This window comes from Alosa pseudoharengus, unplaced genomic scaffold, assembly GCF_046254945.1.
Source record: "Alosa pseudoharengus isolate Yale_2024_CS ecotype anadromous, Long Island Sound unplaced genomic scaffold, YU_APseudo_1.1 YU_APseudo_1.1_scf_3, whole genome shotgun sequence".
Classification (NCBI taxonomy): domain Eukaryota; kingdom Metazoa; phylum Chordata; class Actinopteri; order Clupeiformes; family Clupeidae; genus Alosa; species Alosa pseudoharengus.
In genome coordinates, this window is record NW_027468718.1 from 32132837 (window position 1) to 32204925 (window position 72089).

The 72089-nt window shown below is 41.6% G+C and overlaps 3 protein-coding genes across 3 annotated transcripts; 1 reads left to right on the forward strand and 2 right to left on the reverse strand.

Moving 5' to 3' along the window:
• Positions 1-6445: 6445 nt before the first annotated feature.
• Positions 6446-39058, reverse strand: cckbrb (cholecystokinin B receptor b). The gene is made up of 5 exons (XM_076264050.1): positions 38609-39058; positions 27405-27659; positions 24165-24426; positions 13426-13553; positions 6446-7854 (listed from the first exon to the last, which is right to left on the reverse strand). Exons 1-5 carry the CDS (start codon positions 38799-38801, stop codon positions 7280-7282), a joined length of 1413 nt encoding a protein of 470 aa, XP_076120165.1. The 5' UTR covers positions 38802-39058; the 3' UTR covers positions 6446-7279.
• Positions 39059-49501: 10443 nt separating this feature from the next.
• pdzk1 (PDZ domain containing 1) lies at positions 49502-53619 on the forward strand. Its single transcript, XM_076262833.1, has 8 exons — positions 49502-49708; positions 50223-50436; positions 50625-50761; positions 50934-51129; positions 51517-51713; positions 52020-52265; positions 52711-53019; positions 53566-53619. The coding sequence occupies exons 1-8, from the start codon at positions 49502-49504 to the stop codon at positions 53617-53619; spliced, it is 1560 nt and encodes a 519-aa protein (XP_076118948.1).
• Positions 53620-54288: 669 nt separating this feature from the next.
• Positions 54289-59761, reverse strand: LOC143100657 (Golgi pH regulator). Its single transcript, XM_076264051.1, has 14 exons — positions 59571-59761; positions 59368-59427; positions 59109-59212; positions 58901-59007; positions 58617-58718; positions 58198-58318; positions 57960-58040; positions 57651-57760; positions 57306-57394; positions 56320-56412; positions 56115-56210; positions 55811-55900; positions 55553-55618; positions 54289-55398 (listed from the first exon to the last, which is right to left on the reverse strand). The coding sequence occupies exons 1-14, from the start codon at positions 59610-59612 to the stop codon at positions 55192-55194; spliced, it is 1368 nt and encodes a 455-aa protein (XP_076120166.1). The 5' UTR covers positions 59613-59761; the 3' UTR covers positions 54289-55191.
• Positions 59762-72089: the final 12328 nt, after the last annotated feature.

The window sequence follows — 72089 nt, forward strand, 5'->3', positions numbered from 1 at the left end:
GAAGTTGCTTCATTTCACTGATTCGGACAAAACTTTCATGATCAAATGTTCCACTATGGTGGGGTGGAATTGTACTTCTGTAAGTATCCACATTTCATGAAGATGTTTTTGAGTCAACAAAACATGAATGTATTAAAAGAAAATGCAATTTATTTGATTGTTTTGTGACTTGAGTATTAAATGTTCATGATGGGAGATCCTGACCAATTTGCATTAAAGAGCTTTGGGAGGACTGCACAATGAATAAAATAACTTGGGCGATTATAAAGCCTCCTTATGTAACAGAGAACCAGAGTGCAGTGTAGACTTTGAGAGACGGTGGGGGTGGGGGGTGGTTCTATGTTTCTGTGGGATGGGGGTGGATGTGGTGTGTGTGTGTGGGGGGGGGTGTTAGCGTGGCCGGGTAATGTTTTAGCTGCCTGCAGTCAGCTTCTCTCCAATGCCATTAATCACACAGACTGCCATTGTCCAGCCTGTATCCTGAGAGACTGCGTTGTGATGCAACCAACACATGGCAATAGACACCTTGTGGGGCATAACCCCCCCACCCACCACTCCCCTCCCCATGGGGTCATATAGTTGAGGGCGATGGGGTTGATTTCCCTTGGCAAATTCCCTTTCCAATTACCAGTTAGGTGAGCGCAACCAATGGGCCAGAGGCAGACACTGTGACATTCGGCACATAGACAGTCTCCTGTCTCATTTCAGCAGAGCTGTTTGTAGAGCCAGAGGTGTGTACCCCTAAAACACATCACTCAAACACCATGCAATGGTGGAACAGGTGTGTGTAGCTTTGCATGTGTCTATGTTTAAATTTTGTCATTAGGGCATAGCTCATCACAGGGACAGGGGACATGGCATTGGGGAAGCTGGCCTGACTGTGATGAACAGTGGGGTGAGGAGCAAATCAAGCAAGCTGCCTGGTTTATTTACCAGACCAATGCGTCTTTACAGGATGAGTCACTGCTATAAATACAAATCAATTGCCCCTCTTCTTAGCCAATTAGATACAGGCAATAGCAATTCAGGCAATTCATTAAAAATAAGTTGCTTCTTTCCTCTCTACCTGTGAAAAAATGCTAGATAAGACTCTCACGACAGCACGGTAAACATATGAATGCACTCTCATTGGTGAATAAACAATAACTGAATAACTGAAAAATACAGCTCTATTTTAAGGTAGCTAAGGAAAATAATAATTGTACAGTCACGCCCATGCCCAGCTTTTTGTGTAATATATTAATATATAAGTACCAATGAGAGTGCATGTTTACCGTGCTGTCGTATATAAGTATAAGTATATACTCTTTTGATCCCGTGAGGCATTTATCCCAATCCGTGAATTAGTGAAGCACACAGTGAACACACAGTGAGGTGAAGCACACACTTATCCCAACGCAGTGAGCTGCCTGCTACAGCGACGCTCGGGGAGCAGTGAGGGGGTTAGGTGCCTTGCTCAAGGGCACTTCAGCCATTCCTACTGGACGGGGTTCGAACCGGTTACAAGTCCGAATCGCTAACCAGTAGGCCACGGCTGCCCTAATGGAACTAACCAAAGTAATTGGAGGGCCATAGTATTTTACTTTTCTTCTATGACTGCAATAACAATGGCAAGCACCACGACACATTTGCAAGACGTCAAACAGGATGTAATCAGTAATCCCCATCATTATTCATCAACCAGCCCAGCGCTAATCTCTGGATGGGAGTGTGACACACACCTCAGCAGTGTGATGTGTGGGTGCGCCGCTGCCGCCGCAAAAGTGGGAAGCTGTTAAGTTCGCCTGGCGTTGTGTCAAACAAGCCATGATGGAAACTATGCTCTGTTTACATTAGCACTCATGTCTCCACCGTTGCTTAAAGAGGCCTCATCAAACACACATTTCCCGTGTAGAGAGAGAGAGAGATGTTTGGAAAAGTGGCTCTCAGCCATTAAGAGGAAAGGGGGGATTGGATGGTCTTTAATGGATTAAGGCAGTTTATCTAAACGATGAGCAAAAATCAAAACATGAGAGTGGGCGAGTGGAAACGAGTGGAGTGAGGACGATGAATGAATGAGATACTAATACTACATGTGTAGAGGAGGAGCTTGAGAAGAAGTGGAGAGACATCTCATGGAATTAGAGACGTTCGATGACTGCCTGTCTCCATCGTATTGCTTTGTATCTGGCTTGGAGTAGGCTACACATTTCTTTCATAGTCCATGAAGGACATGATTTACTGTCAATGTCTCATCACTCTGGATGGATCAGGATTATAAGATGAAAAGGGATATTTTAACCCTTTAACCTTTTTCTAAGCTGCCCTTTTTGAGCTATCTGAGCCTTTTTCAGGAACTGTAGTATGCTGTAAACATTGTAAAAACATGTAGTTCTTGTTATGCACAAGAATTGATGTATAAGGGACTGTTTGTTATTTATAAAAGGGGCCACTGGAGGGATTTTGAGTGCTTCAATCAAAAGTTGAATGACCCTCCCCTACCTGCAAGAAATTTTTCAACGACCCTCCAGCAAAATTTTCTAAAAAGACATGACCCTACCCGCCCGATTGTCGATGTCTTCCGCCCACACTCTTGTGCTCTATGATTACACACTGACTTGGGCTACAGTTCTAGAATCAACCTCTGTTTTCTGATCTTACACATAACACTTCACCAAGATGGTGGCCATTTCAGTAGATTTACTCACTAACATTGTTGTGGAAACACAATAAGCATGGAAACTTAATGCACACTTCCTGCAACTGCATTAGCCTACTTGAAATAAGTTACTCCACTAGTATTCATATAAAATAAAACAATAAAACATTGAGACCATTCAACAAAGCACACTGGGTAGCCTAATAACAAATTCAACACATGACCTGGTTGCTATGGACTCGTCTCTAGGCTTCCTCAGTCATTGTAAAGCTGCCGAAGCTGAACCAGAGAGGGTTAAAGCTAGTAATCAAGGATCTTTGGCTGAACATTATCCAAAACTCCATTTCTCAGACGAGCATCAATTTGGGAGCTTGCATGCCACCACTCCTTCCTTCTCAAATTACTTGAAAAGGCTGTTTGCACAATTTCACAAATAATCACCGAAACATACCTAACATGCCAACTTTTTCCGGGTTTATCGTGTTTTAACTTTCCTGTCTTGCCGTTTTAATATTTTCCCGTAGAATATCCCATTACTGTAATACTCTCATTAGTCCTGCCATCTGGCCTGTCTCTGTGTTGTCCTGTTGTTACCCCCTTGCCCTTCCAGTGAAACAGATGTATTCAAATCATCGTTTTGCTTGCTTGAATGCGAACTTAGAGTGATGTTAACCTATTTAAGTTAACGGCGTTGTCATGAGAGCACGATTCATTGGCGCTTGCAATGTTCGGCCGTCTACGTGCGCACCTGTCTACTATCAGACTACTCAGCTATGAGTACACAAATAATTTTCCCTGTTTGTATTCACTCCAAGTTGGCCTACCATAACTTACCAACTCTACACTGTAGACCATAAACTGGTTATTTATATGAAATAACTAAATATATTTGTTCAACTTTATGAAGCAGAATTACGCACTGCTACTTGGAATGTACACATTTTTGTTTGTGCAGGAGAGAGAATGACAGCGATTAACAAATTGGACAACTTGCTGGTTACCAATAAATACTATATATTTTTTTGAAAACAACAAAAACAGAAAGGATGGAGACAGCAAAGCTATAGATGGGCAGGAACAAGGTCAATTGGTAGAAATGCTTGTCAAAATGTGTGGATGAATGAAGCACAAGTATGCTTTACTATGTTAAGCATGCACACTGTTAGGTTAAAGTTAAAGTTAGGCTACACGGTAAACTACAAGTAAACCAAAGGTAAATTTAGCTTTTTTACGGCTGGATAAAGTTGACCAAATGAATATAGGCTGTTAGGCGTAAATAAAGTAGGCTACTTTGTTGCTCCAACCCTTCCAACGTTAATGGGGACGAATGTTGACATATCCGTATTTTGGGTGAGAAACCCGGGAACGTTATATGGCGACAGAATTCATAATCAAGCCACTTTGATATTTTGCTGTTTTCATGAATACAAAAGATGGGTGACCCCCCCTCCTAGACAAAAAAAAGTTGGGTGACCCTCCCCTCAACAAAGAATAAAAAGACATGACCCTTCCCTATTTTCCTCCGGTGGCCCCTTCAATAAATAACGAACAGTCCCTAAGAAGAAAATATATAATGAGATATATAATATATAATTGATGTATAAAGAGAAGATATATAATGATATATATATATATATATATACTGTAGGGTATGTGACCCTGCAAGGCGAAACCAGTCGTTTTGGTAAAATTTACAAATTTAAATATTTAAATACAAAGTTAATGTGCTCACGTGAACGGCAATGGACTAAGCTTTCCAACGATATGTATATCGAGGGTATTGCAAAAAGTATCGCTAGGATAACCGCATCCAAAGTTGGCATGGTTCTCCTGTCACGATACGCCAGAAGAGGAGAAAATCACCTTTTTAAGTAAATTGTCACGTGCGATAGTGTGGACACAGCTATTTTTAGCCTTACGGTAGCGTGACTTTGAAGCGGATGACTGACTATGTCCAGTTTTATCAACCGAGTGAGGTGTCACTTTAGAATATAATTAATGTATTTCTGGGAAAGTAAGGGGAGAAGAAGTTCTATGTACACAGATTGTGTAGGCTATAGGCCCACTTTTAAAATGTGCTACTGCTACGTCAATGGAAAACTTCTCCTGGTCCGTAAAATGACGCCAGGATATTTCTAAAAGTTTGTGCTTTTGACCGTTCGTGCCCTGAAAGGCAAGTCTTTCACATTCATATTCGGTTACATCTGCCAAGAACGATAGAGAGCTTACACATTGAGTAACGAGTAGCCTAATGCAGTGTTTTTCAACCTTTTTTGTGCCACGGCACACTTTTGACACTTAAAATGTCCCACGGCACACTAACATCCTGTGTGAAGAAAAAATAAACATACCATAGCCTAAACACAGATATGGCCTTATTATGGCTTCTATGCAAGACCTGCTCAATAAAACAAGTGCACTCTGTTTCATTTGTAGGTGACTATATCTAATTTAATTGTTGTTATGAACTGGATATGTGATGATTCTGTGAATACTGGATATGGGGCCCCAGTTGTACAATGCCTGCATACCACAAATAGTGCAATCATACGAGCATGTGGTTATAAATTCTTTGATGCAACAGTTGCTTTTTTGGACCAGTGAGTGACATTTGGGTAATTTTCTGCGGCACACCTGATGATCTCTCACGGCACACTAGTGTGCCCCGGCACAGTGGTTGAAAAACACTGGCCTAATGAGTAGGCTACATTTTAGCTCTACCGTAAAACCTTATAGCGGCGTGGACAAATGGAATGACTGCTAATGTGTTTAATCTTCACCTAAATAAAGTCAGGGTTTAACAGTCAAAACGTATGTTTATCCGTGAAATTTGTTCACAATATGAAAGTGTAGACTGTATACTGTCGAATTATGCAAAAACGTGAAATTCGACATATTAACCCGTACGTTTGTTTATCGTGGATTTTCTCAAAATAGCACTGTGCGCAAGACGACTGGTTTCGCCTTGCAGGGTCACGTATAAGGAGAAGATATATAATGAGATATATAATATATACTGGTAATTGATGTATAAGGAGAAGATATATAATCTGCTTCTGAACAAACTCTATCCACTGGTCCATTCTGTTTTCTTAATTTTATGCATTTTAAACTTACTAGGAAATGACAGAGCAAAAGAGAGAAAAATGAAAGACAGGCTGCATAGAAATAAATGAGCATTTCCTTTATGCAGCGGTGCATTCTTCTCCATGGTAGCGTTTTTTTCCCTTCTTTTTTTCTTTCTGTGAGCGTCTTAATTAAGTTGCGTAAAAAGCTGGAGCCTGGGCTCCGGGAGCGCAGACACAAAAGCGGCCATAAATCAGCCCATGGGGTAAAATGACAGCTCTTCTGAAGCGCAGCCTGCACCATGGGCCTTCTCATTGGACAGTCAGCGCAAGGGTCAGGGGCAGCCACTGCCGTGAGAAGTGAATGAACCGGAGGAATCAGGCATGAAGGACGACTACAATAATGCTTCAGACCCAGACAAAAAAAAAAAAAAAAACAGACGGAAGAATGGGTAGATTCTGTGATTTGCCAGAATTAAAGAGGGAGTTAGAGAGGGTGAATTGGGAGAGACGGAGTCTGGTGCACTCATTCCGTTTGTTCTCAGGAACAGTATGAGAATATGAAACCATTATCATTTGGTAACAAAGAACATTTGGACATTTGGATTACATTAGATGCCAATATTAAATTCTATGCAGGGATTTTGGGCTGGGAAATAGATACTGAGAAATGGTGGGGGCGTGATGGTGGTTTGCATCTCAGACAAAAACTGCAGAAGACTCAAGAATCATAGTCGAGCGCTGAACGTAAAGCCATGTAATTCTTACTGACATCGACACAGACAATCAGTACATTCCACCAACTCTGAGAGCCAAACCCCACAGAACAGTGACTAAAGAAGAGTTCAGAGCAGGCACTTGTAGTCCACGTCACAGAAATGCTTTCAGCGCTTAAATAGTAGACATTACAGTACATCACCACAAACGCAAAGACACGTAACAATCAAAACATTACAAGTAGCAATATTTTTTTTTTCTCAAATGCTGCTACTACATTATTCACCAAATGAAGTAAAGTGTAACCTAATGATTCACCAGTAAGTCTATTTGAAGCCATGTATCACAGTGCCAAAATAAGACATAATGCTTGTACTATACTCCTTTACCAGTTCTCCACTGTGGGTTAGTTGTATTTCATGACTAGCAAAGTAAAAGACCAAGTAAAAGACAACAATCATGGTTTGCCAATAAAGCTCACTTCCCCAAGCTTAAGGCAATTATTGTACCTGTTAAATGCAAAAAACATAAAAATAAATACAGCAGGACAAGGAATAAGATTAATGTACACCACAGATAGGCATATTCACTACTCAGCCACAAGTGCCATTTGATAACTCTATCAAACTCCACACTTCATCCCCAGTCCAACCTCTACAAACAGCCTACGGCTATATTCACCATCACCCATCACATACACCATATCCAACCGATGCACCACATCCACCACATCCACCCCTCATCTATGACAGTGTATGTATGTGTGTGTGTGTGTGTGTGTGTGTGTGTGTGTGTGTGTGTGTGTGTGTGTGTGTGTCTGCGGTAGCAAGAGGACGGGGTGCTTGGTGGTGGTCGTCGTTCAGCACGGCCCCATGCTGCTGACAGTGGTGTAGGTGAACTTGGACATTGACGCCCCCATGGCTGTGCCGTCCTCCTCTCCGAGCGCCCCTGTGCCCCCGCCGGCCCCTCCCCGCCTACACACCCGTCGCCTGCAGCACGGTCGGCAGCAGCAGGAGAAGGTGGTCAGCAGCGCCTTGCGGAAGCGCTTGTTCATGAAGCAGTAGATGACCGGGTTGACGCAGGCCGAAGTGTACGAGAGCAGCTTGATGAAGGAGATGGGCGCCCCCGAGAGGGCGCGGTGTGCCGAGTGCATGTCGAACGCCTTCCACGTGTTGACGGCGTACAGCGGCATCCAGCAGACGAAGAACAGGGCCACGATGACCACCAGCATGCGGATGACGCGTTTTTTGGCCAGTAGTTTGGCCTCCGACGTGTTGCTGCGCGGCCGCTCCGCCTTGGTGGAGCCCTTCGCCGCCGTCAGGGTGGACATCTCCATGGCGTTGGGACGCTTGGACACCTGGATGTAGCAGCCGTCGCCGTTGTCATTGCCTGTGGTGGCAGTCGCACCAGCGGCATTCACACCATTTGTAATGCCTGCAAATCGTAAAAGAACAAATAAATGTGTTTCAGGTAATGGATGATATTTCCATTTGATTGAACAGAGAAATTAACTAAAAGGTCAGTGAACAATTCATACTAATTTGTTTGTTGAACTACAGCTAAACTCTTAGCAAACCTGTAACTTTAAACTATTACTGTTGAGGTGTGTCATGCACCAAACCAGGAGATAAGCATATCTTTCTCCATCTTCTCCGAGGGTTGGCTGCACTAACATGTCAGGGCCCATTCAAGATGTTGTGCATACCAAAACAAAGCATGTTATGTTCCAACGGACTGCACATGAATGAAACTGCATTTTTGCCTCTTTTGTCACAACAGCACTGGCGCAAGGTGCACTTTTCTTACTCATACATAATGAATTCATGACATGGCAAAACCGTGGGAGGAGGAATGTTAAGAATGACTGAATAAGAATTCTGGCATATATGACAACTCTGACATACATGAAATTAAAGTTTCATAGTACTCTGTTTTGTCTGTGAAAATGTTCTGCCTGAAACCAGGTGTAATCCATATTGAGGTTAAAGGAGACATTTTCAGACACAACCATGTCAAAAGCAACCTATACTTGTCATACTTGTCATAATGTTGCTTTTTCATGTCATCAACTTCCCAATGTAGATACTTGATAGACTATTAAATCTGTTATAGTCAGGCCCGGGGTGGGTAATCTGGAGAATTCCCGGTGGGCCGCTTCACTTTTGGGCCGGTCGAGGGAAAAAATATTGACATTTGTCACGTTAGTCTATCTTCCCTTAGCCTATACATGACACCGCTCCGCATTCTGTGCATGACACCGTTGCCTCTGCATGGGTTGTAGCCTATGTGAGGGAGTTCTCCCCTCCCAGAAAGAGTTGGTTGGGTCCATATAGCCCGTCTTTTCCAAAAAGTTTTCTCAGATACGGATAGCCGGGCCAGCCCTACTGTAGCCATAAGCGTCAGGAAGGATGGATGGTAGAAAGAGGCCAGGAGGTACTGAAACTGCCAGGTAAAATGATGTCAAATGTGCCAAGCAAGATTTTTTTTAAAAGGACAGACAAATGTGGCAACTGGTAAAGAGAGATAGCCTATAGTCAATGATTATTAGCAATGTAATTGGGCTAATAATGGACATTGTAGTGTTGTCAAGCTATTTGCAAGCACATTACTTAAAAAATAGCCTTTTGTATCCGAAACAGGAAGTGAACTGTTATCTCAGCCAAGATTTCACATATCAAAACCAAACTCAGTGCATAGACTCAGGACCCAATAAGGAGAAGGCTCAATAAATTTGGTGAATTTTGACCACTATGGGGGCGCTATAATCACAGGAAGTAGGTTCATATCTCAGCAACACTTTCACATATCAAAACCAAACTTGGGACCCCATCCTGAGGACACACAATACATTTGGTGACTTTTGACCACTAGGGGTGCTATATCTCAACAATTCCAATTCAATCCAGTCCATTCCAATCCAGTCCAGTCCAGTCCAGTCCAATCCAATCCAATCCAGTCCAATTCAATACAATCCAATCAACAATCACATGAAGTACGCTCATATCTCAGGAATCCCAATCCAGTCCAATCAAATCCAGTCCAGTCCAGTCCAATCCAATCCAATGCAAATATTGATAACAAAACTGAAGCTTGATCTGTGTAGGCCTATCCAGTAAAAAGTGTAGCCTCTGAGCAGCAGATCAACCAGTCTACCACTGAAAATGATGAGCCCGAAATTAGTAATGAGGAGGCCATGACTACAGGGACAAGTAGAGAGGATAAATGAAAGTTATTTAATGTAAGAAAGAGCAATTATGCTACATGATAAACCTATATGCCTTGTTTGCTCAGAAGTGGGTGTAGTAAAGGAGTAGGCTAAATCACCAAACAACAATATAGCCTACCCATGCAAAAAACATGTAGCCTAAACATTAGTTCAATATGCCTCTTTGTGGAAGCGTGGGATAGGCTAAATTTCAAAGGCTTTCTTTCTTTCTTTCTTTCTGTTTTTGTTAACTTGTGGAATAGTGGAATATTTTTTGTTCAAACTTCTCAGTTGAAGTGAATTATTATATAACCTTTAAACCTTTTGTTGAACCATGGTACTAATAAAAACTACAGGATAGAAAGAGCTGAAATGTTGCTTCATTTATCCAATTTCCACCACTATGGAAAACGTGGGCCGGTCTTGGACCTGAAACTCCTGGGCTGAAAAGTGGCCCCACTCCGGCCCTGGTTATAGTCTAGCTGCACAAATAGTTTGAGTATTTTTTCAGTGGAGCATGCCCTGCATCTCCATTTGTTGACATCTTACTTTCATGTATTGTATTACTTCATGATCACTAAACTTTTCATTCCTTTTAATGGAGTTGTCAGTTCACTCCATTCAATTGTGATTGAATGGTCCCGCTCAGTTGTGAAAATTACAGTTAGAGGGTGGTGACGAGCGCTGTGTTCCTGATGGGGTGAATAGTTCAAATTCAACATAATATGAATGAATGAATGGCTATAACCCTATTACCTCAACCTGTTCTTGCACTGAAATAGTTTTTTACTCTACCTTGTCTACATTATACTTTACTCTCCTATTTGTCCATATTATTTATGCTGGCCTCTAGACCTTACTCTTGCACTGTTGCACTGTTGGACTAATGTTGGACTACTTTTTGCACCTTCACCATGACACTCACTCTCTTGAGCACCTTGCCATGCACACATAACTAAAGGACTATGGTTGGACTACTTTTTGCACCTTCACCATGACACTCACTCCCTTTAGCACATTACCAGTCCCGGCCCTGTCACTACAAGCGTCTTATGCTTGATCACCCTCAAGCACATTGGACTTTCTTAATTTAATTTATATAGTGTATTTAGTATTTAGTTTTTGTTCGTTTTCTTATCTTTCTTATCTTGTACTGTCTTTATTGTACAGTGGAGTTTAGTTATATGTTTATACTTATACTTATGTTTACCATTTGCAGTGTTGGGCAAGTTACTTCAAAATCGTAATGTACTATGCATTACTTATTACTGTCATTTCAAAGTAATTTGTTACATTATAATATTACTGTCTCTGAATTGTAAGGCATTACACTACTATTGCATTACTTTTAAGTTACTTTCACCAAAATATCTAGAAATATGGATTTGCCATTCTAAATGCAGTTTATTACGCTCAATGCAGCTCATTGCTCTTCCAATGGAGGGAGATGTGGTATAGCATAATGACTGAGCTAGGCTTAAGGCTAACAACATACAGTAAGAATGCAATAGGCGCAGTGCTCATGATGCAAAACAAGGAACAATCATAGTCAGAATTTTGTTAAAAACCGACAAAAGGTCAAAAAGTCTGGTAAATTGTGAAATAAATACTGTAACTTTAAGGCCTAGGCCTGCTCAATAGAGAGCCTATTGTAAATTAAAGATTAATAAAGACATGTCAAGATGGTGGCCTACTGGCCATTTCGGTGCCCTAAGTGAGTGGCTTTGAGTGAGTGACATTTAAATGATAACTTACACCTAAAGTAAAATAAAAGGCCTATTATACAGACCATTACTGTGTGTTTTTTAACATTAATTTCTGAAGAAATGCTGTTTTCTTATAAATGGTGCACAGTCACTTTAAGAGCGTTGATCTTTACGTTCTCATAATGCCCTTTTGTCAGCTCTTGTTTACAAGCCTTGTTTGTTGAGTTACATTGATAGCACAATATTAACAATAACATGCACAATGTTAAGTTGTTTTAAGCAGCCTTCATTGCTTTGGAAAGTATGCAATGACATGTTGCTTCACATTTCGTTTTGCAAATAAAAGTGAATTATGAGCCTGGTATCCACCTAGCTATCTGAATGGATGTTTTTGTCGACTTCGCCTATCATGTGCTTCATGTAGCCTAAATGCTTGGGAAACGAATCATTGAAGACCCACCAATTCCATTTTACTAGTACTACGTGGTGGAGATTGAGAGAACCCAAAAAGTATCAAACTTCCATGTACCATGGTGTTAGTGCATTCTGACATTGTAAACGTTATTGATGAAGACTGAAACGCAGTTTGCAGTTAAGCTACTATTCATTGGTTACATTTGGGTACCCCCTCTGTCCTTTGGTGCCCTACGCAAAGTGCGTGATGCGCGTGGTGGGAGCGGTGGCACTGCCAGGCTACACAATCTTTTTTTCTGCATTTATATCCCTTTATTCTCTTTAATTCAAGTTCACAGCTCAAAGCTGACATGCACTAGAAGAACATAGTTTGTGTTTTATCAAGAATAAAAAAGATTAGCGTGGCACCACTTTAGATGTTTCATTAAATGACTTTTTATTATTTCACTATTTCGCGAGGCATAGTGAGATCTTTCCGTTTCGCACACAAAGTGCACTAACTATTATGTTCTTCATATCCTTGTCTCTGACAAGCTAAAAATAGTGTAGGCTTATGTCCATCCCGCAAATAGAGTCCGACTTTGAGTCTGCTGCAGCCACAGTCATCTTCAACCAGTATCAGCAGATACGTTCTACTATTTTGCACAGATTTTTTCTCGTCTGTTGTTCTCGGGGTGGTGTTTGCGAATATGTATCAAAACAAAACAAGCGCTTAATTTTGGGTTAAAATGCATTGCATGAAGTTTGTACCGAGTAAATATTACCCAATTTTTTTTTTGTAATGCCTTACATTACCGCGTTACCGCAAACAGCAATATATTACAGTAATTACATTACTTTTGTAACGCATTACTCCCAACACTGACCATTTGTGCTGTAAGTGCATGTTGTGTGTGATGTCTGTATGCTACTGAGACCCTTGAATTTCCCCAAGGGGGTCAATAAAGTATCTATCTATCTATCTATCTCATATGGCAAAGCACAGTGTGCACTCTCTGTGGACTGAAAAAGTAATTGTTTACGCTGCACTTTCTAACTTACAGTATGTACATCGTTTGGATGTGGCTGTCTTACATAGTTCATGTTCAATTAAATGTTTCCATAAGCAAGTCTACGGAAATTGTTTTTCTAAAAATATTGAAAAGGCAATTAAGGCTTAATAGTGCCTGGGTGAGTCAGTATATGGCCCTTGCTGCATCAAAACATCAGGCAATTTCAACCTGGAAGCAATTCTCATAGATGAAAGACAATATTAAATACTCTCATGATGGCACAAATGGCAAAAGTGCGATTTGGTTTGACTGACACCACTTGTGATTAATGAATATGTTTTTCCTGGAAAAAGTGCTCATGAAGATTCTCTCATTCTCTCTCTCTCATTCCCTCTCTCTCATTTTCATATATTTTATAACAGATGGCCTGTCTATAAATACAAATATGCTCTAATTCTGTCATTAACTTGAACATCAGGAAATGCTGTGCAGGAGGATTAGCTCATTGCAGCATCTCACTTTAACATAGCCAAAGGGGGTTAGATCACTTTGACCTTATGTCATTAAAAAACGGACCGGACACAGCTGACTTCACTAAATGGTACAGACGCAGAGAGAGAGAGAAAGAGGGGGAGAGAGAGAGAGAGGAAGAGAGAGAGAGAGTTAGAAAGAGCGAGAGAGAGCTTACCGCATTGGCCCGTCTTCTGCTCGAGCTCAAACTGAATGCCGCGATAGAGCTCTCTGGAAATTAAGCCATACGCGATGCACATGACCACTCCCGGGATGAAGAACAGCACAGAGAGCAGGAGGATGTACCTAAACACACAGCACAACACAGCACAGGGCAGGACAGAGAACACACACACAATTAGGGATGAGAGGGAAATAGAACGGGAGAGGACACCAACGTCCATACATGATCCGGGATCTACTGTAAACTCTCCAGCGCATCTCTGCAGAGGCGGTATCCCTGTCCACTCAAACGTTTCTCAGAGGATCTGTGACAAAGGCCATCAGTGTGGTTGAATAATGCGTTCCAGCTGCCACGCCAATGAGCTGAGCTCTCTGATGATGGGGTCGGAGTTCACGCTTAATACACCAGAGACCCGAGTTCAAGGCTCGCTGGAGTGACAGCTCTCCCCCTCTCATTGAGAGAGCAAAAGAATGTGTCTGTAAAAACAAGGCCAAAGACAAACAGAGCTTGTGCCTTGACTGGCTGGATACAAACTGCTCATATGTTGTAGGGGATGCAGTTTCATACATGGATGGTGGTGGTTGACACTAGATTTAGGTTTATCTCACTACAGGCAAAGCAGTGGGGAGGCAGCTACAGTATAGAAAACTTGAGATTAAAAGGTGACTGAGGTTTAAATCCTTGGGGCAGTAGAAAATCAGAGGCTTCTATTCCTCTATTGTGGACAGCCAATAAACAACGCACTTAACCTTCCATTGCCTCAGTGGATCTGCCAAGTGGTTGTGGCTATGACGGTGGTTGTGACTCTCTTACATGTGAGAGAGAGAGAGAGAGAGAGAGAGAGAGAGAGAGAAAGTACATCAGTGTAATACTGTGCAGGGCAGGAGACACTGATAGACAGCACACACTGATAGACAAGAGCAGAGACTGCTTAGTAAACCCATCCTAGGGCATCAATAATGAAAAAAGTAATAATCTTACTAGTAGTAATCCTTCTAAACCCTTATTGGTTGCACTGCTACCCTGTCCATATAATCTCGTCACTAGGGGAATGTACAGTACAGGGAGAGTATTTCTCAATGTGTTGAGGATGGTGCTGATACAGTTCAAAGAAGCACTGTGCCTTTAAATTCCACAGATATGGTATAATCGACAGTGGGAAAAGACAAAGGAGAATCTCAACTGCTTTAAGTGAGCAAGGACACATGAGATTTAGATGTGTTGATAACTCCATATGAAACATACACACACACAGAGAGAGAGAGAGAGAGAGAGAGAGAGAGAGAGAGAGAGATGATCACATGCTCCCTCACACACACAGATCCTCCTGATGTTTCTAGGGAATCTTTTTTTTAGCATGGCCAGCCAGGCAACTCATCTACACCCAGAGCACGCTGCTCAGCCTGAGACTCAAAGATCTGGCGCAAGTTTAGAGCCAGAACACAAACAAACAGATTTGGCATTCTAAATGCAGTTTATTATGCTCAATGCAGCTTATTTATCTTATAATGGAGGGTGATGTGGTAGCATAATGACTGAGCTAGGCATAAGGCTAACAACAGTAGAATGTAATAGGCGCAGTGATGGCTCATGATGCAATACAAGGAACAATCATAGCCAGAATTTTGTTTAAAAGTCTGGTAAATTGTGATAAAAATGCTGTAACTTTAGGCTTAGGCCTATTCATTAAAATCATCAGAGAGCCCACTACCTGTATATTGTAACCCAAAACTTAAAGAAATGTCAAGGTACACAACACAGTGCCACTGCTGGCCATTTTGGTGCCCTAAGTGGGTTGGTTTGCTTCGAATCGAACCTGGTGAAATACAGTATTAACCTGTCATCATATGGCCAACTATAAAGATGTAATTTGCCTGTTCCCAGGGATGGGTAGTATTTCTGAAACATGTAATATATCGGCATGTCGGCTGACTCAGACACTGCTCTTGTTTGCGTGCCTGACCTACCCCCACCTCCCAGCCTCCTAGTCTCTCCACCTCTGCATCCCGGTGACACCCAACGACCTAAGCCACCATCACCTCACGCCCTGCCCCCGCCTGACGCCTCCTTGCCTGTGCCTGTTGAGGTGCCCATGACTCTGGCAGCCTTGACAGGGACATCAAGGAGGTGGTCATCCCCCAGCCCCCACACCCCCTCAATACCAGTGCAACACTCACCTCCACCATCACAGGCTATCGTACCCCACCATCACTGGATATTGCACCATATTCCTTTAAGGGAAGAGGAGAGATAGACTTCTCCGCATAGTCTGTCTGCCTCTTCACCCCCTCCATGTTTGGATACTGTCTGTCTACTATAGCCACTTTTTACCACTGTCTTTCTGCCTCACTGTTTGCGTGCTATATTAGCACATATGCATAACCCCTCCCTCCATGCCACAGCTGAACTGTGGCCACACTTTCCTTTTCTTAATATAGTTATATATATATAAGATATATATAGACTTTATTCTTGCACTGTTGCACTGTTGGACTTACTCATTTGCACCATCACGATGACACTCACTCACACAGAGCACCTTACCTTACCTTACTATGCACAGAGAATCACAGGCTCAGTCCCTGCCTCAGTCATTGCAAGCGCCTCTTGATTGATTAATCACCCACTATGTGGATACTGTTTTTAGAATTGATTTAGATTAAGTGTTATTTAGTATAATTTGTATTTTAGTATATTTAGTATATTCTTTATCTTCTACTGTCCTTATTGCTTAGTTGTGTTTTTTTATATTATATACTTTTAATTACTTTTTTCTGCCGTTAGTGAATGTGTGTGTGATGACTGTATGCTACTGAAACCTTGAATTTCCCCTGGGGATCAATAAAGTATCTCAGTATTTCAAATACAAAATAGTATTTTGTCATTTGTATTTTATTGGGTTGAAGGTTTACCTGTGCAAGTTCACAGAGCAAAGGACACCGACAAAGGCAACCAGTCCTATTTTCTCCATGTCAAAATGAGATATCTCAATGAACCACAATGACATCAATAGATGGTAAGGTGTTGAGTGTTTGAAGGTGTTGAGTGTGTTCCCTTCCTTGTAGCATCATTTTCTGCATTCCACAGTGGGGAGAAGTTCACCTTGTTTAAATAACAATTATATTTCCGTATTAGCTGCATACTTGAGGTTGGAGATATTAAGGCACGTCAAGTTTCTCACATACTGGAACTTCAAGATACATAGCCTTATGATTTTCTTATTCAGTTCTGTACTTGAATTATGAAACTCGGCACAGATACACAATTATGATTTTGGATAAACATCAGCTAAATGACTAAATGTAAATGTAAACTAGAAAATGTAATTTTGAGGAAATTACCAGTGCATGAAAATATAAACATACTGTATATTAACATAAAATGCCAAACAAACTTTTATTTGGAAACAGTTGGCAGGAGTCATAGTTGATAACAACTGACAGTTGAAATGGCTGAACAGTTAAATAGTTGAGTAGTTTAAATAGTTAAATTATTTAATAGTGAATTATTGTAGTGAGGACATTTATTTTGAAACAGTTGTGGGCAGAGGAAATAGTAGTCTTAAGAGAGCCAGATTGTTTGATGCTTAAAGCCTGAGACAGAGTATATAGTTTAAAAGTTAAATGTAGTGTAAACATATACATCCATTATAATGGCTGTTGATAGACAGAAAGTTGAATGGATGTTGATAGGCAGATTGTTTAATGGATGTTGATGGATAGTTTAATATGTGGATGAGTGAATGGTTTGAAGAGGATGAATGGATAGAAGCTCGAGCTTATTTCCTCTGTGCACGAAGTTATTGTAGCCAAAAGTAATGATAAAAGGCACAACTCCGGGAGGACTTGTTGTCGCCATGGTCAATGCATTTTTTTATATATATATATACAGTATAGCCAGGGGCGCCTTAATACCACCCGAGGCCCCTGGGCTATATGTTTTTTAAGGCCCCCCCCAACCGCAAATATCAATTATGATTAAATGATACCAGGCCCGCGATCTGCCCCGCCTATTTACATAGCGTGCGCTTTTGGTTAATAACATGCAGTGTAGCCTATCATTATTGAGCCTATGTAAAACCTTTACATAAACAGGAACAGAAAGTCCTCGAATCACGTCAGCCCATGACATCGCTTATCAAAAAGCTAGCCTACTGCACAAAAACAAGCGTTGAACTTTTGGCTGGCTGTAGGCTTAAAAGTTAAAGTTAAAAGATGGGTACACATATGGACGTTTAAAAGCTTTTCAAAAGTGCATGTGTTTGTCGTGTCGGGGGGTTCCCCAGGAGTTTTTTTGAAATTCTGTCTACTTAACACACCAGTTTAACGCAGTTTGGGAGGGACAGAAATACTAGCCTACAGAACAAGCTGGCTCATGTGACGTGAACATGAATTATCACTACAGTACATGACATCTCCCGTTAACAATGGAGAAAACATAACATACAAACTTAGCTGTTGGTGAACGGAGATGCAGATCACTAATTCATTTCTTTGCGCCACAGCCCATGTTCTGTGTTCACTCCAATGAGACACGTTACATGTTTTTAAAGCCGTTTCATTTCCAGGCTATTTGCTACGATATTTAGGCTACCTGCTATGCCTTCTGTTTTCATGGACAGTTACAGGAATCCACGTCATTCGTTTGTCGTTGCTTCAATCCTACCCACGTTATCTCCAGAGTTTGTATTATAAGTTTGTCAGTCTGTTTCAGACTCTCCTCTAGCTCCTCTACACCCGTTGGGATTTATTGCGTTTTGTTACATGTTGTTACACTTTAGAATTGGAGAAGACGAAGGGGGCCTCTGCATGGATGTAGCCTAATTGTAGAGCAGTACGATGTGCTCAATTATTTAGGCTAGCTCCAGAGTAGGCTAATGACGCCGCAAATACGGACACAACGTTTATTATTATTGATTATCATTATTATTATTAGGAGGCCCCTCATTGGTCGAGGCCCCTGGGCTGAAGCCCAGGTAAGCCCCTGCATTAAGGCGCCAGTGAGTATAGCTGTGATGTGCGCACATACACGCGTTGCACATTATGGCAAATGGGCCATGCCGCTCGTTATACGTTACCCAAAGTATATGTAGCAATAAAATAAAACAGAAATACATGAATAAATTTAGATTAAAAAGCAATAATTGCATGAAATACAGCTTGTTCAGGAGTCAAGAAGCTCGAGTCTGAGACAAGTCAAGTCTGAAGTCTTTTGAGTGGAGTCGCAAGTCAAGTCTGAAGTCACTGTTTTTGCGACCCAAGTCCCCATCTTTTTTTACATTTCTATCCCTTCATTCTCTTTAATTCAAGTTCACAGCACGAAGCTGACATGCACTAGAAGAGCATTTATGCTTTATCAAGAATCAAAAAGATTAGCGTGGCACCGCTCTAGATGTGTCATTAAACTAATTGTGCTATTTCGCTAGGTATAGAGAGATCTTTCGGTTTCACACACAAAGTGCACTTAACTGTTCTTCATATCCTAGATGTCTCTGACAAATTGAAAATAATGAGCGTAGGCTTATGTCTATCAAGTCAGCTGCAGCCAGCCACAGTCATCTTCAACCAGTAACAGGAGATACGTTCTGCTATTTAAGCAGATTTTTTTCTCCTCTGTTGTTCTCACAGTGTTGTTTGCGAGTATCAATACAAAACACCACTTAATTTTGGGTTAAATGCATTGTAATGCGCGTTACTGAAGTTTGTACCGAGTAAAATATTACCCGATTTTTTTGTAATGCCTTACATTACCGCGTTACAGCAAAAAGCAATATATTACAGTAATTACATTACTTTTGTAACTCGTTACTTCCATCACTGCACACACACACACACACACACACACACACACACACACTCACATACAAACAATAACCCACAAACATACACACGCACACACACACATACACACTAGGGGTGTAACGGTACACAGAAGTCACGGTTCGGTTCATACCTCGGTTCGGACATCACGGTTCGGTACGAGTTCGGTACAATGGAGGGAAAAGCAAAACAAAAATGCAGAAAGCATTTTTTTTTTTTTGTGCATGTCTCAGGCTGTACCACCTACTGTAGTGTCATACAGTCTCTTCCCTGAGCTATCTGCAACAGCCTGAAGTGTGTAAGATGTATAGGCTAAACAGTACAATAAGTACCGAGACTCCATCTGTAACTTGTAAATAAAATAAGACAATCAGCCATAAAACTGAAAATAGGCCTACAGCATCTCTTATTTCTGAAAGTGCAAATGACATAGAAATTTGCCTCAATATTTTTCAGTGTGTACCAGGCTTGGAATTTCACCATTCTGGGGGCAAGGCCACTTGGCCTTCAGTTGGGCATATTTGGTGGGGGGCACGAAGGCCACATGTCAGGGCACCAAGGCCAAAGTTAACTATACAGTAGTAGGCTATAAAAATGATCAAAGTTGTATTTGGCCTATTCACTGCAATAGACCTGCATCACTGTATGAAACATTACAAAAACATGAAACATGACATATTACATAGAACTGTAAATCATCTGATCATCTAATATTTACAGATATCTAGGCTATATATAACATTTATTTTATATTTGGCCTGTTATGAAATCATGTATTGAACAATTTAAGCACAGCTCAGCTTTAAGAGACTCAAATAGCCTAGATGCATGCATTTTGTGATCAAATGCTTTCACAAACTCTTAGTCAGCTGTCCTATGATTTACCAATATCTAGGCGATATTTGTAACATTTATTTTGTATTTGGCCCGTTATGAAATCATGTGGAACAATTTAAACACATTGTAAAACGCAAAGCCCAAATTTGGAGACATCCATGCATGTCGAAATTTACTGCAAATTCAAAACTAGATTACTCTGGAACGGCTAACTGTACAGGGGACTGCTTTACACTTTTGTGTTCGGTAAGGTCTGCTGTTTATTCCGATATATGGTTTGTCATGTGTTAAAAGAAGGGTTCGTGAAGTATTCCACCGAGATGAATGGGTAGGGAGATCATGGGACGTAAAACCTTCAGTAGAATGTATGATTAAATTGAATTATATGTAGGCCTACTTTTCTCGCGAACCGTTCAACACAGCAATTATCGGCTAACATCGTTTAAAAGCTGAGAAAAAGCTCTTTCATGTGATACTTGTGATGTCTGTGTAATGTATAGGCTACTTCGCGAGTAGTTCAACTGAGAAGAATGGGTGAATTGGACGCACTTTCTTGCGCTGTCACTTTCTCCACTGCGTAAAAGACTAAATTAATTTGCGCTGTGAATGCTAAGATTATTTTGACAGGCCACAGGCTAACTAAAAATCGCTATTAGTAGGACGCAAAGCAGAATATTGAAAGAATGGGGCACCAAGGCCACCGTGGCCTGTAAACCTCTGATTTTCAAAGGAGCTTCACGGCCAATGCAAGGGGCTACGACGGCCATGGCCGTCGTGGCCGTCGTGAAATTCCTACCCTGGTGTGTACAGTAATAATCAAGCCTAGCCTACTAACTGTGAAAATATCACACTATTTTGCCTTATAAAAAACGAAATTGCTCCTTTCATTTCATAAACAGACTACAACTAGAAGACTGTGACTTTGCCCTTCGACGTTAACTCACATAGACTGTTCTATATATAGCCTACAGTCTATGTTAACTCTGTAGCATGGTTTGTTTATTAGCCTGGTTAGCGTTGTCACTTTCTTTTACTGTCTATGCACTAAACACTACCAGCTCCTCGTGTGAGAAGTTACAAGTTACTCCAACATAAAGGTAATTACCACGTGATTTACATAGCTTTCTGTCATTACGAAATCATTTAATTTAAGCCATAGGTTTTGGCCCTATTTGAATGTGTATCAAAAGGCTGCTGAAGCGCATGGGAAGTTTTTTTTCTCTCATTTCAGTGATTGGTAGCCTACATCATCATCTGGGTGATGGCTTCGAATATGTGTAGCATATATTTCCACTCACATACCACATAACAACTGCTGAACAACGCCGACACACAGTTCCATCTTATCCACCACTCTCTCGCCTGTACTACTGTAACTGAAGTTCTCAAACTTCAAAAAACCTTAAAGATGAACTGAACTGAAAGAATCAACATTGATAATGTGTTGATTATGACAATTAAAAATAAATGACACTAAAAAAATAATTTAAAAAAATCAATACGTAGCCTTTTTTAAGCAACACCAAAATTGCGTTTGTTAGTATTAGAACGCTGCCAGGTTCAATGACGTCACTGGCATGGTAGGACCTGAGAAGTTCTATAGGCAACAGCTGCAGCATATTATGTATACACGAAAATTTGTAATTTTAATGGCATGGGTTACAAATTTGAGCCTGTGAGGGACAGGCCTGTAGTGTCTTGACTACCACTAGATGGGTTTCAGGCTCCAGCTCAACCTTCAGTAGGATCATTTGGGTGAAAATGACTGTGTGGGCGCTGCCGGAGCATGGACACTGGAATCTATCTGTTGCAAAGCAGTGGCGAAACGTAGGGAAAATGTTCAAGGAAGCCAAAGTGACGGGAAAAATGTGTTTATTTATGTATGTGTTTATTTCGGGGGGTATACATTTTGTGCAATGTACAACATAGATACATTTTGTGCGGCACAACATAGGCTACTGTAGACCTAGCCTAGGTCATGTAGAAAACTGGACGAGGGGCGCTTGAGACAGCAACACGCACGCTGTCTCTCTGTCTCCCTCCATCCCTCACACACATACATTGCCTACTGTACATCCTCCACACAACTGCATACTCACTCACCACCACTACATTAGGCCTATGCGAAGGCTACGTGCATATACAAATAAGCTATATAACACGCATTGTCACGTCAATGTAGGCTAACGCAGTATGGACTACTGGCACTAGTAATAGCAACTCACACGGGCTCTCTCTCTCCCTCCCTTGAAACTGTTAAAAACTTCGTTACCCCAAGTTGACCCCAGATACACGGAGGATACACGAGTTTGCCGTTTATTTTAGGCTAACGTTAGTGGAGAGTTTGCAGATTTTTACCTTGTGGATGTTGATATTGCACGAGTCTCTTGGATAGCAGTACTGCGAGTTAAACTCCCTCGCATCAACAATCTGTCCTGAGACGGTGAACAACTGGCTTCAGGGTGAGTAGAAAGGGACATTGGATTCTGTTTACAGACCCGCTGTGGTTTAGTTACCAGCTAGTAAAAGCATTATTATCGATCTGTGATATCGTCGGAGTCATGGTTTACTCTCTATGGTCGGAGTGCTAGCTTGTGGAGTTTGACATAAGAGTGTTTCCAAGGTGTTAGCTGCTAGCCCTTTCCTAGGTTGGATCGTATGGTAGCCTATCTAACACTGGACCTCACCTGAGGCTACTTTGAGATATTATTCCAAAGGAGACAGATAGGCTACTGCACTTAAAACTTTAAACGATTGAACGAACCTTCCCAGACTTTGTAATTGCGACCAGTGACTGCATTGAATGAACGAAGCCGAAGTTGAAACTTAGGCTCCATGGCACATAGACTGTGGGCTCGCCTTTCTATGAATTGAAAAAGACTACAAGCTGTTCCACCGAGTTTGCGATAAAGTAAGCAAGAAAAGGGTTTTTTAAGTCAGGATATGGCAAGTCAATGGCATTTATTCGTCCAAAGTTACAGACCAGTTTCCATAGTGCACATCTTATCAATAGTTTGAATGTCGTGTGTGTTTCTGCTCATTGACAAAATAGCGTTCAGTATGATTCATGCCAAATTAATTTCCCCTGTTAAAGTGTTCGCCTTTGTTTCACTAGTTTGGTTTCATTTTGTATGAGATTTTGTGATGTAGGCTAGCCTATGATAAATGGCTTATGGCCAATATGTAACTCAGCTAGGCCTAATGTTAGTTTCCTCAGCCATGTCAGCTAGCCTCAGACTCATTATCTGCTATGGCTGCTAGTGCTAGTGCAGAGTAGCTTACCATGCCAGTGACGTAGCCGATTGTTGAAATCCAACATGGCGGCGCCCGTGTAACAACAACACCACTTTCAACGTACAATTTTATCCCTTTTAATAAATTCAGCCATTTTAATCATTGTACCAATGAGAAGAAATAAAATACATCTGTTATATCACCTTTACTTCAAATTCCAGTTCAGTTCATCTTTAAAGAGACCAGCGGGTCCTCTAACTCTTGTGGGTCGCCACCTTAGTGCTGCTAATGACTGACTGACTCGACCGACGAGACGACCTGACAAAAAAAAACATAGGCGCCAATTAGAGCTAAGGCGAGGCTACAGATTAGCGTTAGGTGTCGCTAAAGAACTCCCGTAACTCTCGCTACTTAAAGGAATACGCCACCCCTAGGTGAAATTGGGTCTCTCCCCGCAGTCCCTAGAGTTGGATGAGTGAGCCAAAGCGTTTTATAGCCGACCCAGCCATTGTCCTAATCTAGAAACGGCCCGGTTAGCTTTAGCTTAGCGTAGTCGCTGTAATCCGGCGCTGCCAGCTAGCATGTCGTTGCAAAAGTGAATCAAATAACTCAAGATTTTTTATAATTATTTCTCGTAACCTGTACATTCACATCGAGTACAAATATCAATGCAAATTAACACGAAGGGATTTACTAGACCAATTTAGATTTGGAACTATTTTCGGGCATAGCACCGGCAAAGCACCGCTGCCAGGCGCAAAGACATCAAAAATAAATAAATAGGGTGTGGTCAAGGTGCATTAAAGGTTACACATGGGGGCATTGGTGGACAGGTTCTCTCACCAGGTCTGCTCGACTCCACTCTTAGGCCACTCGTGGCGACACATGTGTGCCGTGGTGTTGTCTGGCTTCTGTCTGTCCTTCAGAGTGCTGAAGATTGGGTATGGAGTCATGATGACGAAGGAGATGGCCCAGGTAGCGGCGATCACCTTGTAGGCGTGCGAGCGCGTCTGCCACGCGCGCGACTTGAGTGGGTTGCAGATGGCACTGTAACGCTCTATCGCTATGGCGACCAGGCTGAAGGTGGAGATGCTGACAGAGACTCCTGTGGAGGGAAAAAGAACAATTTAGAGGGGCATGAGATGCATCCAGCAGCTGTGATTGTCCCGGAACAAAATAAAAAAAAACACTTTACTTGAAGGTATCTACATAAGAGTGAACACATGACACTGTCATGACACATGAACCCTAACCCTAACTTGTCATGACAAAAACCGAATGACACTTAATGACAGAAGCGTTATGTCATAAACGTTTATCTGATTTAATGTTTATGACATGTACATGACAGTGTCATGTCACTCTTATGTAGATATCTTCAAGTAAAGTATAACCAACAATCCCTTAGCATGTTTCTCCAAGAAATCATTGAGATACAGTAATAACTGTTCTTGTATTCCTTATTCCTAAAATAGGGTTACAGAAACTGGTCAGAATTCAGTAATCTCTGATTTGCTTCTGTGAGACAGAAGAAAAGACAGCAGCACTGTCCTCTGAGATGACATTTTAGTGTGAATATGCAGGAAACCATTTTAGGACATGACTAATGAAATCATAATTTAAGCCACTTAGAGCCACTTAAAACACTATAAAAGGTCATTTATAAATAAAAATCTGTCTAATGGGTCATAGGTTTCATGATTTTGATAATGGCTCATTTATCTTTAATTATAGCTCAAAGCCTAAAATTGGTCAAAGGTAAAAAATAAAGCTCAAAATTAAGCACTTAACGTAAGAAATTATGATTTCATGAATGACTGGTACAAACACACTCAAGAATACCATTTATCACATATAAAGGTACACACAAAGTCAAAAGGGCAATGTGTAGACTTATTTCCAAGAGAATGTCTTCAAATCCGAGAAACTGACTGACCATTCCCCTATGCCCACCCTACACCCGGGGATCAGAGAGGTGAAATTACTTTCGGCCTCAATCCCCCTTCCTTCCTGTTGTACACACACAGTGCAAACACAACCCATGTTTTCAGTGTTGTGGTGTGCAGAAATATGACACAGCACTGCCAGAGGCCAATATCTGGCAAAGGCAAACAAGGAAGTCCGCTGGCTTTAATCCTTTTTACCTGAAGGAACACCAACATATGTGTACCCATGAGATGCTACATTCTTTATCTCAATGTACAGAAAGAGACACCCTAACCAGACTGATCAAGCTTTGCCATTTACTTTTTTCATAAATTAATCCATTGATTTTTTTCTCTTCCTCCTTTTATCTAAGATTATGTGAGTGGTTCCACATCTTCTTTATTATCTCTGTCTGCAAACATGTGTTTTTTTAGCAATGGACTGTTCCTTTCTTTTGGTATAAAAATGTCTGGACCAAACTGTGTTATGTGAACAGTGGTGTGCAAAATATGCCTGTCTGTTTTTCTTCAGTGGAGTGATTATTGTGAGATAAGGCTGGAAGAGTTACTCTTTCAGTGTTTCCCACAGAATTGGATTCAATTTGTGGCGGTAGCTGACTTTGACAACGGGGGGGGGGGGTCACTTTAAGACGTTTGAGGGAACCCTTGCGATTGCAACACAGTTGAAAGGCTGCTGATGTGTGGATGCAATTCATAACGTTTTCTACATAGTTAAAATGAAGGTTCGAACTTCTCCTTGGGACAAGCACTTTTGAATTTTGGAAAACACTTTTCCATTTACATCGGGATTTTGCAAACATTCAGTGTCAGAGTCAATAAAATGAGCCCTTCAACGAAATTGACAAGCAGCTGTAAGTAGGCTAAGCATACTAAATTCGACATCCAAACAGTATTCTAACGTTAGCTTTGAGATACTGCTTGATTTCATAACTTAACTTAGTTTAGTCTCTTCAATGTAGCCTACTATGTTGTGATCAGACCTTAGCAGAGTTAACTTTAATGCAGCAGTTTTGAACAAATTTGCGCAGCATGGTCACGATGCTAAGCGGATTTAATAGCAATTTAGCCAGACGTCTATGCAATGCATGTGGCAACAACAATCCTTCAACAATCGTGAATATTTTTTTTAAATGCACATGCAGAGGAGTGGCAGCGGGCTACGAGAGAGAGCGCGGGGCAGGGCAAGGAAAGGCTGCGTGAGTAAAAAGCGCAGCTCAATGGCAATGCAAGGATTTGACCTTATATTTAAATGAAATGAAATTAAATTAAATTAAACATAGAATATTCATCTGTGGCGGCCGATTTTTATTTTGTGGCGCCCCGCCACAGATTAGTCAATGTATGGGAAACACTGTCTTTGCTTACATTTTCTTTCTCAGAAAACATGGACAAGAGAGGAAAATGAGCAGACATCACACTATAATCAGATTATCAGATTCTCACAATACGATAGAAACAGGAGAGGAAAATGAGCAGACATCACACTATAATCAGATTATCAGATTCTCACAATTCGATACAAACAGGAGAGGAAAATGAGCAGACATAACCAGATAATCAGATTCTCACAATAAGATGCACAGAGGATATCACATCTTTCAGGCATTTCTCAGATACAGTCTATGTGAGATGAGAGTGCAGGTAGTGGGATTATTGGTGTCTAAACCAACTTCCCTTTCCCTCACCCTCCCTCACTAATTACCTACTGCCATCAACTGATTTAGAGCTGTGAGTAAATAGATGAGGGCATTTAAATAACCTAAAGTGTGTTTTGAAGAAGCATTAGCTATATCTCCGTTTTTAAAAACATTAAAAAGTCAGGCTATTTAATTGTGTATTTCAGGTAATATCATCAAATTGCCGTTGTGTTGTTTTGATTGAGTAAAGATAAATTAAATAACAATTACAGTTCTACTGAAATTACTTGGAAAACAAAATGTAAAAAAAAAAAATATTTATGAAAATTCATTAAAATGGTGGATATAACGTTTTGGAAACTCTTCATTTGTTCTTTTACCGATCCACACACACATCTAGCATTCACTGACAGCCCACCATGGACCACTAATTATAAACATCTCAATCGGATTGACTACATGAGATGTGATGTGGGCTGAGACGAGATGGCCGGTCTTACCCATGAGGTAGGAGACAATCTTGCACATGGCCGCCCCGAAGATGAAGTCCTCCAGCAGGTTGGGGATCAAGGTGAAGGGCATGCAGAAAACAGCCATCATGAGATCGCTGATCGCCAGCGAGAGCAGGAAGGAGTTGGTGACGGTGCGCATGCGCTTGTTGACCATGAGCACCACGATGATGAGCAGGTTCCCGAAGACGCTGACCAGGAAGATGATGCTGTAGAGTAGGACCCGCACTATTTCCGAGTCCATTTCTTAAGAGAGAGAGAGAGAGAAAGAGAGAGAGACAGTTGAATAGATAAATGTGGAGAAAGAAAGCAGGAAAGACAGACAGGGAGAAAGAAAGAAAGACAGAAAGAAAGAAACTTTAACTTTGGCGAAAAAACCTTATCAAAAGTGTTCTAAAGATCACTGAAACAGTCCATATCACCAGCTAAACACAAGAATGAAAGAATGGGATAGGGTGTGAGAGAAAAAGAGATGTGCGAGTGGAAAAAGAAGTCAAACATTAGGTAGCCATGATCAAACAGAGAGGCTGTTGAGTTTCGCCCCCTGATGAAGCTATTTATCTAGCATTTAGGAAAGCAGACGCACCATGCTGTGGTCTGGTGCTCTAGTGTGGTATGATGTGTGGTATTGGTCAATTCTGTTGTACATGCAGGTCAATACCTCTACCTCGCTCCTTTCCCTCGCCTTGCACTGAATCGATAAGCACCGACTGCTGGACAGTGTACCTAAGGGATCAGCTCATCATCTGCATACTGATGGCAAGCTCAGGATCATCATAACTTCCCAAAGCCCTGGAGATCTACCTCATCATCTGGACAGATTGTCTTGCAATGAGGGGTGAGGGTGGGGCGTATGTGTGTGTGTCTGTGTGTGTGTGTGTATGAGGGGCCACTATCCAACATCATAAATCTCCAATCTGCTCGAGAGACTGTTAATTTCTGTTCGCGTGATGGAACACGAGTGCGAATTAGGCACCTGACATTTCAGAGCTGCATCCAGGAAAAGGTTGTCGCCTGTCACTGCGCGAGCTTGTGTGATGGACCACCGAGCCGTGAGCATCATGGGAAGGACCCTGGCTTAGCTTTCCTTCCTCTGCTTGACAGGGTGGTTGATGAGGGTCTTAATACATGACAGCTTCATAATTCCCTTAAAGCTGCCATAAAACAAGGTAGCAAAAAAAAACTGTGTATTGATTTCTAACACTGACTGCTCTCATCCCTGGGCTCAAACATGCATTATGGCAGTGTTTCTCAAACTTTTTCAGACCAAGGACCACTTAACCAATAAAAAAAATCACGAACCACCTACCTAAAAAACAAAACAGTAGACCTACTTCAACAGTATATTACACAATAGGCCTACTCACTGAACCACTTTGCTTATTGCCTTTGCACCTTGGTTATTGTGTCAGAAGATTCATATGATTTAAACTGTCGTAGCTTACATAGGCAGTGTTGCAGAACTGTTTGGATATACATACAAGTTGGTTCAATATTGCAAACAACTCATCTATATTACATTTTACCACGTCTGCTCGCGGACCACTTGGGATACCAGTGGTCCCCGGACCACACGATAAACACTGCATTATGGCAACATGCTTGTTTTAATATTTGAAAACCTCAATTTACTTGGCAGACTTTGTGTGGACGTGCAGTAGCCAAGCCCCACAATGCAGTGGAACAGCACAGTGCATAGGAGCAGAGTACATCTTGGTAAAGGCGGCCAGTGGCGAAAGGAGCATCTCCTGGGTCCACCACTCTGTTCTGTTTAGGGACCTTTAAGCCAGTGCCAACCTGCCGCCAGTCACTGCCAACCAGCCAATCTGGCCATCCCCACAGAGCACACGCAGGCTTTCAAGAGTGAGCCACTGAACTGGATGTTGGCAGTGCCTAACTGGGTATTGGCACTGAGGGAAATGTGATATGGCTTCCAATAGATTGCCTTGAGCAAAACATTCACACTCACACACGCACGCATGTGCGTGCACACACACACACACACACACTTGCCACATGAGCACAAAGTACGGCACACAGTTTGCAGATTCCGAATAGAGGGCAACACCAAGATCACCCTTGCATATGAATTAAATTGCACTGATTATACGGCTGTATTTCAGTGCAAGACCTAATATAGATCCCTGTCCTGTGTCAATCCTGATCATTATAAAACTGAGGTTTTTTTTTTTTTGTGGACCACAAAGCTGAAACACAAGAGTGTTTTCAACTATATATTCTAAGTTATTTATGTCTGTACTTGTTTTTGTTTTCCTCACTGATAAAGTGTACTTTTAATAGCAATAATTATTCAAAACTTTTACCTGCATGAACTGGTTAAACAAATTCTATCATTGATAAACACAATAGGAGGGAAACAAAGCAGTGTGTGTGTGAGAGAGAGAGATAGAAAGAAAGAAAAAAGACTGAATGAAAGAAACAAAGAAAGAAAGAGAGAGAGAGAGAGAGAGGATGAAGATAACCCTCCATTTCACTATGCTTATTAAAACATGTTACACACTGCTAGCGTTTGATCAAAGCCAATTCGTTTCTCCACTTGGACCCTGCTTCCAGGGCGGGCACAAATCTCCCTGACCGTATTTCGCACTGCACTCTTGGCATTTGTTCTGGCTGTTTGCTTTTGGGCAGGGTGAGCCAGCGTGTCCTCCTGCACCCCGACACTCTCTGTCATCCGTAATCAGCTCTGCCAAGGATGCGTGTTGTGGCCCCATCTCGCTGTGGAGAGAAAATATGCTTGTTGAGAGGGGAGGCTGTGTTTTCTTTCTTTTTTTTTTTATTCTTCCTTGGCCGGATCGTCTCGGAATGTTTACCAGCGGAGACGAGAGCTGCTCCCATCAGGCTCCGAAAGGGGGTGGAGTGGTAATGTCTCGCATTTAGCTGTGTTTGTTTTTCTTTTCAAGCCAAAGGTAAACTAGAGGAAGCTTAGCATACCTGTGGCCCTGTTTGTGGGCATTGTCCAAGAGTCAGCGCTCAAACGATATACTTGCAGGCCTGAGAAAGTGCGTCAGTTGAGATTGTTGTCAATGTGATGTAGCCTACTTCTAGATGAGCTCATGATGCTCCATGAAGTGACTTTCCAAGAAACACTTCTCCAACTTTAAGAATCCTGTATAAAAGAAAGTTCTCCATAGAAGTGCCCTTTCATTGTTTAAAAGATATTGGAGGCTGTGATGTCTAGACTCGTTCTGTTGTCTCTCCAAACTAGATGGGAACTGATACTAACGATGATTTTACCCATGTCATCACCACCGGCAACAAGATCCGTGGCTGCCCAGTGCCCACTTCCCTCCCTGGAAGATCTACACAGCTCCCGCCGGCTGCCTCAAAAAAGCCCATGGCATCATCAAGCACCCATCCCACCCTGGTCACTGACAAACAGACTAAAATGGTTTCTAACCCAGAGCCATAACCACTCCAAATGCTGCTAGAACTTGATTTTGCATATGAAGTGAGAATGCCAGCAGAATGTGGAATGTATTGTTTGCGTATGTGTTGCATGTTTCCTTTTAGACTTTTAGTTTTATTATTTTTAGAAGATTACTATTTTAATAAGTTATTTTATTGAACTCTCTTTTGCACAGATAAAAGACATACACTTTCAAATATCATCGTATATGTAAAATTACAATAAAGATATTAATTAATTAATTCATTAATTTATTCATTCATTCATTCATTCATTCATTAATATTCATTCATTCATTCATTCATCTATTCATTACGCAAAGAAGGAATACACAGATCAGCTGACAGATCTTTGTTTGATGATGTCTGTACTAGGAATGAGCATGCCAATCTTAAAGACCAGGAATCGTAGTCAAAGGAGCTCAGTGCCAGCTTCATGAGTACTGGTATGTCTGTGTACTTTGTTAGGCAGTCAAGTCTTGATCGTTAATATGGGCAATGCAGTGTGTTTAGATCAATGGGTAAAATTAGCTAAATAAATTTCAGTTAGGGGAAGGGGTCTTTTCTCTATTAAATGCTAATCAATGCAGGAGGATCCTAATGAACACGTTGAGCCCAATCATTCCTAACTGGAGTTAATAAGCAGGCAAAGAAGCCATGCAAATACCCCAAATAAATAACCCAACAATCAAATGGAATGCGTTTAAATACATAATGCGCTTAAATACATAATGCTCAGGCTTTGGAAATGCATTACGGTACAATTAAGGTACAATCAATCAAGTCTTTCTGTTAATTTTTAGACAGCATAAATTGAATGTGAATAATTAAATAACACTTAAGGTAGAAAGATTAATTCGGTCATTCGTTAGCATGTGTACATTTTTATCTCATTGGCATCTGACTAGGGTAAGTGTACCCTTTAAGCCCACTTTCAACTTTGAAGTCAAATTAAAAAAGAGAAAAACATAGTTTCTGCTACTCATTACCTTAACCAATCAAGCACTTTGTTACTTCCATGACATGTTTTATTGCGTACCAGTCATATTTGACAGTGTTGAGTTAGTCCCATCCACATTTATGCAGTCTTGGAGGACCTCACACAAAGACCCCAAACTTTTTTGGGACCCTTCAAAAATCAACACTTTTCTGCAATTTCTTGGTAACTACATAACTATTATGCCAAATGAGAGATACATGTATTAATTGATTTGTGTGTATTAACAACTAGTACTTCATCAATTCATACTATTTCCATTCAAATCAAAATATTCGTTTTAAGAGCTTGCGCACAAACAATCTCACATTCAAACCATTAGCCTTACTGAAAGATACATGAAAGAATTAAGCATGTCAACTATAAACCCTGAATATTTTGTGATTCATTTTATATTAATCTACAGATAAATACATCATACATTGTTTTTTAGAGATGATTATTTTCATAAATTAACTTTTTTTAAATGTGGGCTTAAATGGCACAATGCTACAAAACACACACCATCCAAATTCAAATCCGATTCAATGATCTGTGCTAGGCTGGAGCTAAAAGTATAGCCAGACTCAGAGAACGGCTGGATGAACTGGAGAAAGGTAAAAATCAATTGTTTAACTCAAGATGAGGTGGGAAATGAGTGTAATTCCCCAAATGGTGGAATATCCCTTTAATAAATGATGGATTGTGTGTAGTTAATATAAAGTGTTACCAACAAATGAAATTGGTATCATCCTGTACAAATGTTAACTACTATGATGTTTAGTATCCTATCCACAGCATACCATTCAAACACGTTGATGCATGTCACTAGTCTAGCATATATGATTACATTGTGCTTATTAATTACGTATTAAGTAAGTCACTTCAGTATTGTGCCACTAGCTGTTGTTTGTTTCACTGAAATCTAGTGAAGAGTAAGGTCAAGGATTGTGGGGTGTTAGTTAAAATGATCCCCTGGGACCATTAGTCCAACAAATCCCAGTATGCAGCTTATCCTTTAAATGCATAGGCCAGGGTTGAAGGTGTCTCATTAATGTTCCCTGATCCTACACTACATACAACACTATCATCACAAATTCATGAAACATGCACCTTGAAGAATGCATAGGATTTACTCTAAAGATGGTTCACTGGATGGACATAGTTCTGTAATCTCTGAAATTGTATGTACAAATACATGACAGAGTTGTTGATTGTAATGTTAGACACCGCACATAAAACATTGGATTAAAAGAGATAATTACACTACTAAACCCTGGTGGGATTGCAGACGAAATGCCTACTTGTGCAACAACTTTGAAAGAGTTTGAGAGAGGGGGGGGGGGGGGGGGGGGTCGATGTCAGCTCATACAAACCACTCTGACACATGCTTTCATCAGAATAAAATGTGAGTCTAGCTTGTTGAAAATGTGCTATTTTTCAACCTTCATGTATTAACGTGTTTTGTTCTTTCATAGCTCTTGTAAAGGTGGCTTTTTGTAAAGGCAGACCCGGCTGCAGAGTAGGCTATAGTGACAGAGGGGGCATTTGCGATTTCCAAGGGGGCACACTTTTTTTATGGGGGGGGTGGCGGAGCAAACATTTCATGTCACTGTTGAATTAATATAGCCTAATGTTAACCGCGACCGCGAGTGTCCGCGAGACCCAGCTGTGCTCTTACATTATTAAAGGAATTAAATGGAGTAAAATGCACTTTAGTGTGGAGTAACACGCTCTGGAAATTCACAATTTCGTTGCCGTTTTTTAAAAAAAAAAACATAGTCCAGTCCATACAACTTCATTTCAATTTCTAAAGAAATACTGGACTATGTTTTTTTTTTTTTTTTTTAAACGGCGACGAAATTGTGAATTTCCAGAGCGTGTTACTCCACACTCGGCAATCGACTCCTACGGACTTTCCACTAAAGACGCCAGCTGCAGCAGCAACATTTCCGGAAAGGTACTGGCTTGATAAAATTCATTCTGGACTCTCTATCCGACCACATAAAGACCTCGGGATACTTCGGTTTAGCTTTAGGGACCCTCTACTCACTACCACGTAAGTGTAATGTTGTTTGGAACTGTAAAAGAGGTATAAAAATAGCGTTTTGTAGTGGCGAAATGACTTGCCCTGGTCACTTCCAGGCTAACGAGTTTTGACTAAAAACGGTAAAATCGAACTTTCTCAAAACACATCCGAATGACATGATTTTGATATCAACTTAACGTATGTACTCCCAATCATCTGTAAATTGATCTAAAGTGCATTTTACTCCGGATAATTCCTTTAAGGCTCTTATATGCAGTTGCTGCTGAGAGATTTGCCTGTCTAACGAATGTTATCTCCGCGATTTAAGATTGTTTGTGTAATGTATAGGCACGGCACGCACTTTCATTTCCCTATTTTTACAATCAGCTAGCCTAACAAACGCATTTAATTTAAAAAAGCAACCTGGTCAATCGCTAACAACTAAGTGCACCTAGGCCTACAACTCTACACATCCAAAAGGGCAGAAGGTTCCAGTAGGCTATCATAACTTTTTTTACCGTTTAGTCTGTGCAACGGCGCAGCCTACGACGGTGTGAATTAGTGACAGCTGTTGTCGCGCTAAACTTAAGCTCCTGTCTCTAAATAGTGTAGACTATAGGCCTACTTGCTATGTTGCTTGATTTTCTGTAATAAATGCAGCCTGTAGCCTAGGACCTAGGTTACTTCAGCAAACCCAGGCAGTGGCTTCAGTTTCGCTTTTAAAATGCAACAGTGTAGCGTGATAGGGAAAGTGCCTGTTGCGGGCTATTTAATTTACAGCATAGGCATGACGAGCTCCCGTTGTGAGCTCACCAGACCAGCGGCATCTTTAGTAGCACCCCCACCCCCTCCCAGCAATCAGTACAAATAAGCATGTTTATAACAATTCAGACAGAAAGATAGATTTGGCCAAAGGTGGGACCCCTTTGCGGTCGTGGCAGCAGTGGGACCAGAGCGACCGCACCCCCGCTCCCTCCGCTTATGAGGCTTGCCTAGGCCACGGAGGGGAGTCTCTATTGTGTGTGTGTGAGACCGGGGCAAGGAGAGTTGGCTGTGTGAGTTTTATGCCGCTGCATGTAGCCTAACTAACGAAAGAAGACTATATCTACGTGAAATAACAACAAAATAGAAACGTAATACAGTATGGTGGTCACAATGTAGGGGGCACAGATTTTATTTGAGGGGCACCGCCCCCTTTTGCCCCCCCCCCCCCCCCAGAGCCGGGTCTGTGTAAAGTGTAAAGGTATTACTTTTACTATACAGAATGGTATCCTATTTCAACTTCTAACTTTTGAGAGTTGATCAAAACAGTTCTCTTTTGGATAGCCTATATAATAACAATGAGGTATTCTGTAGCCTACTGATTATCAGTTTGTCGCATGTATAGACTTTGTATGTGTGTTGCACAACACATGTTGCACTTGGCGATCACGATGGGGATTGAAATGGTAGTGGACCATGATGGTCATTGGTCATAGAAGAAGTCAAGGACCAGTACCCCCCAATTATGGTGGGGTAATCCGCACTCTGGATGGGTCCATTATGACCAGTTATTACGCGGCTCTTCATAATGCTGAAGAATGCTCCATTCACTTGAATGAATAAGTCCCGGTTCGCCCTGTCGGGACTTATTTTCCCAATAATGACCGGCGTTCTATACATTATACCTTACTTTGCTGATTGCAGTGCTTCATTGGTGTGACCTGCACAGGGAACTGAGGCAATTCATTGCTATGTGAGTCAGGTAAACTGTGGGGAGTGAAATGGAGAAGACAGAAGATAGGACTTCCTAATGACCATTAATCACTGAAAAGTCCCTATCTGGCCATTAACATGTGAGGAATTTTCTAAACCAATTAACTGCTTTCAGCTCACTGATATTTATGAGCAGACACTCAAGGACCATGGAAGAATGATGTGTCAACTTGTTTACTGTTGTTTAATTAGGATGGAGGAGGGGGTTTGACCGTCAATGTTAATGGCTGGGAAACATGGCACATATTTATCTGTTTTTTTTTTTCTGGTTTATTTTCTGGCAGTGCTCACTGAGACCCGGTGATTTCAGCCCGAGTCCTGGCTGGTCCGGTCGCCGTGGCCGGCAGCAGCGGAGACGGGCAGTGATTGACACCTCCTCAGCGGCCGCCGCAGCTAGAGCATGTGCTTAATACAGCGTGATGGGCGCCCCCGGTGATGGGGAGATGGCCTGTGAGTGGCAAATCGATAACCATCTCTTTGCGGGGTCTACTCTTAAATGCTGATCCAACAAGCTGAGAAAAGGCCAGTTCCTGACTCGTGATGATATTGGGTTTGGAGAACACCGGCGGTGGCGGACGAATATCTATAGGCGTGTAAGGTCAAAACAACGTTCTGCCTCCTACATGCAGATACAATATACTACGCCCCATAACTTCAAGGTTTAGGGGGATTGACCATTTATTTATGTGGACACTGCCTTTATCAGTTGATTTATGTGATTTACTTCTAAGACCTTGATCTCGCTAACACCTTCCTCTACCAGGGAAAGGTAAGACGGGGGAGGAACATATAGAGTGCCCTGTGGGGGAAGGAACTATTAGCTTTCAAAATTAAATTGACTTCCTACCTAATGCACCAACACGACTGCAGTGTAAGAGCTCCCACAACATTAGTGTATAATCTCAGGCACCAATACAAATCACTTAAGTGAACTCAGGTAAACAAAGTGTGTTGGATCTATATGGTATGCGAGCAAATGCTGCTTAACATCCAGAAGACACAAAGTGGATGGATGAGTACAGCATGGAGAGGAGAAAGCGACGCCGTAAACAGAAGTGATTTAACAACGTGAGGGAAAAGCTAACAGATATGAGTAAAACAGCCATGTTTTACTCAGATAGGAGACAGTCATGCTTAAAGTTGCAGTCAGCGATTGTGCATGACGTTGCATCTGTTTATAATTATGTTTATATTTAAATTTATTAACAGACGCTTTTGTCCAAAATAAGGTACATTATATTTTAATCAAACAAAACACACCAGAGAGGTAACTCACCCCTCCCTTCAGTATTCCCATCCCATTGCATCTCCACCACACAGTGTTTCGTTTTTGTTTGGCTGCCTAAACTTATTATTACTTATTACTATTACTTATTACTTATTATTATTATTATTATTATTATTATTATTATTATTATTATTTCCAGTGTACTCACAGAAGATGTTTGCTGAATGTGACAAAAAAATGTTATGGGCTTGAAATCGATCGCTGACTTCACCTTTAAGAATGGAAGGCTAGTACCTCCTGAAGAAAGGAAGGGGATGCAATTCTTCCGTCTGATCAGGTTGTCTGTGGCATGTACACCCACCCACACGCACGCACACACACACACACACGCACACGCACACACACACCTTACCAAATGCTCACACTTGCCCACAAAGAATAACACACTTGCACACAGAATCTCACACATGTCTGCACACGAACACACACACACACACACACACACACACACACACACACACACACACATCTAACACATGTATTCCTATATTTAGACTAGGCCTCCCGGACTTTTCTGCTTTGTCCAGTTCACTGACTGTATTCCGACAAGCAACAGTGCCAGGGGATAATGACTTAAAATAACATGGTACATGGCCTCCTCTGAGCTGATGCTCCATGTAATCTCAATACATTTATGCACTTGGCCTCAAATCCCACCAGTGAAGTAAACATGCCTTTGTTGACTCAACTTAAATGCCATTTGTGCCTTTCCAGTAATAATTTTCTGGCATTTTCAATCATATGGGCATGCCACAGATGGCTTTGAGGGGAATCCTTTATGTCACATTTAATGAGCTTTCCAAAGAATGAGCAGACATATCCTGCAAGGGTCAAAATAATTGGGTGGTCACACTCCTCCTCGCAGCAAAAGCAGAACAAAATGTTTTGTCACATTGCAATGGGAGTGGTATTTTATTTCCAGAATATAGGTCTATATGCTAGATCTCACCATCATCAGAGCCCATTTTAAGACACTACAGTGCTTTGCGACAGGTCATTGATATCCACTAGGAAGGCTGAAGTGTGCAGTAATAGAACCATATAGCACAATAACTTGCCATCAGTGCTCTCCTAATTGACAGCAGATGGAGTAAACTGAATTTAGGTTCAAAGTGATTTGTTTCTTTTTGACTCAACTGCACAATGGATAATGATGTCTAATATTGGATCAGATAGATCAACGTTTCATTTATTTTGTCAGGTAAATAAGTCTGTATCACTGAAATGTCTTAATGGTTTCCCACATTTGCCTTAGTGTGAGCTGTGTGTGTGTGTGCCAGAGAGAGAGAGAGATCAACTCCAAAGCAAAAATCATGGGCAAACAATAAAATGGTTTGAATGAAACCATGGATAACATCTGCATCTGAGTAGATGGGTGACCTTTAAGAATGATTTTCTATGGCAGGCCAGTATTCTAATATTGACTCAAAATTATCATAGCTCAGCAATCCACATTCAAGCTGACAGCAGAGTCTTAACTAGTACTTTGTAAGTAAATGCTTCAGTATTAAGTATAAAACCAGCAGTTCCGCATCAACATTACACATCATATAACTTGAGTGACACTTCAGGGTACACAGCATGACAGATGAGAGGCGTAGCACTGGCGTTCCTATTGAATTTAAAAACAAACCGCACGCGCTACACGACTTCTGGAAAAGCGAATGCCAATGTTCCTTTTTGCAAAGAATAAAGTCAAATGAAAGCCAAATGCCCATTACCTCTCTGACGCGGTTGTGCTGCTTTGGGAGCCAAGGAAGCGTCCCCACAGGTGGTTGCATTGTCGCCGACATCCACACTGACGTTCGCAGACCCGTTCAGAGACTTGTCGTTTTGCTCCCACAAACATCCAAACAGCGCGAAAGTCTCGTTTTGTTTTGGTGAGTCCATTTCGCCGTGACCAGTTTGTAACATAGAAAAATGTTACACCTCGAACCTATTACTGAAACGCGTCCTGATGAACGTATCCCATTCGCTCACTTTTGGTCCATCACTGGGCTATATATAACGCCATCACCTTCAGAAACTCTTGCATTTCTTGCAGATTGGGATGAATACTAAAATTATGTGGAAGTGCTAAAGAGTAAACAATATGTCTAAAGAAAGTCAGACCACATAAAAAGTATGTTGCGTTTTATGCCTAAAGTCACTCAAACCAGAAAGATACCTCAGATTTTACGCGCCTAGTGTGCGGCTGGTGACTCTTGGGGTAGTCAAATATGTGGGAGGACTGGGAGGCAGGAGGATGAGGATTGGAGGGTCTGCTGAGATGCTCTGAAGAGGGAGGGATGACTTCGGAGGACTCCCCTACCCATCGCCAACAGAGAAAAGTTATGAATGGTGTGTGGTGTGCCCGTGTGAGGAGTGTCGTAGTAATGCCCTCTAGTGGAGGAAAATAACAGTTATACATACCGGTGTTACATGGCAACTGGCTCCCATGTTAACTGGCTGCGTTGATGACGTTTCATGATTGATGACGAGTCTTTGACAGATGTGGCCGCTTGCAGATTTGTTTCTTTCTGATATACTAGAGACGCACACAAATATGCATGACATGTTTAAAAGTCAAAATTGTATGTAGTACTACATGCACTGGACCATGAATATGCCACCCAAAAAACAAACACCTAATTACACTCCACGTGGGTATTGATCCACGAATAAATTGACCTGTTTGCTTGGTAATCCGACGTCTATCCACTTGTGCCACGAACCAGCTGACTGCTCTCACTGAAATTGACTTCAGTTGTATGATTAAAAGAAGTCAGCTAACGTTATTATAATTGTAACAAGTTAACATAGCTGTTCATGTTATCTGGCTACCATGTTATCATGCTACCGTTGCCCAAGCCATTTAGTAGGCCTTCAAAGTATCATGGTTAAGTTTTACAAACGTTTCACTGAGGTTAGGCTGTGGCCGCCCGCCCCTACCTGAAGTGTCTGTAGAGGCACATGAACATGAACGTCAGCAAATAAATCAAATAAAAATGTGTTGCCTAATTGTGTATCCTTTTGTCCAGCCTATTCTTTTAAGAATTCAGTTCATGAAACACATCATGAAACGCACACAGCAATGGGCAGGAGAAGTCTATAACGTGTCCATATTTTACACAAAATTTGCGCACAGGGAGAGTCAAAACTCTTTAGGCTTATTAACATTAATGTTACTGACACGTAAACATGGGTTTGATGGTGTTTTTGATACTTTACTTCCCAATTCATAAGTTGGTGCTTCTCCTGTGGCGCAACAGGTTCATGCCTATGAATTGCTTGATCACGCAGTCGACATGGGTTCAATCCTTCCCATCACACTTCTTTAATTATTATTTATTTATTTTTAGACCAGCAACGCTTCCTCAATTTAGGCTACAGGTAGACTAGGTGGCCACAGAGAACCTGACCACCAGTCAGTAAAATGTTTGAAAACTTAACCATGATACTTTGAAGACCTACTGGCTTGTAGCCTAGAAATCTAGACGCACCCTAGCGGCAGCAAATTAATTTGCTCAGCCTGTACGTCTAGTATCGAACCATAGGAATTTCGATTGGCTGACGCCGTGGACCTCATCCAAATCACAGCGCTCTATTTTGTTAGAGAGTCTTAAGGCGGGCTTAACAGGATAACGACAGTCCTGCGACGGTGAACAACAAGGAAGGTGGCTATGGCGATCGAAGAGCGGTTGTTTGAATCGCCGTTGGCGTCAACTTTGGAGAAGTTGGACTTGTGCTTTTCTTTGAAAGTTGAGCAACACAATGCACTTAAGTCATTCCTTTCGAAGAAGGATGTATTTGCCGTTTTGCCTACCGGATACGGATATGGTCGTAGCGCTGGCCTATTGCATGCCTAGGCAGTTTGAAAGACAACTCTCTGCCCGCCCCTTGGATTAAGCGAGGTGAATGGTTTCGATGCCAGACTATACATGTCAATGATATACTGTAGGATGGCCCGCCAGGCTAACAGGCTTGGGCAACTGCTGTAGCAAGACAACACCATCAGCCGTGGTAACTTGCTACAATCATCAGCTGACTTCTTCTAATTGTATAGACTAACTAAAGTAAATTTCACAATGACATTAGGGCTGGTTCGTGGCGCAAGTACGTAGATAAATGGTTATCATGTAAGAGGTTTCATTTAGGAAGCAGGTTTGATACCCATGTGGAGTTATTACAGTATAAGGCTATTTATTGTTTTGGTGGCATATTCATGGTCCAGTGCATGTAGCGTAGGCCTACTACAGAAAATTTTGACATTTAAATATGTCATGCATATTTGTATTTGTTCGTCTCCAGTTTCCATCAGAAAGTGACAAATCTGCAAGCGGCCACATCTGTCAAAGAAACGTCATCACTCGTGAAACGTCACCAACGCAGCCAGTTAACATGGGTGCCAGTTGCCATGTAACACCGGTAGTGTACACTGCTCAAAAAATTAAGGGAACACTTACAGTTTTCCGCAATTGTTAAAACATATTTTTTGAAACCTTCCACCCTTTTCTCCATTCTCAAACCACATTCACAGAATGTCTGACAGTTCTTGCAAAATAAAACACTCGCCTCAAAAGTTTTACTTGTGCTCAGAACCAGAACAGTGTCAGAGTACCGATCCAGTGTATGATTGAAGTGTTCCCTTAATTTTTTTGAGCAGTATATTATGTATGTGGAGTAGCTCGTTCAAGGTGTTCAGGGTAAGAAACGACTTTCAGGTCAAGCACATATTGAGACAAATTCTACCTCTAACAAATCTCACTGAGCCGATGCTATTGTAACCCAACCACGAGTAGCCTGTCAATTGTTTTTCAACATTCATGCCATGTCTGACCATGGCAAAGCTGGCAGCTTTTTCATGAAAGAGAGGAAGGAGTGAGTTTATAGCAGGTGGGTCAGACAGTTCTGGCTGAAGTGAAGCATCAGTTTGATTGCATGCTCAGCCCACTTTTCCTGTGTTATTTCCCAGGCTAAGTTCACCACAGGTATTGGTTTAGTTAACTTTTGGCACTAAGATGGCCTTTGGTTGACAAGTAACAGCTGGAGTTGTAGTGTATACTTCTGAGACAAAGCATTTTTATGCTTTTTGAGCTGGCTGAATGTATATTTGCTCTCTAGCACCTTGTAGCTTCTAATGTTATTCCCGAAAAAACGGTACAGTACCCCCCAGGAAGCCCCACAGATTCACAAATACACACCCCAGGTGGGGACACAATTAGCCTAGGGATGCCTTTGTTTGCCTAGATTTAGCTTGATAATTGAAACCCAGCTAATGGTTCTACATTGGCTAATGCTAACGCTAACACTGGCATAACATTTGGTCAATGAGTTGTGTCCCTATTTAGGGCTTGATCACTGCTCATGTGGTCATGAGCCCATCTCCCTATCCTCCCTCACATCTGCGGCCCTCCAACTGCCCCTCTGACTGCCTACCCCCCGTCTACTCAAGGATGCTACTGTACTCAACACAGTTGCCCCCTTCCTCCTGCTGCTGATAAACACCATCCTCACCTCTGGTTGCGTCCTGGCTGCCTTCAAGCATGCTGTGGTGCAACCATTACTAAAAAAAACCAACCTCGACCCCGCCATCCTCTCAAATTTCAGGCCTATCTCCAAGCTACCGTTCCTATCCAAAGTCCTTGAGCGAGAGGTTTATGTCCAGCTGCAATCCTTCCTATCCAAAAATAACATTTATGAGAAATTCCAGTCTGGCTTTAGAACAGCCCACAGCAAAGAAACTGCGCTCCTGAGAGTCCTCAATGACCTGCTCCTAGCCGCTGACTTGAGCTGCCATGCCAACTGCAGACTAACTGGGCCTCTGACATCCTTCCATCCATCCGTGAACGGTGCACTTCACTGTCTGGTCAAGGGGATCTCTCAGGACAGCTGGACCTAGGCCAGATACTCTGCGAAAGATCTGCCGTAGCCGCCGAGCTGTTGCTGACCTGCGAGCTGCCATGCCAACTGCAGACTAACGTTAGCGGTGAGGAGCTGCAGTCTTACGGAGTAACGTTAACAGACGGTCGCTGTTAGAAGTCCACCGAGTTGCGGATCTACACGATCGCCCACTACCTCTTCCAGTGATCTCCATACTGCAGTCTACAAGGCCTAATGTTAACGTGATCTCCAGACTGCCAGTGAATTCACCGGGTCGATCATTTGCTAACGTTAAAGAGCTTTGTTGGCATTGCATCGGTTGTGAAGACACTCTGTGCAGTTTTCACGGATCATCATTGCCCTTGGACATTTTCAGCTGGTTTTGGAAATTGGACTAATTTTAACATCACCTTTCCCCCTTTTTAAATATATTTTCTTTTTTTTCCCCACTTTTTATTTGTTTATTTGTTTTGTTGTCTGTCTTGTATGTCTGGTGTCACGGGTACACTGGCGACTACGCCGCTCCGTCCAGCATTTTTTTATTTGTTATTTTTTAAATGTGTTTGTCATGTCTTGATGTCATTGGCACGCTGGCTACTACGCCGCTCCATCCGGCATCGTTTGTCTTGTTATGTGTCTTGATTGTTGGAGCGCTTTGGGTTGCACTATGTGCATGTTAAATGCGCTTTATAAATAAAACTGACTTGACTTGACTCAGGTAGCCCTGTGATTCTGGTGCCACCTACCTGTCTGATCTTCTCCACCACCATTCCCCTTCCAGAGCTCTACAGTATGGTCAGCCAACTGCGGCTGGAAGAACCCAGGGCCAGGCTGAAAACTAGGGGGGGACAGAGCCTTTTCAGTGGCAGCCCCTAGACTCTGGAACTGCCTCCCCCTCCACATCCGTTCAGCTCAGTCTCTGAATGTTTTTAAGTCCCTTTTAAAGACCCACCTCTTTTGCCTTTGGCTAGTGTCTCCCTTTATGCCCCAGTGTTTAGTTTTAAATGTTCCTTTTTCTGCATTTCTTAATTTATTTTAACTGTAGCCCTTTTTGTTTTTGTGCCTTCCTATTTTTATTTATTGCACTTTACTGTGAAGCACTTTGGTGCGGCTAAGCCGTCTGTAAATGCGCTATATAAATAAAATCGATATTGACATTGACATTTTAGCAATAAACTGTCTTTTGAAAATGATTAAGTGATTCTTCCAAAAGTTTAAAAAAAATATTTATGTTATGCATACATAAATAATTAACTTCTCAGATGAGGATTTATTTGGGGAGTCATGTCATTCTGACCATTTTAAGCCTGTTTACCCCCCTTTAAAGCTGTATAAAAGGCATGTAAGATTATTTTCATGGGTTATCTTGGACATATTATTTGTTAACCATCTATATATATATATATATATAATATATATATATATATATATATATATATATATATATATATATATATCAAATGTAAAACTAGAAATGTAATGCCAGAGGAATTACAATAGTGGATGGAAAGCTGCTGGCTTAATGTTGGTGGGGAGATTCCTGGAAAAAAAAATCATTGAATCACTTAATCTTTGAGTTCATACAAACCCTCGTACCAAAAGACCTTGTGTGTCAAGGCGTTGAGATATAACACTCAAGGTGTTTGACATTGACATTTGACATTTGACCTCCAACATCAATTCACTTCATCTTTGAGTCCATACAAACACTCATACCAAATTTCAGGCATGTGTGTGAAGGCATTCTTAAGATATCGCGATCAGAGTATTCATGGACTTGACCTTTGACCTCCAACATCAACTCACTTCATCTTTGAGTCCATACAAACACTTGTACCAAATTTGAAGCATATGCGTCAAGCTGTTCTGGAGATATAATGCGCAAATCATGAGATATGGCTGTGACTTTTATTTTGACACACGGAAAACACTTAAACAGGATGTGTAGTTTTGGGGAGCGCCACATTGTATGTGTTAGAAGTTGAAATTCACAGGTGACACCTGTGCCAAAGAGTATAGAAGTAACAAGAGGCGAAACTCAAAAGAACGTCCCATTACAACAAACGCACCCATAACCGAGCTGCAGCTCCGCCATCTTGGACTGAACGCAACACAACTGTCATAGAACTTAATGATATCGGTCCAGATGAAAAAGTTTCTACACTGAATAATTGCCTCATCGTCTCGTTCTGCGCCTGAATACTGTGTTTGTCAGATTAGAGAAGCAAACCAAAAAGTCCAGTCTTAACCTATAGAGCTTACGTCCTCATGTCATTGAACTGAAAGGAGAGACACAACAGCCTCATATTACAAAAGGCATGCAGTGAGTGCAGACTCTTTATAAATTATTTTCCGCTATTAGCCTATGTATCTACATGTCATTTTGATAGTAGTCTATGCATGTTGCACTTCATGTAAATTTCAAATATTTTCTTGCTAATTGAGATGTGGGGCATACTAACTCATGAAATGACAACAGATCTTCAAATATTGTATGTAATATTTTATGTGTGCGAGGGTGCTGCTAGAAAATTTGGGCCCTATGACAGACAATAATTCTGATTCTGAATTCCAATTCCATAATATATTAGGAGCTCTTCGGGGGCCCCCTGTCAGTGCTGGGCCCTTAGTGTTGTTTTAATCAGCATTGGTCATTCCAAAAAATCAAGTGTGTGCGTGTGTGTGTGTGTCTGTGTGCGTGTCTGTGTGTGTCTGTGTGTTAGGCTTTAAAAGTATTTGGTTAGGTAGTGCATTTCCACGGCCAGTGGGTAGAACAGTCTGTATAAACACAGACTCCTCTAGGTCCCGGGTAGCTGCCACTGTCTGTCTACTTGTATCCATCAGTTCAGTATCCAAATGATAGCTCAGACATACAGTCTCCTAGTCTTACACCTGAATGAGTACACACACACACACACACACACACACACACACACACACACACACACACACACAATCAAATAGTTTGTCCATTTGTTGTCCACTTCAGTGTCTCTATCAAGACCATAAAAAAGGAACATGTGTGAAGTCATGGGGTACTATTACTTTCCACTCATAATCTAATAATTAACACTTTGTTCCTACATGAAAGCCTAAAATGGATGGAAATGTCAAAATATATACATATTTGCATATATTTTAAGCAGTTTTGCCTAATACTAAATTCGGCCTTGATATGAAATTAAGAATATATACAGTGTGTGTTTATTTATCACTACTATCCAAAGAAAAGCTTTACAAATATCACATTACTAAATATGCATGCGGGGACTATACTCTGAGCATTGTAGATACAAATTTGCCAGATGACTGGTCCATGTCAGAGGACACATCCTCAGGCTGAGGACGGGTCGAGGTAGATGGAACCAGCGTTATCCACCAAAGACCAGTTCTTAGCCAGCTCTGACCAAGGCATTTAGGCTCCCCCACGTCAGAGGCAGAACTGAGGGTAAAAACACACGCAATTACCCGTAACATTTGTGTTTTTAACAGACCTCCACTACATGTGAGAACTGGATGTGAAAAAAAAAACCTTATTGTCCCACTGTTTTCCCTGGCTTTTCACACACTCTCTGCGTGGACTACACTGTGTATTTAGGATTATTAGATAATTAATTAACACAGTGTTCTCCATCCTTAAAGAGGCACCGATGTATATTTAAATTGGTTTACATGTTTAAATGTATGTATAAAAAGATAAATAATCATAGAAATGATTCATTAAACACCACACTAAACAAAACATGCATTTTCATGAAAGAGAAGACTACGACTAAGCGCAAAGCGCTTTGGGTGCCTTGATAAAGCGCTATATTTGGTCAAAAAGAGGAAAGGCTTAGGGTTGTTACTCTCCTGGACATAAAAGGGCTCAAAGCAAAGGATGCTGTTAAAAATCTTGGTGTCAAAATTGACAGTGATATAAATTTCAACAGCCACATGAAAGCAATCACCTTAAAAAACCACCTTGCCAAACTTAGAGGTCTGATGTCAAAACATGACTTAGATCTCCAGCAGGGTTGATTACTGCAATTTTTGACCTTTAATTAACCAGAAAAAAAAGAACACATTGGGATTGTTATCCCTTTTTCAAGAACAACTAGCTTGATAAAACTGATTAAGGAATGCCTTAAACTCTATTAATGAGATGAAGGACTTCAGTTTCTGTTTCTGCAGTTTGTTCCATGCAACTGGAGCACTGTAACTAAAGGCTGCCTTGCCAAACTCTGAACTTGCAGGAACATCAAACAGAAATATACAGGTACATTACATCAATAATAATAATAATAATAATAATAATAGGTATGCAGGGCTGCTAGAGTGTAAATTGTACACAGTATTACCAGTTACCAGTAAAAGTGCAGACATAAAAAGTATGGTGACCAATAATTGCCTTGTATACAAGAATCAACCAGTGCATTTCTCTTTGTACATAAAAAGAAGGCCAACAAACCATATCATGCAGTACACTGATGAGTGGAGTAATTTGCACACATTATGAATATCAGTGTTGACTATTATACGTTTATACGTTTATACGTTTAACTATTGCCCTTTTATGCTTTTATTTACTTTTACTCTTTGCTTTTCCTTATGTAAAGCACATTGAATGACACCTGTTTGAAATGTGCTATATAAATAATCCTGCCATGACATGACTTGCCTTGACTTGACTTGACTTGACTTGACTTGACTTGACTTGACTTGACTTGACTTGACTTGCCCTGCCCTGCCTTGACTTCACTTGCCTTGCCTTGCCTTGCCTTGCCTTGCTTCGCCTCGACTTGACTTATATAAATGCAAGTTGTTTGTGTTGTTGTCTTCCATCTAGGAAGCTGACGCACTTCACTGGCATCGGGGCAACAGCACAGGGCCTGGTTGGTGAGAGCCTCATGTCAGTAATAGCCCATCCCAGCTGAAGGGTCTCACCTTTGCCCCCAAACATGGAGCCGTGGAAGCATGGGTTTATGATTCTGTCCTCATAAGAAGAGTGGAAATCCCACTCATACAGTCACACTCTGGGCCCGTAGTGAGAAGTGCGGTTGAATAACTCAGCCTTTAACTCCACCTTTGGCCTGTCAAAGTCCCCCGTGCGCGGTCTCACACACGTAGATAACACCTGGGTGGGACAGGTGACAACCTCCTTCAGTCCGAGACACGGTCAGAGCAGGAGCTGGTGAGTACTCCTCTTGGATGTGTCCAGCAGTGTAAATAAAGGATGAGAGAGTGTGTGTGTGTGTGTGTGTGTGTGTGATGTTATGCATTGTGTGCCTGATGTGATACATTTCATTCTGATTTATCAAGGATGTCACGCTTAGGGAAAGACAGGGGAGGGGAAATATATATGGTATATATTTATATACGGTATATATTTTGTCAGCCAGACTTAAATAAACTCTAGATGCATCTAGAATGGGAACCTTTTGTCATGTTAATTTGTAATTTGTCATGTTAATGCTATATACAGTATATTAGTGCCAATGAATTTTCGTGGAATAGCAGTGTTTTGAAACATTATCCATCGTCATAGTTTCCATTGTTTTACCATTTTTCATATGTATAATACACAGAGATACAGCTGTGCACTTTAATATTGAATTCATTAGTTATTTGCATGGACTATAAAAAAGGTTTGTTTTTTTCTGAGTGCAATAATCTTATTTCAAAGCATACATGATACTGTACAATGGTAGATACACCATATATATGCCAGATAAATACATATTAAGACTTTGATGCAAAAACAAAAGTTCTTCAACGCTATGAATAAGGCAAACTTGTATCCATCAAAGAAGAGGCTTAGCAGAGTGGCAGTGATTCACTCTTGCACAATCCGTGGAAAGCTGCAATGTGACACAATGCAGGATTTTTTTTTTATAGTGGAGACAAAGTACATGCATCATATTCTCTGTTGCACTTTGGCATAACACCTCAGGGAGAGAGAGAGAGAGAGAACACAGCACATGTGATGTTAACTATTAACGAGCCTCGAGTTAAATGTTTTCTCAGATTGTCAGCAGGTTCCAGTCTAGTTAAACCCGTTAGCCCTATGATGTGCTGCTAATGTGTGTGCGTGCTGGTGAGGCTGATAATAGTCGGAGGCATCCACGGGCCTACTCCCAAGGCCAGGGGCCCATTAAAATGCTACATAATGAGGGTTCCCTCCAAGGCCTGTTGATGTTGCAGCCTTCCTAGATTAAGTGTATACCAACACTGCTGTTGTGGCAGAGAGAAAGACAAGAATAGACAAGGTTGGCTAACATCTACAAAATATCAGTAACAGTGCCTATTTCAGAACTGGAGGTGGCAACTATTTTCTGCCTCTTGATTTCATTCTATACATATTGACACAAAAGAGTTGAAGGAATAATAATGGCACCCATAATGTATATTTCCTTCATGTATATTTTTCCTGATGTAACCTGTTGGGCGGTGTTGTATATTGCCCATGGAATATTGGTGATAACATGTACCATAAAATCATTTAACACTCATGAAATTATAGGAGGTTTGATAAGATAGAGTACCTTGCCTAATATAAAGAGACGTAAAAAGACTCCAACAAAGAGAGCAAAAGAGCAGGTAAGAGACAAGATTGAACTCTACAACACATATATTATAAAGATAATGAAAGGGAGAGAGAGATTAAATAGAAAAAGAGAAAAATAGAGTGAAAATAAAAAAAACCTTGATTGTAAGAAAGATGCACGGTGCATTAAAGCAGAGTGTTGTGATTTTCAGCTAGGTGAGAAAAGATGGCTGGGATCAAACCACGGATGATTGTCCTGTCCAAGCGCGACGGCCAGACCTTCGGGTTCTTCCTGCGCGTGGAGAAAGATGAGGAGGGCCACCTAATCCGCAGCCTGGACATGGGCGGCCCAGCAGAGCTCGCCGGCCTCAAGGACGGAGACCGCATCATCAGGGTCAATGGCGTCTTCGTCGACAACACAGAGCATGCTCAGGTAGGCTTCTCCTTCGGAGGATGAGAGTACCTGCTAATAGAGAAGATCATCAGACATCTGAAGTAGTTAGCATAAGCCCCAAATATAGGGGTAAAGATAGTGTTGAAAAGATCATCATTTCTACTGGCTACTGTATATTTTAATGTCTGATTCTTGAAGAACCAGCTTCAGTAAATAGGAGCAGGTACAACTGAGGTAGTAATGTTCTTCACTAGTAACAGAGATTTGGTTGAGGACTTGTCCTCATTCTACGACATTATGGCCTTCCATAGTGTGTCCTGGGTTTGTATAAAGCTCTGTGTTTCATCAGCCTCCGACACCTCCTTTTCCCCTAGTCTCCCTCTCTTTTTCTGAGGTCATGGGGAGTTTATCTGGAAGACAAACACACTGTGACTGAGTAGAGTTCACTGGGACTATAAAAAATGTTCAACAAATGGAATTATACAAAGTCTCCAAAGTGCGTCTGCGAAGGTGGAAGTGGTTCATGCTGCTGGCTGGCGTTTCTGTTTTTAAGGTCGCAGATCTGGTGAGGAAGAGTGGGATGTCGGTGACATTCCATGTCCTCAGCGAGGCTGCATACAAACAGGCCAAAGAGGAGGGATGGGACCTGGCAGAGATACCACGCCAGATCGCCGTGAACGGGGTCGCCGGCTCTAGCTCCAAGCCCAAACTATGTTACCTCACAAAGTCCACGGCGGGTTTTGGCTTCTCCCTTAAGAGTGTGAAAGGCAAGAAAAAGATGGACTGTGATTCCTTAGAGCTAAAAAAAAGTTTGGGCTAGATTTACTGCTGCACAGTAAATAAATAAATACATAAATAAATAAATAAAAACGAAACTAGCTTTAACACCAAAAAAGGAATCTTGTGAGAGCCCTGTAAGGCTTTAATGGTAAATGTGTTCCATTTTGATTTTCAGGGCAGAGTGGTGTGTTCATGATGGACGTTTCCCGTGGCGGCTCAGCTGATACTGCAGGTGTGAAGGAGAATGACCGCCTTGTGGAGGTCAACGGGGAGAATGTTGAGAATTCCAACCATGAACAAGTCGTGGAGAAGGTACATGAATATCATATCCCTCACTGTGTCATTTATGAACACCATTTTCATAAATACAGAAATAATAGTTACTAAATATGTTTCAAGAATATTTCAACAAATAGACCTGCTCATTTTCTGGTTGGTAGGCCTATCAATGGCAAGTCCTAAAGTGCTGTCTTGTGGTTGGCAGGTGAAAGCCTCAGGTAGCAATGTCATGTTCCTACTGGTGGACGCCGACACAGACAGATTCTACAAAAACAAACAGATCCGCTTGGGACCTGGCCTCGCCACGGTCAAGCACCTCCCCCACAAGCCCCGTATCGCCGAGCTGACCAAAGGCTCCGACGGCTACGGCTTCTTCCTCAGGAAAGAACCCAACATGGCAGGTGAGCCTGAGGTGTCAAAGATTTTGCTGCCGTATGATTTCACGTTTTGGTCTGTGAAAACATGAATGCTATTAGAGGACATTAGAGGTGTCACTAGAGGTGAGTTTGGTGGCAGTAGGCTAATCAATTAATTCCCCACACTCAGTGCCAAACTGAGAGTTTGATTAATTCATTCCATTCCATTCCAGTGTGTTGATTAAATAGAGTTACACTTATGTAAGTGAGAGGTTGATAAAGTGTGCTTTATTGATACCCGAGCACATTATTTATCCCCAAAGGCACTGCACAGCAATGGGTGCAATGGAGGTTAATCGCATTGCCGTTTCCTTTGAATTTTCCACGGAGCTGTCGTTGGGTCACTCAGCTGAACTCTCTCTGTCCTCACAGGTCACTACGTCAAGGACATAGACCGTGGCAGCCCTGCAGAGAGGGCTGGCCTGAAAGAAATGGACCGGCTGGTTGCCGTGGCAGGGGAGGAGGTGGGCCAGTGCACGCACGACCAGGTGGTGGAAAAGATCCGGCAGGAAGGAGACAAATGCTGCCTCCTGGTGGTGGACGCCGTGACAGACAAGATGTACAAACTGGTGAGTGGGTGAGAGGGAGGGAGAGAGAGAGGGAGAGAGAGATAGAGAGATGGAACACAGAAGATTGCTGGCAATACCACAGAATAACTGGGAAAAAATACAGGATATATCTGGGACAAATGATGATCCTTACCTGATGATAATACTTAATTTGAAAAAAATAAATCTACTGAGGTGAATAACTGTTATAGCATATTTCATACACTGTAAGTATATAAGTGGAGTACATAAAGTGCTTGTTTAAGACATTCAGCACTTTGCCATCATTACATACACCATATGCCATGGTTTGATTGTCTTCTGCAGGGTAAAGCCTCCCCTCTCCTCTTCTGGGAGGAAACTCGGGCTTCCGCAGCCAGCCAACCTGAGCCAACCAAAAAGCCCGAGCCCCGCCCTGCTACACCTCCACCCAGCCCCATACCCACAAAAGCACCAGCACCAGCACCAGCAGAGGACTATAAACCCAAACTATGCCAGCTTGTGAAGACCGCCTCCGGTTTTGGCTTCCATCTCAACGGCATCCAGGGTGTGCCTGGGCAGTACATCAAAGAGGTGCTGTAGCGCTTACACACAGTGGCGTCATATGGACGCCAGTCTAAAAGCACAGGCTGTCCATCTCTCTGACTGAAGTCTGATAGAACGTTTCATCTGTTTTGTTTGTGTTTTTATAAGCATCATCATCATGCCCCATGTGTATCATTCCTAAACACATTTGTTTCACTGTGTGCGTCTGTTACGGATTTCAGTTTGCCAAGAGCGATTTTCCACCATATGGATCATTAAAGCAGACCATACTCTGAGTTTCCAAAAGATTTACAGCAATAACAGTCATAAAATGCAGAAGCTCATTAGTTTCCCATAGCAGTGTGTTTGGCTTTTTAGCAACTCATTACTAATCAGCAATGAAACTTACATACCGCACCAAGTCTCCACAGGCTTGCTTCCCAGCTCTGCACACCTGTCCATGTGAGCTAATGTAGCCTATCTACGCCCACAGGTGGTGAGGGGTGGAGCTGCAGACAAGGCCGGTGTGGAGGAGGATGACATCGTGGTGGAGGTGAACGATGTGAACGTGGAGAAGAGCTCCCATGAGGAGGTGGTGGAGATGATCCGCGGCACGGGCAGCACGCTGCGCCTCCTTCTGGCCGGAAGGAGCAATTACGACCACCTGAAAGCCACTGGCGTGGCCGTCACCCTCGCGCTGCTGGGCCTGGAAGCGACCAGGGCGCCCAGCCCGCCCAGCCCAAAGCTCCTGGAGGTGAGGGAAGAGGAGGAGGAGGAGGAGGAGGAGAAGAAGATGGAAGAGGTGAGGACAGAAGAGAAGAAGGACAAGGAAAAGAAAGCAGAGGAGGAGAAAGAGAAAGCAGAGGAGGAGAAAGAAGAGAAAGCAGAGGAGGCTGCCAGGCCTGATACACCAGCGAGCGAGCCACGCGCCAGGGTGAGTGGGTTCACTAACACAACATGCATTTAGACCCTAACACCCTAAATGACCACCACACTGGTGTCATAAGGGCGCTTACGCGTCTGCATACTTCACAACCTACTATATTCCTCATTACTCTTGTTGAAGTTGTTAGTCTGTACTAGAGATGGCTGTCCATACACTTAATGATAGCACAGTGCATTTTCACATTTGATTTGCACAAGGGCTCCCAACTTTAGGGATGTACGTAACAGCAATATCTCAGCTCAACATTACAGATTTTTTGTCACTTGTTTTCCCAGGACACGATGTTAACCCAAGTGTAATCAGTGTTACTGAAGTAGTTCCTCGTGTAGTGATTTAGGTTCTGTTGGCAGATGTTTTTCTTTCATCTTCTGAACCTTCACATTATTTTTGTTTCTTTTCCAGACACCATCGGTATCATCTTCATCTTCCAACAGTAGTTTTGATGAACAACTTTAAAGTCATTGTAATGCTATAAATGTTACTATTGCTTAATTTCCTTTATTTGTTCATTACACACATTGACTAGTGGGTCCTAGGAAGTATTGTGCAACAGGTTTCCCCTTAACACAATACTGAGCAGTAGTTCTAAACTTGGTTAGGTTCTACTAATGTTGTACTTTACTAAGTACTGATAAGCTTCACATATAGGGCAGATGTCAAATGAAAATGTTCATTAAGTAGATGTATTCACTTATAGGGACATGTAATCTGATCAGTTGTGCCCTGTCAAGATAACACTATCAATAATAAGCTTGATTGCAATACAAATTGCAACACTTATCACTGTAGTAACATTTTAGTAAATGTTATCAGTTTGCTGCATCATATGAGCCGACCATAGCAATCACATGAGGAGATGGATGATGACCACAAAAAAAAAAAATACTGGACGTTGAACTGGTGCCAAAAGACTGTTTGTGATCTCAACATCCCTGAGGAAAGTTTGTCAGGACAGTCTTGTAGGTGTTCTATTGTTGTGATGAATGCTATGTTGGTAAATTAAACTGCCTTCCTGGCAATCAGTGAATGTTCTACAGACTTGATCCAGAATTTAACAAAGATGTGTAATTATTTGATTACACATCAGGTGAATGTTCTACAGACATTAACAGACTTGATCCAGAATTTAACAAAGACATATTTATTTCTCTCAGAGGTGACATAATATAAAAAAATGACCACCCAAACATCACTTTTTTAATATTTAACTGCAACATGTCTTTGTGATCACTTAAGTCTTAAAATCGCAATTTATCTAAGTTGACTCTATTTCAAAAAACAAAATATACAATTACAGAGTAACTGGCAACTGATACAGAGCCAGTGTTATAAACTCTGAAATGAAGTTCCTCGTTGCAGTTTAAAGGCAGAAATAAGAAAAAAGAACACTTACTGGGCCAGTTTCCCCTTTCAAACTGGTCAAAATGAACCTCTCCAAACAAAAAATCTCAACAGCTTTTTGAAAACATCATCTGACCTTAATGGAGACATCATCAGAATGTTCCTAGTGCAATGAACCCCAAGAGAACACTGGGATCAGTAGTCTATGCTGAGACCATGATGGCTGCATCTAAAAACCAGGGTGGATTTTTGGTGTTTACTGTAAGGACTGGTGTGATTTCATGGTTACGTTATGAGTTAAGGCTTGAAGCTATTGATGCCATGTGTATGTGTGCGGAACCTGGCCCGCATCTGCCAATCAGTAGATACCACCTCACAGGAAATAACCCAAAACAAATGCATTCGTATTAAACTGGTGACAATGTCACCTGCTTTCCCAAATCAAATTAATTATGTTTTGTAAACCCTCACAATTCCCTGACCAACCCGTACACAGCTCATCACTGAATGAATCAGTGAAATCCCCTGTGTGTTGGCCGACTTATCAATCCACACCTACATCACAAGTGGGACTCTTCATTTAACGCCACACTGTCACGTACACGAAAAACAAACTAAATTGAAATAAAAAAAAAATATATATATATTGGGGGGGGGAGTTCAAAGCAGCCGTTTGATGTGGCGATGTCACAGAGTCATGTGCTTCTCGGGGGCCTGTTTGTGAGCGAGATAGAGGAAGAGGATGCTGGAGAGGGCGCTGACCAGGAAGATGACATCAAACCAACGGTGGTAGAAATTAAACTGCAGCTCCCCCAGGACCTCGGTGACGATGCTCCGGTACTCCAGCGGCATACTCATGCGCATGAGCAGCACGGACGACACAAAGTACATGCCCTGAGAGAGGACAAAAAGCACCGTGAGGGGAAATGAGAGCTGAAAACAATGGACAATTTTTTCTTTGTGTTTGATTAAGTAAAGTCATAACAGTAGTCATGAAAGTCATAAAAGTCATAATCAACTACAACACTTTGATTAAGCAAAGTCTTACCATGATTTGAGCCAGAACAAGCACGATTACATTTGAGGATTTGCTACTTGAGATAGCATAGAAGAACTGCAGACAGAAGCATGAGAACAGGTTAGTACACATGCCATATCCCTACCTCTCCATTTCCTGTCCACTTTTACCGAACTACTTTAAGTCCCTTATAATACATAGAACGCAAGTTTAATACATAGAATTTGCACAGAGCAACTGACAAGTTGAGGTGATGTACAGGCAGTCATGTGAAGCGGTGAGGCCAACCTTAGTGAGGGTGATGAGCAGGCCTCGTATGGAGGTGACAATGATGATCCCCACCAGGATGAATGAGATATGCTGGGACCAAAACTTTACCTGGAGGTCAAAGGAGTGACAAAGTTAGTGAGTGTGTGTGTGTGTGTGTGTGTGTGTGAGTGCGTGAGTGCGTATGTATGTGTACCAAATCTTGGGGTAACAAGCCTGTTTTGATGAATGATTTCTGCCCAGAGGAAAAATATTTAACCAATATTGTCACCTACTGTATGTGTGTATGTGTGTGTCTACTGTATATGTGTGTGTGTGTGCTTACATCAAATTGGATACCAAGGTAGTTCACAGTAATTTCAATTCCTCTGGTTACAGGGTCAGTTTTGCCCACACGGTCAAACACTATGTTGATTGTGGCCTGAAAAAGACAAACAGCACAGGGCATGCTAAGTCGCAATACTGCCGCAAATATATTTCAGTGCACTCATAACACTTCATAATGGCTTCATAATGACCAAACTTCTCACCATAAATATCTTCCAAACACAATAGATAGAGAAGAAGTAGCCCAAGAAGTTGAAGTACTTTCCCTGAAACGTCTTTGAGTATTCTATTCGCTCCTAAAGAAGGAGGAAGAGGGGGAAAGATGAATGTTAAATCATTCTGATGTTCCTTTTGTTGCCTTAAGCCAGTGTTTCCCAAACTGTGTGCTGCCGCGTAATCCTGGTGTGCCGTGAGGGCTGCGTAGGTGTGCGCCACAGGAAAATATTGTATCAGTGTTGTTGATTCATTAACACTTTGCACACTAAATCGAAATGTGTTTGATCTGCATTACTTTTGCACATTCGTCCATCTTTCGTGATACCATTACATATCGTATTACATACATAATATTACATACATTTTGTGACTATGTAAAAGCCTGGATTCAGTATATTTCTCTCTGCTCCTTGTCCTGTATGTGGAGAGATGTACTACCCTGCTGAAAAAAACAGCAAGGAACCAGCTGCTGGTAGCTGGTTTTAGCTGGTCTTTGCTGGTTTTCTGCCAGCTATTGCTGGTCTTTGATGGTGTAGCTGGTTAGCCCACCAGGTTGACATGCTGACATGACCATCTGAGGAAGCTGTTCATGCTGGTGTGACCAGCCTGTCATGTGGGATACACCTGGTGTTAGATGGTCATGCTGGTTTGCTAGAATAACCAACATAAGATGGCATGGCCAGTAAAAACCAGCAATGTAGACCAGCAACACCAACTAAAATGACCAGCTTGAGGTGGTACGACAAGCAAAACCAGCTAAATTACCATCATAAGCTGGGTAAACCAGCTGAAGGTATGCTTTCGCCAGAGTTTTGCTGGTCTAGCTGGTCAACCATCATAGGGTGGTCAAACAAGCTGGTCAACCAGCAAACCACCTTAAGCTGGTCAGGCTGTTTTTTTCAGCAGGGTAGAGACAAAAGTACTGCTGAACTTTCTGTGTATGGCATCTATTTTCTGTGTGTGTGTGTGTAACCTTGGTGGCCTGGAGATCTACTGTCTCAAGGAAGAGCTGTCGACTAAGCTCCTCTAAAGCATCCACCTCCTGCTGAATCACCGACAGATCTGAAGACAACCGGTCAAGGAAATATAATACATACTGGCACATTTACATATTCTTCTGCTGGATGCCCGTATATGCAGATTCAGACAGCTGGTAAAAACAAACTTTCGAAAACATTCAAAAACACACAACCCTATATCCTTTGTCTTACACAAACACACACACACACAAACACAAACACGAACACACACACACACACACACACACACACACCCACACACACCCACACACACACACACACACACCCACACAGGATACTCTCGCTTCCTGTTGGAGATGAGGTGACACTTTTGATCATCCCCCAGAATCCAGTCTGTTTGTTTTGGTCCTCTCCGCGCTGGAACATCTGTCGCCTTGTCATAGCAATCCTACACCATGGCAACCAGAACAGAATCACGGATACCGTATTCAGAAATTACTTACAGTACAATAATTGGACTCCTTTTTTTAACTGACCCCTTCACATTTTGCACTGTGCAGATATATTTGTGCTTATGTCCTCTCTCTTAGTCAACCGTCTGCTTTTTGAAAGGCAATGTGAATTACATTTCTCTCTCACATCCTTACCGTTTCTTTTTACTGACAATCATGTCCATGGTCTGAAGTAGTCTTCTCTCCAAAGCCAAGATGTCGCTGTCTGTCACATTACTACATACGGAGACACACACATTTCAAACAGCTGAGTCACACAGACCTCCACATTTAAAGCAGCAACAAAGAACAATAATCTATCTTCAGTGTACATACTTTAGAACATTTAGCACTTGTGCTGATACTATGTGAGTGCATGTGTGTAGGCACTCACCGCAGGAAGTAAGACATGTAGGTATATGGGCAGTTGACAGCACCAAAGCCAGATAGCAGAGCCATAAGGGTGACTCCTATCACCCCAACTCGACTAATGAGCTGCTCAATAGACAGGATCCCTGAGTGATTAAAGTACAAAGATCATAATCCACATCAAATCCAATATAACTTCAAATCCTACACTGAGCACACAGGGAAAATATTGATGATAATAATAATAATAATAATAATAATAATAATAATCGATTATAATAATAATTTTCCAGCTTTTACAAATTCATTAAACAAAAACTTTGTTAAAAACCAGATGTTTACAAAGCAAGTAATGCTATCCATGTCTCGATGTGCTGTAAGCCTACATGTAACAAGCTTGCCACTTCCAACAACAATAATATCTTCTGCAGAATGAGAGCTCACCATGTTTAGGGCTGAGGATAGGAAAGGGATCCCCCAGTTTCCAGAAGAAATACATAAATGTGAACCATACCATACAGGCGAAGAGAAGCTTCTGTCTCTGCACTGAAAAAGAAGCACAATACTGTAGGTGATCTGTAGCTGTGATTCTTACATGCCCGAGTTTGAATGAGTTTTCCTTTGGACTTCACTGTGTATTTTTGTGTGTGTGTGTGTCTGAGAGGGGGGTGTCCTATGGGAACATGCTTGTTACTTGCCAATATGTATAGTAGAGGAAGTATACTTACAGAGTCGTATGTTGCTGACAATGTAGTAACCAATGTAGAAAGGCACCACAAATATGAGTACAAGCAAAATCACATAAAGGTTTAATTTCCAGTGGAAATATCTTGACCTGCAGACGAAGTGACAATCCAATTGAATTAGATGATGGTAGGCCTGCTACAGTGTATGAAAACATTGCTTGTATCTTTTATCATGCTGTTCCCCACTTACGTGCTACTTAGAGCTCCCAGGATTTCAAATATGATTAACTCGAACATTGTGCAAGAGAAGGCGAAAGTGACTGAAAACACCACCTGGACGACATACTGTCGGACCTAGAAATCACATGATTGCCTGTTACTGCAAATGTCACAAAGATATCGTTATTGCTAAAGCTCAAAACTATTGCATGTGTTGTAAAAGATAACGTTATGCAACTGAATAAAGGACATGATCTGAGACTCATGACATCACCTGCACCATAAGTTACCTCATAATCTTTGAATAATTGTCGCATGAAGAAAAGCCAGCCGAAACCAAAGAACAACACCTAGAGAGATGAAACGGTCCGTTGTTAAACATGCTTCTGGACAAAAGTGATTTTACGAAAGGGATACGTGAAGAACATAGCAGCATAGTGAAGTTAGCTTGCTAGTTGGCTAACTGCTGCAGCAGAAACAACCGGGTACTTGCCTGGGAGGTGAACATGATCACTGAGTCTACGAAGAAAGACATGTTTTATAGACTATGCACAAGTTATAACGTGGGGAATTAACTTTGTTTAGAAACTATGATAATATTTGTGATGTGTGTCCTTCTAAATCAACTGCATAGTGCCGTGATCAAGATAACATTACGCTCCAGGTTTGTTACTGAGCTGTCAACTTCCAAAATTGTAAGACGTCATCATTGGGGACGTAAACTGCTTACAGTGTAGGATTTCCGTCGCATGGATATGACATTTAGGACACGCTCGAAGCAAAGTAGAAACTGAGACATTAGGAGTTAAAACAGTTTAATTACAATTAACAAATGATTTTACAGCAGTTTTTGCATTGTATTTTCATGTATATTTACATTTTGTTTTATTATACGCATTTTGTACTTCATCCAACCCAGTGTAGAAACTAGTAACGTCTTCAAAACAGCAGGGGGCAGTCAAACCTTATAAAATATAAAATAAAGCTCTGTAACTCAAGCAGTAAAGTACAAATGGGCGAGCACTCTTTCAGTCTCATACAATCTGTGAGAGATTTGTAGGTTAGGTGTTGATATTTTTGTTATTCAGCCAGTGTTCCCGGGTCTGGTGGACGCAGTGTTAACATAGAGGCATAGGCCTAGGTAGGCGGCTGCTTGGGGCCCATTACCAGCGGTCGTAGTAGGGGGGCCCCAACCAACCTCAAAAAGAAAAAGAAAAAGGCCCTCATCATCATGCTGTCCAGTTCATGGTTATCTGTCCCTACACATACACCCCCTACTTTCACAATGAAATGGACTAGTCTGTAACAGTGCACGGCGTAAAAGATTAAAAAAAAACACAGACAGTAACAGGAGGACTGGGAAAGTAATGTCAATTGAGCTTTACTTTGTCACTAGATTTACTTTTGGCCAGCGACCTTTGGCCATCCCTAGTGATAGAAAATGGCATCTAGCAACTAGCGACACATACTGTATAGGCCTAGCCATTGCCATAAGGTTAAATTGTGTATAGGCTACCCTATGGTGAAGTTATAATCAGACTTAGAATAGGTTGGAAATGACTGCTTTTCAGCCACCTGATCCTCATTGTGGTGTAGGCTGACACGATAGTATACAAAAGTGTAAAGTGTATCAATTAAAATGTAAGTAGCCTATATTGAATTAAATATATTCAAATTAGACTCTTAAAGTTGCCTATATGAGTAGGAGAAAAGGAAACAGGTGTAAAGGGGAATTAAAGGGCCATCACCTGTTTTTTATTTTTATTTGAGGGGGGACGGGGGATTGCTCAGCTCCGCAAATCTCCCCCAACATTTTCAGGTATACACATACACACACAAGCACCCACACACATCCATGAGTTTGCACATGTACACCCATGTATAGCCTACCCATGTGTATATATGCATACTACTGATGCACACTCATGCACACACACATAATAACATCCACTTTCCCTCTGAGACCTGCACCTGAAGTTTATATTATATATTTCATTATATATCTTCTCCTTATACATCAATTATATATTATATATCTCATTATATATCTTCTCCTTATACATCAATTCTTGTGCATAACTACATGTTTTTACAATGTTTACAGCATACTACAGTTCCTGAAAAAGGCTCAGATAGCTCAAAAAGGGCCGCTTAGAAAAAGGTTAAAGGGTTAAAATATCTGTCTCGCAAGAGAAACACAGGGGATAGGCCTACACTGTAGCAAATAGAGGGAGCAGTCAGGCCTCAAACTTGGGGCTATGGGGTAGCAAGTGTGCAGCTTGACCGCAACACTTAAAAAAGCCATGGATGTTGGTATGGTAGTCAGGGCACATACTCAACCATAGTGCACGGCATTCTGTAAAACACTCATGCACTACACACATACAGGTGTCCCTCGTCCATCCATCCATTCACTGTACATCACAGGGTGCTCACTAGTGCTTTGCCTTTCCATGGGTGGCCCCTGAATTGGCCCCTGAATGGCCCCTGTACCATTAATCATCAATAAGTGTCAAACTTGTTGAGAGCAATGATCAGAGATGCAACTCCATTCCCAAACAACTGGTGGCAGTAATGCACCTTTTGAAGCTTGAACGGCAGCCATGGGGTCAGACCTGGTTTTGTCGGTTAAAGTTTTTTTTTTGCAGAATCTTGTAGACTAGGGGTAGCTCTAGGAGGGTGCCCAGTGATATCCCTTGAGCAATTTCATATATTAACCCTTTCTTGTTCAATTGTTTCAATAAGGCGAGACTCTTCAGATGAATAGGGTACAAAATGTAACTAGCAGATATCACTATGAAACTTCCCCAGTTGATAACTTACATTAATATGAAAAAAAAATGTATTACAAGTTTTCTGTAATTTAATGTTTAAATATCAAAAAAGCCCAATGTGCCAAAATTAAGAAAAATTTCAAGGTGAGTAAGCCTACTCATATCAAATGCAAATCAACTCAAATAAAATTTATTAAAATACAGTGTTCTGTGTGATAGTTATTCAGACAATACTGCATGCGTTCAAATTTGGACAATTTAACCCTTTTCTGTTCCAATTAATGCATTTCTGTATTTCAGATAACGCCAGTAGTAGTCCAGTAGTCATGGGGTCAGACCTGGCTTTGTCAGTTATTTATTCATTTATTTTTGCTTAGACTTATTGATTGGGGTGGCTCTTTAATATTTAGGAAGGTGCCCAGTGATATCCCATGGGCAATTTCATATATTAACCCCTAAAGCCCTATGTGCCGAAATCATAAAAAAAAGGAAATACCTCTCATTTCAAGGTGAGTACACATATCAAAAGCAAATCAACTCAAATAGAATGTACTAAAAACCGTTTGCCGTGTGATAGTTTTCAGACAATACTTCATGCTATCAAATTGGGAAAATTTAACCCTTTTCTATGTCAAATAATGAATTCATAATTTCAGATATGTCCTGTAATAATTCGGAATATGTACACATTTCCTCTAGTATTAGTTTTGAGCAGTTCTGGCTCATTTGTTCTTAAACATCCTACAGTACCTTAAAACATGCACAGAACATTGTGCAGGGCACACCATTAACCTGGAAACTGCATCTTAGAGCTACAAGGGGTTTCACTCTTGCAGCCACATCTGATCATCTCCAAAATGGAGTCTGGTGCATGTTTGACATTTTCTGATAGACTGGTTGGGCTCAGTAACGAATCAATTAATCCTTCTTCAAATAGCAGTTGAATTTCCAACTGAAGTAGCATTCCTCGGTTTCAGGCTCCATGACTGTGAACTCTGTACCAAACTAAAAACTTTCACTTTAATATCCAAGTATATATATACTATGTCAACTATAGGGATGGGAATTTAAATATTTCAGTTGAGTGGAATCAAAAATCAAGCCTGGAATTTTTTAAAAATAATTTTGTTTTTAATTAGTCAGACTGACCTGTGTGTATTATTAGGCCGTTTTCTTTTTGTATTTTAATGCATGTCTATGGATCAATACCTAAAAATGAATATTCTCTTTTTGAATGACGAGGTTAGGCTCTAAGCATAGACTATACTGTGATAAAGAATAAAAAATAAATGTATATTTTATGGAAACTAGAACAGTAGTACTAAAGTACATCAGCTAAAAGAGGGCAGTGCAGGTTAACAGTAGTCAGTTACATAGCTGTGTAGTAAGTAAACCTCCCTCCCAACACCTGACGTGCTAGTGAGAGATGCACTTGGATAAGTTTCCTCTCCCACTCTGAGAATGAAATCTGCACTTCAGAAGCACTTACATACACCAAACTTTCCAGTCTTATACCTACCATATTCAGATAGCTTTTACAGAGGGGTTTGTTGATATATTATTCCTAGCCTGATTTATGAAATGTTATTCCTAAGAACATGGTGAAAATAGTTTTTTTTAAGGCTATTGGCAGTATTTTCTGACTTATTGAATAACTAAGAGATACCCATAATTCCCTGTGTCAAATACTTTTCATCTAATATGTCAACACAATGAAAAAGTAATTTTGAACCTGGCTTTATCCAATGTTCAGATTTAGCTTTTTTATGCAAATCAGCACATATTTAATTAGATCATGCCTAATTTGCATATTTTAACATTTAACATAAATTACAGAAAACTTGCAATACATTTTTTTTTCATATTAATGTAAGTAATCAACTGGGGAAGTTTCATAGTGATATCTGCTAGTTATTTTTTTTACCCTATTCACCTGTAGTGCCTCGCCTTATATTCAACACATTGAACAAGAAAGGCTGAATATTGAGAATTGCTCAAGGGAAGCTCACATGAAGTGTTTGAAATGGTGTTATATGAAATGTCACTGCAGAGAAATGGACATCCTGTTTGTTTGGGGTCCAACATTAATAGTATTACATGCGCCAGTGTGCCTTACCAAATGTAGGCCTAAGGAAAGTTACATTTTTTCGCTTGAGGAACAAGTTTAGCAGCTGCTAACATTAACCTTAAAGCAACACCAAAGAACTTTTCCTCTGTGGCACGCACGCTATTTGTTTATCCAGCAACGGCTTTGCAAATAACGATGTCCATAGACAAGGTAGAATATTGTAGCGTCGGTGGATGTACATGTCTAACGTTGAATGAGTGTCTCCCAGTGCGAGTGAATGCTAGAATGTGTAATGTCGGTTATAATAGTTGTAGTTACGTTTACCATGTTGTGTATTTGTTAGCGTGTTAGTCTCTTTGGTTGTACCTCATGTGTTTATCCTCGTGTTGATGTGTGTGGTGAACCCTTATTGTGTGTTACATACTGCGGCTGAGACTACCCCTGTGTTGCCCTATGTAGTTATCTGTATGTCTGTGTGCGTCTGAGTCTTCCTGTTCCAATAAATGGCCATCCTGGCCAAAGGTGAATCTTGTCTGAGGGTGAGATCGCTACATTGGTGTCAGAAGTGGGATGGGCCCCTCCTGGGGCGCGAAGATCTATGCCAGATCAAGATGGAGAAGAAGGCCGAAGACCAGACCAGCAAGATGGCGGCGAACCTCTGTCGGTCGAGAGTGTGATTGAGTCATAGCTGCTAGTTCGGGAGCTTGCGGTGCTCCAGCTAGTGACCAAGAGGGTAACGTCGACCTGTAGAGCCTTGGGAGCTATCGTTTTGTGGACTGTTTGAGATTTTAAGTGTGCACGTTCCAGTTGACACAAGTCTGCGCAATGTTTTTCATGTTTTGTGTGTGAGTTCCTGTGTGTCCCGAGCCTGCTGGGAGGGTCGGGGTCTCATTTCCCGCCACAGTGGAGCATCGTTGTGCTCGAGAGACAGTCGACAAAAGTTCTACAAGAGGGCAGCGCGAGGAGGGACCTCGACGTGGACTGCTGACCGCCTGGAGATCGGCACACTGTGGACAGGTGGCAACGGCCACGAGCTGTCACAGTAGCCAGAGAGGGCTACTGAACGTCCAGGGGTTCCAGCATATCCGGGGGTTCGGCTTGCAGTGGGACTGTTTGCTGCTGTTTGAGGTAGCGCAGCTGCACGGCGGGAAACCGAGGGCCCAAGCGACACCACGACCCACGTCTGGCCGGTTCTGGTGCTTGTTCGGGGGAGAACTGACGTGACAGAGGCAGCCGAGAGCCCTTCCAGTCGGGAGGGGTTATCGTGCAGCCGGAGGCTTTCCGGTCACTTGGACTAAGCACTGGTACTGACACCGACGCAGCCGCGATCGGTGAGCTGAGCTGTCATTGCCGGGGACGACAATGGCTCGGGAGGGGGTTATGTAGCGTCGGTGGATGTACATGTCTAACGTTGAATGAGTGTCTCCCAGAATGCAGTGCGAGTGAATGCTAGAATGTGTAATGTCGGTTATAATAGTTGTAGTTACGTTTACCATGTTGTGTATTTGTTAGCGTGTTAGTCTCTTTGGTTGTACCTCATGTGTTTATCCTCGTGTTGATGTGTGTGGTGAACCCTTATTGTGTGTTACATGTGCGGCTGAGACTACCCCTGTGTTGCCCTATGTAGTTATCTGTATGTCTGTGTGCGTCTGAGTCTTCCTGTTCCAATAAATGGCCGTCCTGGCCAAAGATGAATCTTGTCTGAGGGTGAGATCGCTACAATATGTTGCATGATTTTATGAAAGTACGATGTATTGCGACATCATGCAAGTCAAATTTGTAGTTTCTTATGTCTCATACCATCGAACTACAAACCCGCTACCCGATCTGGCAAACTTACATAGTGCGGTTACAGCCGATAGAGGGCCGCGAAGCGAATGCAGAAGTGCCGTTCCCCCTGTTACGAGTTGATGAACCACGGAAAACATTTTGGAAACATTATTTTAAGGTACAAAAAACTCTTTGGTGTTGCTTTAAATCTCATGAGAATAGGCTACAGGCCTAATTGAGGTGTAACGTTAGCTAACACTACGTTTTTGTAGAGTTAATGTGAGCTATCATTGCAAAGTTATTAACCACTATTCTGAGTTTATTTGATTCATGGGCTTCGCATGAATTCTGTCTGAAAGTGTTAGGACAAGGAGAGTTTCATTGAGATAAATTGGTTACATTTTCTACCCTATTCACTCAAGCTTTATATGATTTTTTTATAATAATAACTGGTTTTACAGTTGCTAGACGACATGCTGAATACAAGTATGGATTTTGTGACACGCATTAGTGTTTCACCTCTTCAGAACCACCAGTCACCAAGCATAGCTGCTCCTAATGGTACGATGCTATTTCCTATTGCCACTACAGTGAGCATATTTTGTCATTCATTTTAGAAACACCATGTTGACAGTGCTGTTTAGACTCTATGTAACCTGACCCTAGCCAGATGAATTTCGTTCCGCTTAGCTCCGCCTAGCTTCACTCACATCCATCTGGGACCTCTTCCATTGAGAGTGATTTCTGCAACCGACTTTATAGTTCAGCCAATCAGGACGCAGGGCGGGAGTTTCATAGATGTGACATCGATGTGAGTGGTTGAAGTAGCACGTCAATAGATGACGGACAAGTGGCTTATTCAATCATATGCAAGCATTTTTTGATTAGGCCCAGCCTTCTGAAGCAACACTTCAATGGATCGGTTCCAGATGGATGAGTGGAGCTAGGCGGAGCGAAATTCATCTGGCTAGGGTCAGGTTAGACTCTATGGGCTAAGCCCCGAATTTTTTCAACTGCTGGCGCCGCCCCTGCTTCTAGCCACCAGTAAGCTCACGTCATGTTTGCTTGTCAAGTGCTCACCAGAAATTAACATTGCATTGCATTGACACTTCTCTGACTTGTCTGCGATCCAAGACAGGTTCTCTTCGAGTTGTTTGGTTTTTCAACATTTATTTTAACTAATCAAATAGCAAACATCCTGACTTACATCCTCATATGCACATCTCATTTCCAAATAATAGCCTACAGACACGGACACAAGTTACTCTCCTTCTTAAAGTGAAAGGCCCCTAGACTTACACACCACTAATATAATGTAATCATGACATTAAAGGTAGGTGTTAAAAGGTAAAAAAGTTGACAGTGGGTTATGAAAGTTAATAACAATTAAGTTACTCAAACTTGTTTCATGTCCTTCTCTCCAGACATTTCCCATTATAGAGCAGATGGTTCTGTGCAACCTCTCTTAAAGGTATTCCGCAAGATACAACATGGAAATAGGAAGAGGCCACTCAATGAATTCTGATACAAAGACTTCAAATGGTTGGAGTATTCCATCTTACTGTAAGTGTTTTGCTACCCCTTCCGTAATTTTTTCGCTTCCAAATGCCCCATCGTCTGTCTTCAAATCAGAATCAGGCTTTTCTAACTGGAAGCAAGACGGTGGCTGTAAAGACCATTCCAAATCAGACCATTGTAAAAATATTTGTTGAAAAAAAACAACATTTGTGTAAATATGATGTAGTTGTTGCTCACGAGCTATGTGTGTGTGTGTGTGTGTGTGTGTGTGTGTGTTTGTTTGTTTAAATGTATGTAAACAGTGAAAGTGGTTTCTCTTATCAACAAAAGGGGAAAGAGTTGAAGTAAAACTTGTCCAATTGAACAAAAATGAATGTGATTGAACAAATATGATGTATTATTTCTGTTTAAAATATCAATGCATTTCCGCTGAAGTGTCTATTATATTTTAGTTTTATATATTGTGTTTTCAATGCACATTATAAATAAATGGGACATTTGTTAAGATTTATATCGGCTTTTTAGTTTTTTAGCAAAAGTATTTGAACAAGGTGAGACTGAAATGCACCTTACTGCTGTGGTGTAGTCTAGTTAGCTGTAGTGGGTATACTGTGATCAACCCCAAATGTTAATACCTATCCTTGCCTATTTTAAGTGGGTATACTGAGATGGTGATGCTTTTTAAGTGGGTATACTGCATAGTCCTGCATATCACGTAGACTACACCACTGCCATACTGAACAAGGAATTTTCTGTGCATGGATGTTGACCGGTTCTTGGCCCTTCAGTGTATGATGTGGCCCCTTTGTGGCCCCTGTCTCAGAAAAATCCAAGAACCGCCACTGCTTGCTTCCCTACTTAGTATATTTGGTATGGCCATATGCAAGTCCATTATGGTACAATGTTGCCTCAGTGCAACATGCAGTTTTTTGTAATTTCCTATGACACCTACATTGATATGTTATGAAAAGTTGTTGATAATACATCTTTACTTATCAATAAAGCTTGCTCATATTTTATTGTTTATGTTCTTCACAGAAAATGAGCCAAGGCCAATGAGTTTGAGTTTTGAGAAAAAATAATAAATAGCATAATTTGTCTTTTAGCAAACATTGAAAACGGGTCCCACAGACCCAAACACCTTACAAGGTTTAAGTAGAAGAGAATGATTACGGTAAGTAAATGACAATAATGTTAGCACCTACAGTATCTGGGTTAAAGTAGGCCTATTCTGTATGTACAGTACAGACATTCTGACTTTATAGGCTTACTTAATTTTGTTAATAATTTTGCTCTGTTTTGTCCGCTTTAACATAACAGTCTGTAAGTGCATTATCTGAAACGAATCCAATTTTGCATGATCAAACCAGATAGCCTACTAAACAGGATGATATCGCAAATGTTGCAGCTAAGCTATTTCCTCCATTCCTTCCATCCAGTATTGCACTAGCCCACCCCCCCTCCACACACACACACACACACACACACACGCACGCGCGTGCATGCATGGTCAACTGTCAAGACAAGACAAGTGTTTTGTTTTTTTGGTCTATAGGTCATGACCATGGTATTTGATTAATGGTATAGTGCAATGTAAATGTGAAAAGTGCACTTATTTCTCCATTAGACTAGACATGTGTAGTGGACCGGTGCCACAAGGGAATGAAACAGGTTGTTTGGAAGTGCTGGCTGCCATTGCGATGTAAGCATGGTGCATTAGCATTTGAGACAGCTCCTTTCTCACTGTTCCAAGGCAGGCAAAAATACCATCCTGCATCAGATGATAAAGAGCTGAGAGAAATGGCTGATGGGCTCTCTCCTGGGAGCCTTCTGATCTCTGCAACTGCCAAATACTCATTCTCTCCTATCTTCCCTTCCCTCCGCTCTCTCTCTCTCTCTCTCTCTCTCTCTCTCTCTCTCTCTCTTCAGGTTCCTCAGTTCTATTCAATTGCTTTTTAAATCTTATGCAGTCCAAGCTCTAGTTGCTTCTGGCCAGTGTACAGAATCAGGCTTTGGGACCCAGCTCTGTGCTTTCACATGGTCGCTGCCCACTGTATCTAAGTGTTAAAAATGCAATTTTTTCTCAATGGAAACTACAAAAGTTTAAAGAAAAAAATATCTTTAAGTGACAACATAAACTAACAGGAATACTCTCAGGATGAGTATTGCATCCACAGAGAACACATATTCACATACAGTACTGTATATATATTATGACATTACTTCTCTCTTTTTCTCTCTGACTTGCTCTTTCTCTCAATTTCCTCCACTAACTCTGTTATTCATTATATGAGGAAACGTTAGTCACACATATTCTATCATATCTTTAAAAAGTCTCTCAATTTGACCCTTACCTTTTCCCTACCCCATCTGCTGCAGTTACTGTATGCATGCCTGTGGCCATGTTGTGATTGTGAAGTCTGCCCCACATGTAGAGCTCCCTTTAAGTGAACACTTTATGCATTTGTGTGTGTCGTGTGCGTGCGTGCGTGCGTGCGTCCATGTGTGTGTGTTTTGACAGAGAGAGAGAAAGAGAGAGAGAGAGAAAAAGAGAGAAGTCTTTGTGTGTGTGTGTGGGAGGAAGTAGCTGTCAAACTCAATTTCGTTCAAAAAGTTCCTCGGTGTAAAGTCCATACTGCTACCTGGTCTATTTGAACAGTAAGCTGCAAATTCCCTCTCTGGATGCCCCCTATCCCCAGTGGAAGCACTTTGTGTTTTAAGCCACCACACGTCCTTCAGCCAACTCCCCCTCCAGCAATAGATGTGTAAGTGCCTCCTAATAGACTTTCATGTTCCATCTTTTAAGTTCTTCAAGTGTACTGCTCCTTGTATTTTTGTATAAGGTAGCATACCCTATATATGCATCCAGTCAGTTGCCATCTCCGAGGTGTTTGGAGAGGTGTTTTGGAGTGATTTGGATGGAGTGTTTGCCCTGGTAGCCTGTTGTTGCGGAGATATCTCTAGTCCAGCTTCACGCCTGACTGCGGGCCAGCAGGAGCAGTGAAGGGCTGGCCCGCACTGGCACTCTCTCTTTACCAGCCAGCCACTCAACCACAGAGAGATGGAGGCCAAGAGGCCTACACAACAATCTTCCCTATAGACAGAGAGAGAGAGAGAGGGGGGGGGGGGGGGGCAGAAAGAGAAAGTGATAGAGAAAAAGAGGAGAGGAGGAGAGGATGCGTTGCTCCATTGCTGGGTCTGGAACCAACTTTGCCCACTGAGAGTGGCTGATGATGAATAGGGTGCCTCAGGGGTGTGGGTGAGCGGAGGCAGAGTGTCAGTGGGGATGGCAGGGAAGGGCACTTGTCTGGACCAGTCCTGGAGAGGGCACTGTCAATGTTTTTGCAGTTAAGAGGGCGCTTATGATAATTTATGTCCCTATTTGGAGGTGTAAGTGGTCTGTCGCAATTATTTAGTTTGCCTAAAATCTGTGTGTGTGTGTGTGTGTGTGCGTGTGTGTGTGTATGTGTGTGTGTGTGTACGTATGTGGTGGAGGTGGGGGGAGGTGGCAGACTGGGCACACTGCTCGGAAAGCCCTGCTCTCTTAAGCAACTTTTAGGACTGGCTCCAGTATGTGTATTATTTTATTTGGTCCAAAAGCCCCCTCTCCTTCACCCCCTCCCCTCCCCTCCCCTCTCTCTCTGTGGATGCATGTGAGAGTGAGTGTGAAAGGGCTTCTCTGTTAGGGCAAAGTCTCAAAGAAATGTCTGGCGGGAGCGCTGTCTTGTGCCGGCATGGAAACACCTTCCCTTTCCAACAATGACTGCTGCGCCACTTCCTGAGGAGCCTTCAGATGAATGAAACTTTATTTCTCCGTTTTCATTTTCATGTTCTGTCTCTCTGTCTCCCTCTCTTCTTCCCCCCCTCTTTTTCTCACTCTGTGTGTGTGTGTGCACACACGTGTGTCTGTGTATATATTTGTATGTATAACTTGCATTCAGTGGTGGAGGAAGTACTGAATCTCAGTACTTAAGTAAAAGTACAAATACACAGAGAAATATTTACTTTAGTAAAAGTAAAAGTACCACAATGACAACCCTACTTAAGTAAAAGTAAAAAGTACCTGCTTTTAAATGTACTTTAAGTATTAAAAGTAAAAGTATTTGCATAATGATTTAATCTCTTATAATATCTATATTCTAAAAGAAAAATGTGTATGGGCTGTGGCATTTTAATTAAGCTAGTTTTAGGTTATACTCGACTAGATCGTTTTAAGCTAATGCAATTGTGCTTCTGTGGCCCAGTTTACATTCTGACCTACAATTCTAGAGACTGTAATTCTGGTTATCTACTAGGGTGATCTGCTGAGTAAAATATCATTCAGCAAAACACGAGAGCCTGTTTAACGGGGTAACAAGGGAAACGTCGGGTGGATCGTAATGCCAATTCTGCTGATTGAACAGAAAAGTTGCTGAGAAAGGTGTCTTTATGATTTGGTTCAGTTTCACTTGCGCAGACGCACATAGACATTGAATGAGCGCTCACATTTCTACCCCCAATTGTAGGCTATGCCTCTTTATTTGATCACACACAATAAAGAAATATTTCCTAATCTGGAAAATGCTAAAAAAAATTCGGCCAGCTGTTCTACGCACAGTCTACTATTCATTTGTGCCGCAAATGATCAGACGTGTGACAGAAGCATGGACATAGCCTGTAACTTCGCTGATCCGCGGATAGCAATCTCATCGGAGAGGAGGCCCTAACGCTGCAGATAACAGACAGAGAAAGGCACAGAACACAGTTGCATGTCCAGCCATGGGTCTATAGCCTACCGAATGCAGATGGCTACAAGCTGCACGATTTGGTAGCGCTCCAGAATCTTTGGTAGCAACCAGTGTTGCGCGGTCTGCCCGAAATTAAGCGGTCGCCCGCGGATGAC

Coding starts and splice junctions, on each gene's coding strand:
- cckbrb (XM_076264050.1), bottom strand. CDS start 38,801: ATGTTACAAACTGGTCACGGCGAAATGGACTCACCAAAACAAAACGAG. Junction 13,554..24,164: donor AGTGGAGTCGAGCAGACCTG/GTGAGAGAACCT, acceptor CTGTGTGTTTAG/GTACATCCTCCTGCTCTCTG. Junction 7,855..13,425: donor GCAGAAGACGGGCCAATGCG/GTAAGCTCTCTC, acceptor TACGATTTGCAG/GCATTACAAATGGTGTGAAT.
- pdzk1 (XM_076262833.1), top strand. CDS start 49,502: ATGGCTGGGATCAAACCACGGATGATTGTCCTGTCCAAGCGCGACGGC. Junction 50,437..50,624: donor CTCCCTTAAGAGTGTGAAAG/GCAAGAAAAAGA, acceptor TTTGATTTTCAG/GGCAGAGTGGTGTGTTCATG. Junction 51,714..52,019: donor CAGACAAGATGTACAAACTG/GTGAGTGGGTGA, acceptor TGTCTTCTGCAG/GGTAAAGCCTCCCCTCTCCT.
- LOC143100657 (XM_076264051.1), bottom strand. CDS start 59,612: ATGTCTTTCTTCGTAGACTCAGTGATCATGTTCACCTCCCAG. Junction 58,319..58,616: donor TATCCTCAGCCCTAAACATG/GTGAGCTCTCAT, acceptor TTAATCACTCAG/GGATCCTGTCTATTGAGCAG. Junction 56,211..56,319: donor GTGTTTGGAAGATATTTATG/GTGAGAAGTTTG, acceptor TGTCTTTTTCAG/GCCACAATCAACATAGTGTT.